General features: G+C 29.1%; 4 protein-coding genes and 1 long non-coding RNA gene across 13 annotated transcripts; 3 read left to right on the top strand and 2 right to left on the bottom strand.

The window, feature by feature from the left end:
- Window positions 1-6,874: 6,874 nt before the first annotated feature.
- On the bottom strand, window positions 6,875-10,789 carry LOC111290131 (uncharacterized). 4 transcript variants are annotated; one of them, XR_016346683.1, is made up of 8 exons: window positions 10,459-10,789; window positions 10,269-10,366; window positions 10,008-10,165; window positions 9,863-9,925; window positions 8,800-9,027; window positions 8,607-8,706; window positions 7,847-8,389; window positions 6,875-7,579 (listed from the first exon to the last, which is right to left on the bottom strand). It is a non-coding gene; the product is annotated as an uncharacterized LOC111290131 (long non-coding RNA). The 4 variants fall into 4 exon arrangements; XR_016346684.1 differs by having other exon boundaries at window positions 8,800-9,080; window positions 10,482-10,739; XR_016346681.1 differs by having other exon boundaries at window positions 6,877-7,579; window positions 8,800-9,080.
- A 16,064-nt stretch (window positions 10,790-26,853) lies between these two features.
- LOC111289373 (uncharacterized) lies at window positions 26,854-30,452 on the top strand. 3 transcript variants are annotated; one of them, XM_022880361.2, is made up of 4 exons: window positions 26,854-26,977; window positions 27,333-28,158; window positions 28,570-29,647; window positions 30,058-30,452. In XM_022880361.2, the coding sequence occupies exons 2-4, from the start codon at window positions 27,435-27,437 to the stop codon at window positions 30,242-30,244; spliced, it is 1,989 nt and encodes a 662-aa protein (XP_022736096.2). In that variant the 5' UTR covers window positions 26,854-26,977; window positions 27,333-27,434; the 3' UTR covers window positions 30,245-30,452. The 3 variants fall into 3 exon arrangements, with proteins under 3 accessions (XP_022736096.2, XP_022736095.2, XP_022736097.2); XM_022880360.2 differs by having other exon boundaries at window positions 26,868-26,977; window positions 27,322-28,158; XM_022880362.2 differs by having other exon boundaries at window positions 26,912-26,977; window positions 27,315-28,158.
- Window positions 30,453-35,971: 5,519 nt separating this feature from the next.
- LOC111289374 (mitochondrial carrier protein MTM1-like) lies at window positions 35,972-41,456 on the bottom strand. Of its 3 annotated transcripts, none has more exons than XM_022880365.2 (11): window positions 41,225-41,456; window positions 40,756-41,043; window positions 40,500-40,589; window positions 40,240-40,368; window positions 40,012-40,071; window positions 39,719-39,889; window positions 39,280-39,379; window positions 38,428-38,519; window positions 38,128-38,277; window positions 37,840-37,898; window positions 35,972-36,547 (listed from the first exon to the last, which is right to left on the bottom strand). In XM_022880365.2, exons 2-11 carry the CDS (start codon window positions 41,011-41,013, stop codon window positions 36,415-36,417), a joined length of 1,242 nt encoding a protein of 413 aa, XP_022736100.1. In that variant the 5' UTR covers window positions 41,014-41,043; window positions 41,225-41,456; the 3' UTR covers window positions 35,972-36,414. The 3 variants fall into 3 exon arrangements, with proteins under 3 accessions (XP_022736100.1, XP_022736101.1, XP_022736098.1); XM_022880366.2 differs by having other exon boundaries at window positions 35,972-36,552; window positions 41,225-41,364; XM_022880363.2 differs by lacking the exon at window positions 41,225-41,456 and having other exon boundaries at window positions 40,756-41,167.
- Window positions 41,457-60,813: 19,357 nt separating this feature from the next.
- Window positions 60,814-62,850, top strand: LOC111289972 (low affinity inorganic phosphate transporter 4-like). The gene has a single exon (XM_022881342.2). It carries the CDS (start codon window positions 60,851-60,853, stop codon window positions 62,447-62,449), a length of 1,599 nt encoding a protein of 532 aa, XP_022737077.2. The 5' UTR covers window positions 60,814-60,850; the 3' UTR covers window positions 62,450-62,850.
- Window positions 62,851-63,225: 375 nt separating this feature from the next.
- Window positions 63,226-67,169, top strand: LOC111291199 (plastid division protein PDV1-like). Of its 2 annotated transcripts, XM_089767933.1 has the most exons (4): window positions 63,226-63,707; window positions 64,928-65,706; window positions 66,472-66,552; window positions 66,628-67,166. In XM_089767933.1, the coding sequence occupies exons 1-2, from the start codon at window positions 63,396-63,398 to the stop codon at window positions 65,441-65,443; spliced, it is 828 nt and encodes a 275-aa protein (XP_089624059.1). In that variant the 5' UTR covers window positions 63,226-63,395; the 3' UTR covers window positions 65,444-65,706; window positions 66,472-66,552; window positions 66,628-67,166. The 2 variants fall into 2 exon arrangements, with proteins under 2 accessions (XP_089624059.1, XP_089624058.1); XM_089767932.1 differs by having other exon boundaries at window positions 66,472-67,169.
- Window positions 67,170-72,089: the final 4,920 nt, after the last annotated feature.

Genomic DNA, 72,089 nt, shown 5'->3' with positions numbered 1-72,089 from the left:
GATGAATGAATAATGGCATAAAAGATTTTTACATTACATTGAATAAGTCAAGAGTGATAAAGGCAGAATCGAGATGTTCAGTTCCTGATAAAGACATTGAATTTGAAAAGAGATTTCTTACAGGAAGAATGTGAGTGAAAGAGATGATTGAGAGCTACACTGGCTCGATCTTAAAAGAATAGCGCAACTTGGTCTTTGAAGAATCAAAGGGTTCGATGCCTAAGAAAAGAGCTTGAGAAACTTGAGTACCACAATTGAATAGGAATTAATAGCCAACATTTGCATAGCATACATTGAATTTCACATGCATTGCATAGCATATACTCAAGAAACAAGGGTATTCCAAAATTTCACATAGAAAAGACAAATGTGAAGACAGTTTCAAATTTGAGAAAAAGCTTGTCAGGTAAGTTTCTAATCCTTGAAATAGGATATCTCTCAGTATCAGGGTTGATTTGTAAGACCTTTGGACATAATATCCTGAAATTCCTTCAAACACGATTTTTAACTCCTTTGGACTTAATCATCAAGGAGCAATTTATTTTCAAAAGTTGTTGAGCCTCTGATTAGAAGAGCTTTGTTTATTTTTCAAAGTTACAATGCCTCTGTTTAGAAGAGCCATTTATTTTCAAAGTCGTTGAGCCTCTAATTAGAGGAGCCTTTTATTTCTTAAAAAGTCGTTAAGCCTCTGAATAAAGAAGCTTTGTTTATGTTTCTCAAAGTCGTTGAGCCTCTGCTTAAAGGAGTTTTGATTAGAATTTTAACGAAAAAAACAAAAAAAAGGTCGGGTGGAGCCTTGAATTGGTGTCTACGTCTTTACGCAATTTCTGTTTCATAGAAAATGTGCAAAGAGGGGCAGCTGTAGACATTCAATTTGGTTCAGGCCCGGATCAATTAGGCCTGGTCCAAATGGGTAAACCCATTTCAATTTGTTTTATTTTTTTTATTTTATTTTATTTTTTATTTTTTATTTATTTTATATTTTATATTTTATATTTTGTATTTTAGTATTTTATTTATTTATCTATTATTACTATTTATTAATATATATATGTATTTTTATCTGTTTACATATCTATTATATATTATTATTTATCTGTTATTATTATTATTTATCTATTTACATATTATCATTTATCTATTAATATATATTTTTTATTTTATTTTATTTTTTTTCTTGGTTGAATCTCGATTGGGATTAGGATTAGAAAGACTGAAATTCTGGCGAAATTTGGGGTTGGTAGAGTTGGGATTGGATTCAAAGATTGAATCCAAATCTCAGAAAAAATTAAGATTGATCAGAAACTCTTCTGATCAATTCTTATAAATAGGTGCTGGAAGAACAGAAGAAAAGACACAAAAAAACAGACACTGACAGTGAAGAGAGTGAAAAGAGAGAAAATAGGTGTTCAGGAAGGGTCATGAGCAACTCGCTTTCGACCCGCGTTCAACCCTAGTGCGAGCCGCTTTCGAAACCGAGCCGTTCTTAGGTTTTTTTTTTCATTTTTTTATTATTTTATTATTATTATTATTATTTATTGATTAGATTAGAATTCTTTAATACTTTTTATTTTATTTTATTTTCTTTAAATAAAATTCAAAAAAATATTTTTAAGAAAAAGTTGAAAGTATCAATTTTCTTTGAAAATAAACTTTCTAAAAACTATTTTTGAGAAAAAGTTGAAAGTATCAATTTTTCTTGAAAATAAGCTTTCTAAAAAAATATTTTTGGAGAAAAGTTGAAAGTATCAATTTTTCTCGAAATTAAAGTTTCTAAAAAATATTTTAGAGAAAAGTTGAAAGTATCAATTTTCCTTGTACAAAAGCAAACATTTTTTTCTTCTTTTTATTTTCTTGAATTTTTTTAATGTTAAATAATCCGACGATGGAGCCTCTACAAGTAAAACAGTAGTCTTTTTGCATACTTTTAAGGTGAGAAAATTTTTTCAATTTTATGCTAAAAGTATTAGAGTCAATTGAGAATAATTTTTAATAATTAATTACTTGATAAATTTTTAAGGCTTATTAGATAATACAAAATTAAGCCGGTACCATCTTTCGATGAGGGTTGTGAGGGTGCTATAACCTTCCTCACACGTAATCGAACTCCCGAATCTTGTTCTGATTAGTAGACCTAAACATATTCTTTTAGGGACCCTTAAACTTAGGTGTTTCTTGAAAAGATAGATTCTTTAGGTGGTCAATTGCACCTAGATAAAAAAGATTGGTGGCGACTCCTTTAAGTCAATGTCTAACAATAGATCTCCGGATCTGGACGTTATGACAATTGGTATTATATTTACTTGAAATTTGAAAATGAAGTATTTTTCTTCTTTACATTTTCATAAAATAAAATTTAAAAAAATAAAATTCTTAAGAATTTTTTTTTTAATTTAGATAGAATATTCTATTTCCATCCTAGGTGATTATAATTGCATAAAAAAATGTAGTAGAATGATAAAATTATATAAAAATAAAGTGACAAATATGAAATTCCAATCTAACATATTCCGTAAATTTGATCATTTTCCTTATTAAAAAAATTAAGTTTAAAACAAAGCTGATTCATCAAACATGCAACGCCTAGTCATCAGTAACGTACAAAAATAACAAAAATACATTGAATATGGCCACAATCATTTTTTTTTTAAAGAAAAGAAACAATGAGGGGAACTTGGATTGATCATGGCTGGTGATTTATTACAGCATTGAAAACACTACAAAGTGAACATAAGCGTGAGTAAACATGAGACTATGAGAGAGAGAAAGTAAATGACGAAGGTGATGACGAAGAATGCTGGGGCAAAAGTCTGCAACTTGTCTGTTTCAATAAGAGTTTCTCATATAAAATATAAAGAAGGAGCTAGCTTTCAATTAATGTGCAGACACGGCATCTCCGTGCCTACGATGATCCATTTCAATGTCTTCATCCATGTTCTTGTTTAATTTATTTGGTTTTTATTCTTTTATTAATTATGCCATTATTTAGTTATTTATTTTGGTTTTCTGTTTATATATATATATATATATATATATTTCATGAAGTTTAATTTATCGATGAAATTGAATGTGTGTTGGCAATGCCGCCAAGAGTGAGAAAGGGAACGTTGGGGGAAGAGGCGGAGGCAAGAGAGTAATTGCGAGCTCTGCATGGAAGTGCGTTTCATTCAAGTTTAAAGCAAAGTAGCTATACCTATAGTTTTTTTTTTTTTTTTTTTTGGGGTTTTATCACAATTCCATCATCCATCAATTTTCACATTTACCATCCCCAACAAACGCCCACACCTACCTCTTTCTCTCTCTCACTTGACCAAAAAACAATCAGCCTTTTGATACGTTTGATTTTCTTTAAACTTTGATTCTTATTGTTATTTCTTAGTACTTTGTAGAAGCTTTTTGAAATCATTGGAGCCTTCATGGAAATATTTCAATTCCTTGACTTTGCATGCCTACGTATATTATATACATATGCCAAATTCGTGATTTAAGACCTTCAGTTCTTCCTGAAACAGATAGTTCAGAACTTTTGGCTTGGCTGTGAAAGTTTGCAAAGCTCTTGGTAAAAGAAACTATTGTAGGCAAAAACTATATATGTTGAATATTGAAGCTATTTTAGGAATCTATATGCATCTTTATCTAACTTATAGGGACAAACATGATGTTGTCCTATCATCATGGAGGATATATACCATGACTTCAAATTTCATCCTTGGTAAAAAGCAAGCAGATCATGTAATAAAAATAAAACGAATTGAAATATCTAAGATTACCATATTTATCATAAACAACCATGATTTGTCAACTGCATGCATCAACCATCAACCTAATTAGACCATCTTTTGTCTTCCTGTTTTTTCCTTCTTCATTTGGAGGTTAGGAAGCTAGGGCAGGTCATGTCAGGTCAGAACCAAATACTGTTCAAAACGAAGCTAACCAGCTTCGTTAGAGCTTGAATGATCACCTAGCCAATGGCGTCAAATTTGTTCGATCCAACGTGAGTTCAGCTTCCTTGTCCATAACTATACATATATAGTTATTACAAATTAATTAAAAGCGCATGGTATTAACCGATCTTTTATCATTTATCAGTCACAGCACCAACGTATAAAATTGGTGGAATGTGAGACAAAATTTTAAACCAAATAAATAAATAAATAAGATGGGGCCTCCCCTGCTTCATTTACTTCCCAATCTGAAACATCATTTACTAGCACCCACGAAATATATGAGCACCACATTACTTCACTGTTATCTCTCTCTCTCTCTCATCACTCTTTCCTTTCCTTTCCGTGATAATGCAGCCGGATGATATTATCCCGGGGTGTCCAGATTGAATGGATTGCAGGAATCCAGTCCCACAAGCCTTTGATATCTTTATTCAGATTTGCCTGTCCCATTTTTTGATGTCATGTCCCCATCCATCCCCACCTCCATAGCCGTTAAGGGCGAAAACTTGATGCACCTCCCCTCCTTTCCTCCAATTTACTTCGGTTTTTAATTATATCGTAAACGAACTCTTCTTGTAACGGCAATGTTGCAACCTCGTTGATTGCATGAATGGGGAAGCCAAACACACAATGCAACAAGCTCAAACATTAATGATCCAAGATATATATATATATATAGATTAATTACAAAATTCATTTGGGAAATTGAATGACCCGTCTACCAACCTACTGAGATTATTTTACCATACAAAGTGCAAACCATGGAGGTACTTTCTGCGGTAAAGGGATCACAATCCCCATTTTGGTTTAGGATGGAAACTTTGAAAGTTGAAGATACAGCTGCCAAATTTCCTGTTTTTTGGCGTCCACAAATTGTTGGCATGACTTCGATCGATGTACGGTACCCATTTTTAGGAGTTAAGATGTAAATTATTAATGAGCTTTAATTACTTAATTAATTAGTTGAAATATGTATGCATTTGTTTTGCCAATCACGTCTTGTTTTAGTGATAAAAAAGAAGCTTTCAAATTTTAAAATTTTAAAATTCAAATCTCATTATACTTGGATTTAATTCAATTTTATGATAAATTTGTTTAATACTGATTTATTGGTTGATTTGTTTATTTGATTTAATTTAATAATTTAATTATATATGTATATATATAATTAATATTAAATTATAATGGATTGTAATTTTTTATACTTGTAATTTCATTGTTTTTAAATGTATATTCCATATAATTATTACCGCTGAAATTAATCATCTAGCCAGACTGCTACAGCTTGAATAAAAAAAAGTACAAATATGATAAAATTGTATTTGATGACAGCTAGTTGGTTGAGAGAATGTCTCTCAATTTCATCATAAATGACAATTAATTTGTAGGCCAAAGATAATTAAACATTGATTTGTTAAAAAAGCTTTACATTATATTAAAACTGACCTAATTTTTATACTCTTGAAAACTTATTATTTTTTTAAGTTACAGAAGTATTACATTCAATATAATTAATTAACAAATTGGAGTATAATTAGACAATCAAACTCATACACAATAAAACCTAAACCTAAAACCTCAAAATTTTAGGATTTCCTCCTTATCATTAAACCAAAGCTTCATTTACAGTATAAAAGCTTACTTGACCTGATGACTTTTGCACATGAATCTAAACATACATAGAAAATACTTTTATGCAAGCTATTTGTACCCCTAATATGTACTGTGTAAAAAGATGACTATAAATTATACCCAAAAAAAAAAAATCTAACTTTTCCATTTAACTTTTGATATATGTAGTTTGAAATTCAAATGAATTCTCTCCAAAAGAAAATTGCAAATTCAGATTAATATTGATCAGTTCTGAAATAAATAACCTTTATTTATATGCTTAAAACATGTGGGTGTATATCAATATATTAATTTCTGATTTCAACTCTTCAAAGAAAAGATGAATAAAAAAAAAAGGGAGAGAAATTGAAACAAATAGTGAAGTTTGAGAAAGCAAAACTGCAATGCAAACAGCAATTGAGGTATATTGTTACTTCCCATCAGAATTCACTACGAGGGTTGGAAGTTGGATGTAGGGTCAGGGTAGCCCTGGAAAAATATAAAATTGAGCAGCTAAAAAACAAGAAGGTGATTGTTACCTCCTTTTTCTTGCCATTTTTTTTGTACACAAAAGGACAGTCAGGGTTGGGCGCCACTTCATTTTTCATATGTTCGCCACTCATCAGTCATCACCCTTTTTCTCTGCAGAATTGTCTTTGTATAAGTTTGCAAGGTGATTTTAAGAAGTAGGGCAAAGAGGTGGAGCCTCCCCTCTGCCTGTCTCATCCATTTCTTTCGAAATAATTTTATGATATGTCTTTAGCTTCAAGAGCTTTCAGGGAGATTTGATAAATATGGGATTGAGATGGCTCAAAAACCAGCCTTCAATGCCATGGTTGGCGCGCCTTGTTTCACGCTCCCAAACACAAACAAAAACAAAATTTAGAATTTGGTTTCATATAGGATGATGGTGACCATTGAGGCCGATCATAAAGGGGGTTGTGAGCGGGGAGGAAATTGACTTTGCGAGTGTTTAAGGCCCACTCCTACTCCATTTGCTGCAGGAATGTTTCGAAGACTCTAACACATGGGGCCTTAACTAGTGTTTGTGATGTTTTCTTAGAACTTGAGCTGCTGTTTAACAGGAAATTGTTTCATTTCCTTGTTTAAATCCTTATTGTTGTTGATTTGACTTTCAGTTTTCATCACTACAAGTATTCGTTATGGCTAGGTTAGTTGACTACGTTATGTCTTGTCAGTTTGTTTATTTTTTCAGTGAAAAGAATTTCAGTTAACAAAATGTTATAAGGTTTTCAACAGGGCGTGTTTAGGCCATAAGATTGCATCTTTTTCGCTGTGCCTGAGCCCAACATTGTTCCATGGCTTTTTAACCAGACCCGGATGAATAAAAGAAATCTTTCCACGTTTGGCCCAGCAAAATTTCATCGTTCTCGGGCATGCAGAATGCCATTGGGTTCTGATAATAAGCGTCTCTAACTAGAATCATCGTGGCCCAAATTTGCAGAGCCGAGCAGACCATTCGCATTTCCTGACGCTAATAGTTCGTTGTACACCAAATTTAGGCTAGGGGACCATGGCAGAGAAGTCCATCATGAAATAAACCCTTTCTGAGAAGAAATTACTTGACAAGTGAATTGCAAACAAATATGTGATTCTGGCTTCCATAGCAATTGCAAATTGTGACAAAAAAGTTTATCCAGACAAAACAACATTACCAATTAAGAGAAGCTAATACCAGTGAAACAATATGAAGAGATCCTGTGACCACAAGAATGGCTGGCCCATCCAATGGTCTTTCTCTAAGAATTTGATTTGCAAACCTCAGAGAATCTGATAGTGAACTCTCGGCTGCCACTATGATTTCATGTTTTGAGACCCTTTTTGAACAAATAAATTTGTCCTCAAATAATTCCCTATTTTCAGCCATTCTATCATGGAGAATTTTGATGCCCTATTCTCTGGATGCTTGCATCCTACAATCTCTTAAAATAGATGCCGAAGTAGTTCGAGATGTGCCACCAGCAATGTCAGCTTCTGTTAGGAAGACAGCCTCTAATGGTCTACCAGAGAGAATATGGTAAGATCACAGTTAAATCTATCCAAGATATGCATATTCACTGCTTTTAGCTACCAAACATATTAAAGCAATGAAAAGCCGAAAAATGACATTTCTCAAGGTACAACCTAGGAACAATATGAACAAGATTAATTGCATCCTGCTGACACCCCAGTCTCAAATTATTTCCAGATCTGATTTTGTTCATTACAATTTAGCAGTGATGTGATTAATTAAACTCATCATAAAACAAACATAAGTTGGTTTATACCTGAAAGAAACTCTTTAGCAAATGCTAAGTGGTCTTGATCACTAGCCATTGCAACCACCATAGCCAATCGTGAATCTGGAAATATTATTTGCATTGTTTCCAGTAAAGCTTTAGTGGATTCTTTTGTGTGGGCTAAAAACAAAAGAACACAGTCAGAACTACCTTTAGAGAAGTGCCAAGTTAGCAATGTCTGCTGAGAAATAGGTATGCAGAAAGGAAAATAAGATAAAAGAAGGAAACAAAAGACTCTACAGCCAAATGAAAGATGATGAAGAATTTCTTTTAAAATGTCTTGGAATTTATATGAAGCCGATTGCTTTCAAGAAAAAGCAGTTACCAGCCAACGGCTAATTACAATCTGTGTCCATCTAAAACTAGAAATAACTAACAAAGAGAATGAGAGAATAAATCTACATCAAGCGATACTGTCAATCCCAGTAATCCTAATGTCTCGGCTTCTTTTACATGTTAGAAATTGGCTTCTTCCTTCCAAGCATGTATTCTCCAAGCCAGCCCTAATAGATCCGTCTAAGATTCTCCATCCTGAAGTATCCATGAAAGCATTCAAAGAAACAATAAGAAATAATAAATGAGAACAAAAACTTAACAGGACTCAACAAAGCCTTAACCACTTATTCAGTTATTCTCAGGTAGCATTCACTCCACCATTACTAAAGTTTAGCTTGCCATGCTATTGATGAGTTTCCATGATTTTGACTAGAAATCAAGCAATCAGAAAAAACAAAGACTAGGCACCCACCTTGATTGCAAAGGCAAAGTGCTGTATATGTTGCAGTTACTGCATTTTGAAGTTGATGAGTTCCAAGCATGGACAGGTTTAGATCACGTAACTCAATGGACTGTGTAAATTAAACAATAGTTGGTTAATCAAAGTTCATCAACATATAAAAAGAACTAAGCAAGATTTCTTTAAAAACCAAGTCAAGGCATACCAAATTACACTTGAGTAAATAGGGCCTTCGTCAATGGAATTAAATATAAAACTGCAAGTTCTTCCACTGTAATGCTTGGAAGAACATACCAGCCGAAAGTCACGGTCAAGTTGTATCATCAAGTAACAAAATTGCAAAGGTCGACCCTTGAATGTGCTGATTCCTTTTATGGCTGTTCTAATTCCAGCATCAGATGCTGATACTATAGGTGAAGACACTAATGATGCCCTGTCACGGAGAAGGCAATCAATGTGTGGAAGAAAAGGCCCACCTCAAATCAACTGAAAATTTGAACCATTAAATGGGTGTTATATCTCATAACAAATTAGCATGGTAAAGATGCATGAATGCATGTCAGTAGTTAATTTTAGTAAGAAAGCCAGAGAATATGGAGTACTTTATGAAAAATGTTGGATAATTGTATGCAAAGTTATCATCACTGGTATCTGACCAGCCCTCAAATCAACATATCAAGCAAAACACTTTTGGTCTAGATGAGTCAGAGAATTCATATCAAAGTGGTTTTAGAAAGCACATATCTAGAGCAGCTGCAGCAAATACAATCAACACTAAAGTATTTATGACCTCATTAGACAAAATACTGCATAATCAAAGTGCATCATACATTTAAAAAAGAAAAAGAACATCATATACCAAAGATAACTGTGATTCAAATCCATGCCATTCTGAGTAAAAAGGTACTAAACGACAATCTCAGTGATTGAATACAATAAACTCAGAGCACACATAGACATAAAAGTGAAACAAACTTGTGCAGGGAAAATAACCCAACTGGACGACCATGTTTAATGATTCCAGCCTTTGTCACTGCAATATTTTCCAAAGAACCCCCAAGCGCAGCCAAATGTTCATCACATATTGTTGTTATGATGGATGCGGCAAGTTCAGAACTAGAAATAATGTTTGTAGCATCCCTAGCACCTCCTAATTGCGCCAGTCAGATTACAATTAAATTAAAAAACAGTGAGTCTAACTAGCACGCAGATGTGAATGTACACACACACACACACACAGAAAAGAAGATTTGAAGAAATCAAATAACCTCTATGATTGCAATGTCAACATTCTCTTGAGCAAATTAAGTAAATGCCACAGCAGTAAGAACCTGAAAATAAATTAAGCCATGTAGCTTATTCAATTAAATGACATAAAAAAAAAAAACTCATTTAAGGAAAATTACTACGTACCTCAAAGTGAATAAGACATCCGTTTTCAAGCACAATAGCGTCATCAAGACTTTGCTTAATAATCCTATGAAAAAGGGAATTCAACGTCTCGGAAGACACCGGCTTCCCCACTTTTCCGACCGCCATACGTTCCCTTATATTAAGCATATGTGGACTGCCTAAACAAGGAAAAAAATACAATTAAAATATGTAATGTCATCCAAAACGACTACCAAATGTGAAACGGCAAATCAAAAAGGTAGTCTTCTTCGTTTCAAATACCTTGTATAAGAACCAACAGAATAACCTTCCGTCCTTAAAATGTTGGATAGACTTGCTGCAGTGGATCCCTTCCCCTTTGTTCCAGCAATGTGAACACTCTAATTTAAAAAAAAAAAAAAAATCAGCAATCAGAAATGGAAAAATAGAAAAAAAAAATTTTTAAAAGAAAAGGAAAAAGAAGAGGACAGGCCTTGAAGATGGACTGCGGATTACCAAGGCGGTTCATTAGGCGTCGCATCCGGCCCAAATCAAACCCATCATCGGAGTCGGTACCGGCATTTTTTTTTGTCTCCCGATTTCTCGTAGTTTTTGAGAGAATCGATGAATTGGATGAAATCCTTGAGCTCCGGCTCCTCTGTGTATGAAGAGAACCATTGTTTGGATTCCAACTGAAAATTTTTTAAGGGTTTTCTTCGAGTGAGAGTGGAGTACCGACTGATAAGCTAACGGTTTTGGTATCCGAACTTTTAAGAAAATGTTTAAATTGTTACCTAAAACAAAAAAATATACAAATCACCCTTGAACTTTTAAAATGTGTAAACCTCTGTTTTGTGAAAAATAATTTTTATATTTTTAAATATTTATATAATAAAAAAATTGATTGGTTAATTAAAAATAATTTATTAATTAATAAAAAATAAGATAATTTTTTAAAAATTTATCTTACGAATTTGATAAAAAAGTATTTTTCAAAAAAAAATTATTTATGAGTATAATTATTTATCAATACTTTCAAAAATAATTTTACTTATAAACAAATTTGTATTAATAAATAATATATTAATAAATAATATATTATATTAATAAATAACATAATAATAAATATTATTAATTTAATTAATAAATATTATAATAATACATTAATAAATAACATACTATTAATATAATATATTAATAAATATTATTAATAAATAATATTATAATATATTAATAAATAATATAAAAATAATAAATAATTTTTTAAAGTATTTTTATATTAACATAATATTTTTATAATAAATATAATTATTTTTTAATATTAATAATTTCATAATAAATAATTTCAATATATTTTAATAATAAATAATTTTTAATATTTTAATAGTTATATTAATATTATTTGAAAAAAAATAAAATTTTCAAAAAACAATCAAATAACAAAAAATATTTTTCATTAACTCATTTAAAAAACAAAAAATTTCTTTCCATTCAAAAAATATAAATATTTTTTAAAAATTATTTTTCAAAAATAACTTTTTACGAAACAAATGAAACCTAAATTTTTAGTCTTCCACTTAAACTCCAACATCTCAATTGACATTTAATCAATAAAATTATACTATATATTTACCATGTGTTAATTAAAAATATTAAATATCACACGAAAATTTTAAAAAACTGTCATGTGATATCCTTATTAGTATGTTTCAATAAAAATTATATCGCTAGCGAATTTTTTTACCTTTTATTAATTTTTATTCATAGTCATGTTTTTTATTTTATTCTATTTTTTTTTTATGAAACATTTCAAAAATAAAAGATTTCTTAAAATATTAAAACTAATATATTAAAAAAAGACAACATTCGAGAAATAAAAAACAAAAAAAAAAACCCTAACAATGTTTTTGGAATGAGGGGAATGGAATAAAAGAAAAGTAAAGTAAAGGAAACAAAATCATGTTCTCCTTATTTGAATAAACTTTTAATTTAAAGAAAAAAAAAGTGGTGAAAACCATATAACTTTTGGTTTCTTTTATAAATTCACTTTTTTTAATATCTCAATTTGAAGAAAAAGTTAGAGAAAAAAAAGTTAAAATTTTTATTTATAAAAAGACTATTATATTCATCTTTTTATTAATAATAAAAATTTAATCAAAAAAATATAAGTAGATCACAATTATCCTATAATTATTTCAAAGTCATCTTTTTTTTAAGTAAGTTTCACATATCTCTTTCAATATAAAAATCACTGATATAGTAAAAATTATGAGCTCAGATAAAATAGCAAACATATCATGATTCAAGAGTGCTCTAAAATTACAGGTAATGAAAGGTTATAATTGAAAAAAATTATTATAATGAATTATTTCTTTTTTTTCACTATTTATCCGAACAATAATTGTTAGAATTCTTTTTCTTTCTTTTCCTTTATTAATTTTAACATCCAAATAAGAGTTACATGTATTGTTTTCTTTCTTTTAAAAAACTTTTTTTTTCTTTTTTTTTATTTTTTTATTAATATTTATTCAAACATAGCGTGAAGAAACCCCTAATGAAATACCCCTAATTGAAATCTCTAATTCCAACAAAAAATTGCTCTATAAAAATTTTTAATTTAGAATAGAGAGAGCATTAGTGTTTTAAAATATCAAATCGTGAAGAATCTACAAAGTATTTTTATTCTTCTATTTTTTATATTTTTTGCCATTTTTTTGTTGGGTTATATGTGTCGTACAACACATACTAAATTTGGGTTGTCTTGAAATTTTCTAAAAATAATCATTTAAAAAGTAAAAAAAGAGTTTTTTCTTCTTATTTTTTATAATTAATGCTTGGAAGGATGTGTTTTTAATTATCCTTATGAGGTTATATCAAATTATTGGCCTTAGCATGAGTGGTATGGTGATTTGAAGCTTCATAGAGAAATTATTTAAGATTTGATAGTTTCAAAAATTATGGAATTCTAGATTTTATGTTATATCCTTGGTCAAACTTCATTTTTTTTTTAATATTAGCTAGATGTGATTGTTTGATTATGAACATTGCAGAACAGCTGCAATCAACCATTCTTAAGCTACACTCCAACAATTGAAGAAAGTACTAATATATCAAGTATGAGATCATTAGATTCCAAGGTGCTTGAACCTCTAAATGTGAAGGCACCAAATATTTCTAAGCCATGGAGCATCATATACTTGCTGGTAACGAGTTTGAATGAGGCAAAAGCTAAGGTTGTGAAATTGTTGGCATAAAATAAAGGCATTAAATGTGGTAAAACATGGTCAGATATAACAAACTAATAGCCATGAGTCAAGAAAGGCCAGGGCTGATACTAGAAAAAGATTCAAAGATCAACTGAAGCTCCACATGTTAAGACCATATGTTAAGATAACATGTTTCATCTCTATTAGTCCTTGTCTACAAATATGTCTTCCTCATATAAAAAAGGAAAAATATTAGTTGCTACAACTTTTGCATTTCAATAGTTGTAAGATCAGTGTATGGAATTACAAAGTTTTTTCTTGCATGCTCCTGTATCCAATGGGTAAATTTTTTATTTATAAAAAATGAAAAAAAAAAAAACAACTTGTAAGGAAACCCATTTTTTTTTAGCTCAAAAGCAGCAGAATACCAAGTTTTTTAGATTGACATCATTAAAGGATGTAATCTAATAGATGCATGGATGTACAAAGTGAATTAAGAATTTAGGACCAAAAGTATAATGTCATCAAATAAGGTTGTGGTTTCTCATCACCCTTTGATCTATAAAAGGATGTATTGTGTGATGAAAGTAAAGCTCACAGAAATTGCATCTAGTAATGAAAATACTCTAGTTGTGGGGAAAAGTTTCCATTTACTTGGCCTATAACAAAGGTGTCTTGTAGAAACCTGCTATAAAAAGATCGTCAAGTGTGGATCAGTATGAAGAAGAAAACCAGTTCGAGCTCCTAAAGCCCTATAGCTAAATGCAATCACTTGAGCAACAAATGTGTAGTATGTTTACAAAGCTGAAATATTAACATTCTATAGGTAGTTGAAAGCAAGTTAATGTACTTATTACATTATAATTTTAAATATAAATCGTCTTACTTTTAAAAGAAAATTAAAATTTTGAAAAGTAAAAATTGAAATACTAAGATCATGTTTAAATATATATTTTTATAGGTACAAGGATACTCATCCTTATTACAGGGAAAGTATTAATACGTTAGATTGATAAAAGAAAAAATTTATAAAATTAAACTTTTCATAAATTATATCTTTCCATTACACATATACCAATAAATTCACAGTCATAAAAAACCAAGTCACCAAATACCAAATCACCAATAAGCCAACCAATCATTAATTGTTAAGAACCACAAAAGTTAAGAATAAGTTTTGAAGCCAACTCATCAACATAAAATCACATCACTTTCTTGAAGTTGTGAGCATTGCTCTTACAACTTTTACTCTCTTAAGTGCTTTGTCCTGGAGCTTTTTTCTTTTCACTTTTGCCTTCATGAGTGCATAGCAAATCAAATAGAAATGTCTTGATGTCAATTCTTCTTTGTCCTTCACTTTTTTGTCACTTCCTTCCCAATAATTCATTTTTAAGATCCTATAAAATGTTTAAATATAAAAAAAAATGAATACACAATACACATTTCAAAACACATCTACTGGTAGCTTAAATATACCTTCAAAAAGCCAAGAGTTTCCTCTAGTTCATCATCTCTTAATTATTTTTGAGAAGCTGCATAACACAAGTGTTCTTTTCTATTTGTATACAATTTTTGAACCTTTTTTTATTTAATTGTTGTTGCAGCCTACTCTTTAAATGCATTTTTTCTTTTGTTGTTTCTTGCAAAAGCAGATTGTTTGGGCCTTAAAACTTTTTGTGCTGGTACTTTTTATTTTCTCTTAGTTAAGTTATTTTTTAGGAAGCAACTCTTGCACTAGTATACTATTGTCATCTTGCTATATCATGCTCTACATCATAATGTCATAGACTATCATCATTCATCTGGTATGGTAACATGTAAAAGACATATTATTAGATATAATTAAATTATAAAATTAGGTATTAAATATATGGAATCTAAATATTTACTTACATTATTCTTATTTTTGTTTGGACATTTCCTTAGTTGTGTCCAAGCTGGAAGCAAACTTTGACTTCTCATTTTCCTTCATCACTTACCAAGTTTCGTGCCATTACTTGATTCACCTTTTTTCATGATTCTCTTCTTTTTTGGTCACTCGATTCGATTCACCTTTTTCCATGATTCTCTTCTTTGTTAGTATACCAAACATCTTTCTAAGCAATGGTTGGTCTAATGGTTTTAGGTTTCTCTTAGGCCAGAACTAATCTACAAGAACTGGCTTTAACACATAACCATAGCATTTTTCATAGAACTTTTTGCTATAAACTTAAGACACATAATCTTTAATATTTTTTTTTATAGATAATCACACATATAGCATGTGGGCAAGGAATTCCATTAAGATCCCATGCCCTACAAGTGCATTTTCTACCATTTAAGTCAACCACATATGCAATACCAAGGCAACTAACTTCATATCCTTTATCTCCATTTCATTTCACATGACAAAAAGTACTTTTTTATTTATTCTCTTACATCTTCTCACATATTTTAAAATAGATTTCCTTCTTCCATTTAGAATATGTGCAACCTTTTGCATGACATAATGTTTAATTTTTTCAAGCATGGAAATAATGCACATATGCCTAGCTTGTATGATGACAGCACTAAATGCCTCTGCTATGTTATTGTCAACCACATTACACAATGATCTAGTACAAAAAAAAAGCTTTAGACTAATATATGGGATTTACCCTCAACAAATCAATAAGAATTATCCCCTTAAGTTCTCAATGCTCCTTGGCTCTTTTCCTAAAATCAGCCTCTGTTATGGTTTTGGAACACATCTAGAATTATGTTTCTAAGTCACTACCTCTATTATTACTCTTCTTCCAATTAACAAAGTAATATCCAATATAATACCTAAGTTCAACCTTTGGCAAAAAAGTCTTAACAACATCAATTAAACCCTACAATTTAAAAATCTATAAAAAAAAATCAATACTCATTTATATTAAATATATTAATATTAAATATGAATATTAAAAAAAATTTTATCTTTTACATATCACTTATTACAATAGATATGGCACCATCTTTCAAATAAAGGTCAAATATAACATTTTCAATAAACCATGCCTATATGTCTTTGTTTTCCACCTCCACCATTACCCAAGCAATGAGGTACATTTGATTATTGGCATCCTTTCCAATAGCTATCAAAAGCTCATGTTTGTATTTGTCCTTTAAGAAGTAACCATCCATAAACACTATCTTCCTACAATATTTCCTAAACCCAATCTCTAGTGCATTCAAACAAACATAAAATCTCACAAACCTAGGTTTCTCGGTTAAGCATGGCCTTTCAACCATGAGATCTATTATACTTTTAAAGTTAGTTTTTCTCAATATAGTAGCATAATCCCTAAACCTTGAATACTCATACACATATCTCCCACTAATATCTTTTTGTACCCTTATTTTAGCTTTTTTACACTGGTGTATTGAGACATCTACACTAAGTTTTTCCTTAACTAACTATTGCATTTCCACCAACTGTAAATCAAGAGTAATCTTTATCTTAATAAGAAAATAATCGGACAAGAATTTAACATTTGCCTTTGAGCTCTTAAAATCATAAGAACACACATACTGGTCATTAAATGTCTTAATCTTGTAAAACCCATTACTCTTATCAACTGCAACAAAAATATGAAATGGATAATCAAGATCTTTACACTTAGCCCTTGTTCTATTCTTTTCATTTCTCACCATTTTAAAATTAAATTTTTTAGCCACTGCATATTTGGTTAATGCTTTCTTAAATTGCTTAGGACCATAAAAGATCATGTTAACAGAAAATCTAGGAATTTGATCTGTGGGATCAAAATAAAGCCTATTTGATTTCTTTTACATAATCTCATCATCAATTTCACCCTCAAAGCTATCAAGATCTAAATACTCTAAGTACTTTGTTACATATCCTTCCCCATCTAATATATTATTAAACTCACAGTATCCACCTACTTTTTTTGTGTTCTTTTTTTATGTCTTTTATCTCCTTCAATAGATCATTAAAATTAAGTTCATCTAGTACATCATTAAGCCCTACAACCCTACCTTACTTTTTTTCTTGAAATCTTTTAGTTTTCTCTTAATTTTCTATATCTCTTCATTATCTATTAACCATGGCACTTCTTCAAACTTATCATCGGTATCACAGCATCTATTTTCATCCTCACTCACTTCATTTTCTACCTGTGCATTTTTTATCCAAATTTCCTCCACCACCATTGCATTTTCAAATTCAATTTCACTATCTTTACGTAAATCATGAGACTCACATGGATTATCCCCATTTGCTAGATTCTCACCAAAGTTATAAATACCTTCATTTGGTTGACAACCAACCTCAGTGCCATTATTTAGACCACCTACCTTAGTTACATTGATTAGACTATTTACCTCACTAAAATAGGTTTTGACCACTCTCTATATTTTAGTATACCCCTTAGCATTCATCGTAAAATCATCATTAGGGAATCAAATAACAATCCTATAGTGGAATAGTGATTGTGAAATTACGGTAACCTCAGCACCCGCCACCACTATCAGGGAAAATGTGGTTAGAAAATTCAATCACACTCGAAATGGTGTGTAGCGACCACTGAAAAATGGCTTAACGGGTGACAATAACTATCCGTTATTGTAGCTATCTTCATTTTTCATGTCACCAATTCAAGTTTTACAAAAAAATCAAATTTTCAACATAATCTACCCAGAATTAGAATAAACCAACTAACAAGATTGCAAAAGTAAAAGTAAAAGCAAAAAGATAACTCAGTCTCAATTTCAAAATCAGTCTAAAAAAGTCAAAAAATATTATCAAATCATTTATCAACTATTCAATCGACAGCAACCCTAGCTCAATTAGCAAATTATCCAAATTTAAATTAACCTCAAGTCCTCAATCAACAATTAAGATAAAAAAATAAGAGAAAGTTAATTTTTTTTTTCAAAATTTATGTAAAATAATGTTTATCTTTGTGAGAATTTGAGAGAGAGACGAGATCAAGGTACTTTGTAGACAGTGACAGTGACGAGGGTTGATAGGTGTGTAGGAGAATGAGAGTTAAGACTTGAAAGGCTAAATGGAGAAAGAAGAAGGAGATGCGAGAAAGAGTGAAAAATACAAAAAATTTGAAGAAAGGAAGAAGAATTCAGTAGGGTTGACTTGAGGGAGGCCAGTGGCCATGAAGAAGCCTTAAGGAGGAGGGAATTTGGGAATTTAACCAAAATTTGAGGGAAATTTGGGGATAGGCTATTATAGTGGGACAGGTGACTAGAATGGGTTTTTTTGTGGGTGGGGTGCGTTTTTTATTTAATTTTGTAATTAATTTTATTAAAATATAAGTTTAAAATTTTTTTAATTTTTGTAATATTTTAGATAAAATCTAGTTAGAGAGATTTATGATTTATAATTGAAAAAATTAAAAGATTAATAATCTAATATGATATGTATAGAGATTTTAGATGAAAATTTTTGATAATTTAAGTTAGATAAAAAATAATTAAAATTAAATATTATATTTTGATTTTGTTATTTATTAATTTATGATTTTGTATTTGAAATATAATAATTTTTTTATTGTTTTGATATTTATATTGATGTCAATTCTTTTACTATTAGATTAATTTTTATTAAGTTATTATTATTTTTGTGTAATTATTAAAGATTCTATTCATTAAATAATATATTGAAAGTAATTTGTGATAAAAAAAATTATATATCAATTAGTGTATAAAAAAGATTAAGTTACTTAATAAATTGAATATTTTACGATTTATTACTCTTAAGATTAAAAGCTAAAAATTAAAAATTTAACATAGATTCAATTTTTAATGATGGAATAAGTAACATTAATATTTCTAGATATAAGTTTATTTTATTTTTATACAAAATAGCAAGCATGCCACCATGTGAAGAGTTCTTGAGTAACGAAGAAAAAGGCCGTCCAATGATAATATAGGTTAGCCTTTTGGAACACTTATGTCAAATACAAGAGGAAATGTTTCATGCAAACTTTGTCATAAAGTTGTAAAATGAGGAATAACACATTTCAAAGAACACATATTTCATAAACTTGGCAATGTTACACGATGCTCTAACGTTACTAGTATGTTATGTTTTTATAATTCCTTTGAAAATATTATTGTTAATTTTTTAATAAAAATTATAAAATTACATAAACATGTGTAACTAATTTTTTCCCTTTATCATAACTATATTATTAATAGGTATAGTAAGAGAAAGTTTGATGAAAGTTCTATAAGAAAGCAAATCAAAGAAAGTTGACAACAAAAAGAAAAATGATGAATTCTTATCACAATCAGAAGGGGAAGACTATGATTATGAAGGATTTATTGATGAAGACACCATTACTAGACAAGCCATGTGAAATAGTATCCAATTACATGAGTGACACAAAAGATAAGAATTCAGACACAAAATTAGTAGTTGGAGTAACATATATGAAAATAGATGAAGCTCTCATAGCTTAGTTACTAAATATTTTGAAAAAAGAACAAGGAAATCAACTTCTAATGAGTCTAAATTTTCATTAAGAAGAGCTATACCTAAATTGGTTAGAAGTAAGAGTTCAAATAAAATATAAGTTATTCATTTTTAAAGACATTAAGAATGATGATAGGTGAATCAATATCAAAATTTTTTATATATGATCGACTTTCTTTTTAGTTAGCAAACTTTTCATGATTATATAATTTGATTTCTATGGCAGTAGAAGTTGGTCAACATGTAAAACTTTCAACACCTTATAAAGTCTCAAATGTGTATTTAGTGTCTGAGTATCAACAAATTCATAAATAAGTTAATAGATTAAAAGCTCATTGTAATAAATTGGCAGCCACTTTGATGTGTGATAGTTGGATCAGTAGTTTGAATCAAATGCATATCATTAATTTCCTTGTTTACTATAGTAAATGGACCATTTTTTGGAAAATATATAGATTTTCCAAGTGTTCATAGTAAAGATACAAATTTTTACTATAAATTATTAGGTGAAATTGTAAAAGAAATTAAAAAAAAATACTTTGTTCAAATAGTCACAATAATGAGGCAGCAACTAAGGCTACAAGAAAAAGACTAATGGAGAAGAGCAACATTTGTATTGGATAGCATGTTCATCTCATTGTTTAGACTTATGCCTTGAGGACATTGGTAAGAAAAAAAAATATGGCAAAGGTTTTGGATGATGTAACTTGTTTTATATATAATCACATTTGGACTATTAATTTGATGAAGAAATATACACAAGGGAAGCAAATACTTCATCATGTTTTTACCCAATTTGTCACTCATTTTGTACAGTTAAAAAAAATAACGAGGCAAAAGCAAAGTTTAAAAGAGATATTCAATTCAAAGGTTAATACTTAGTAATTAGTACAACTATTTAAATCTAGCATCTTTTTAAAATATATTACTCTAAAAATTTATTGATGAATATATAAGAATTTAAAGAATCAAAATGGGGATAACAAAAATCAGAGCCTACTTATGAAGCCAAAAAAATTATTTTGAAAAAAGATTTTTGAAAAAAAGCAAACGATATAATAAAAATTTATAAGCTTTTAATAAAAGTGTTGCACTTTATGGATGGTGATGAAAAACCAACAATAGTCTTTATTTACGAGATTGTGGATAGAGCTCAATAAGCAATTCAACAAAACTGTCACTATTCTACTGAATATAAAAAAATTATTGATAATAGATGGAGTTTCATGCATTCTAACTTGCATTTAGCTAGTAAGTAAACTAAAAATGTATATTGTATTTAAAAAATATGTTTAATTTTTACGCTTAAATTGCTTATATATTTATTTTTTATTACTTTAATATAATATTATTATGAATTATATTTAAGTTACTATCTCAATCCATAATTTCAATTTAAAGTGAAGCATTCTGCAAATGTATCTAAACAAACATTAGAAGGTATAAAAGCAGTAATTGAAATATTAGAACCTTCTATAGATACTCAAATTAGAATGATTAATCAGGTTAGCATTTAATACTATTTTATAACTTTGACATTTATTTTATGTATTAAAAATAGAATTATTTTTTATTTATTCATTTATTATTATATTTTTAATCGATGTAGTTGCTCTTATTTCGATATAAGCATGAAACAATTGGTACTCCATAGGCATAAAGAGCTTTGAAGCAAATGAATCGAGGTAAATAATAAAATAAATAATTATAATTTATTTATATTATTTAATTATATAACACATTTAAATTTAATTTAAATAATTTTATACAGTTGAGTGGTGGATGATATATGGCACTTGTGTTCTTGAATTATAAAAACTAGCAATCAAAGTACTTAGTCAAACAATATTTGCATCAAATTGTGAACGTAACTGAGCTCATTTAGTTAAATTCACACCAAAATAAGAAACAGATTGAAGTTTAAAAGATTTCAAAAACTAGTATATACCTATTACAAAATGAGGCTAAGGATGAGACATAAAAAAAAAAAAGAGTATTGATAAGATAAATATTATTGTAATCCTATTAACCTTGGTCATATTTTTGAAAATGATGATCCACTAATAGAATGGCTGCAAGAGAAAGAAAAATCTCTATTAGATGGTCAAAACTCTTATTGGTTGCCTATAAATAATTTTGATAATGAAATAAATGTTGAACAATCACACCAATCTCAAGAAATGAATGTGTTTCATTCAAGTTCAAGTCCAACACTAAATCAAAGTGATAATGATGAAGGTTTAAATCCGGATGATGATGATAGTGATGGTAATAATGCGAATTTTGATGGTGATATAGATGCAAATTGACCTTACAACCCATTTGGAGAAAAACTTAACTTGTTGCTACTAGTGAACTTTTTAGCAAAATACAGAGTAAATTCATCTGTTGAATTTAGTGGAGGTCAAAGTGTAAATACAACTCGATCAAAAGAAAAAGCCAATAAGCATCACTATGATATTTCTAAAGGTTTTTCATCTTCAGATAAGAGATCAAATTCTAGTAATTTTGAGTATAGTAAATCATATGCTAGTATTCAAAGACGTTAGTATCCACCAAAATAACATAATTTTTAACATTTTCATAGTTATCTACCTCTATATGGTTATTATCCATCTCAAATATATCTTTCACCTCCAATGTATCTTTTACCACAAATGTATCCTCCATCATAAATGTATCATCCTCAAATATATTATCCATTTTAAATGTATCAAGAACAAAAGCCATAGGGATAAGGATGGAGTCAACTTGACTTTTAAAGTAAAGATAGAGAATTTGATCCTCGTCATTCGATCATGTGGTAAATTTTGAAATATATATCAATAATTATAGTTAATGGAATTTAAATTTATTATATTTTTAAGTTTATAATTTTCTTAAATATAGATGCTTGGTATTTAACATATTATGTTTTGTTAATAATTGATTTATCTAGAGTTGATACTGAATATGAACTTAGCTCAAACAAAAAATTTGTTACTAAACCAAAAATGAATGTTTTATTATAATCTATATAAATTGTGAATAATTTTTTTAAAAAATAAAAAATATAGAGTGTCATAAATTAGTTTAAAAATCATTAAATAAAAGTTTATATGATTACAATTATTACATTTTATAACAAATTATGCAAAATTAAAAAAAAATTTACAATCGCCATGACCGTAATGGTCTCCATTATATTTATATGATGCAACTGAAAACATGACTGCAACATCTATTTAAATCTCCGATCATCACATGGTTTTGAACTTCAATAACGTTAGGCAAAAAACATATAAGATCTGTTATTAACTATGTCAAAGCCATGGATTACATACATATGAATCTCTTATACCTTCTTCATTTGTTCTATCATTAATAAACATGACATATTATCATAGCATTCCCTTAATCCATGATTTAACTAGCCCATGGTATAAGGTAATATAATTTTCTAACATTAGAATAATCAACATCTTTAATCAATCCAAACAATATATTATATGACAACACATCAGGATCAATTTCCCACACATTTATATCCCCCCCCCCATATATGCTAAATCAGGATTATGAACAAATGCAAACTGTGCTTTATCAAAACCATTTTCTTAGACTATAAAATGACCCATAAATACAATAGGTAAAATAAAAAATTAGTGCCAATGAAAGCAACATGTTACAAAGTAAAACATTAATTACGTTTCAATAATGCAAACAAAAGTTATAGAGATAGATCCATCAAAAGCTAATCAATTTATACACCATGTAGAAATGTTGATTACCTAGCCTTAATCACATTAATAATGTAATCTCAAATCACAAAATAATATATCAATGGAATATCAAATCACGGAACCCTAAAAAAGGACAAGATAGAAGAAAAGGTATGAAAATTCTACTTAAAAGAACAAAAGAAAATTAATTTACGTACCCAATAAAGAAACAACAAATAAAAGTACAAAAAACCCAAACTTAGTAAGCATTGTACAACATATATAACCCAACAAAAAAAATGACAAAAAATAAAGAATAGAAGAATAAAAATACTTGTAGATTCTTCATGATTTGATCTCTCTATTTGGAATTAGAAATTTTTATAAAGTAGTTTTTTTTTTTTTTGGAATTGGAGATTTCAATTAAGGGTTTATTTTGTTGGAAATTGGGTAATTTATTAGGGGTTTCTTTTAGGGGGCATTTGCTTCGCGAAATCTTGGATTCCAAAGGAAAGTGTGATCCCCATAAAAATGCAATACTCAAGGTTTTCTTTCATTTTAAAAGCTTCATGTGTTTAGTTCACTCGTTTAGTTGGGGAATCTACATATATTAATTCTTAAATAATTACCATAATTTTTTTGACATATATGATGATAACTTTTTATTAGCTTTTATTGATAATAAATACCCAAACTACAAATGATGCTTTTAACAGCAAAAGAAGACAAATATTTTATTTGATTGTTGTTTTTATTTTTAAAATATCATCAATAAAAAAATAGTGGGGATTGTTTAAGGCATTTCTGGTTGGGAATCACCTTAAATAATCTCTTTTATTTTTTTTTAAAATTGATTATTAAAGATATTTTTTTATCCAAAAGCCTCTTAAATAAAATGCCATTTAAAAAATATGAAAAGATTATTTAAGGCCTTTTTTTTTTTTCCAAAAATACCTTAAATAATCTTCAATATTTTTTTAAAAGGATTATTTAAAGCATTTTGACTAAAAATGTTTTAAATAATTACTTTCATTACTTATAAGATTTAAGAAATAAAATATAAAAAACTAAAATAGATTTGTCAGTTAGAGCATATGACTATTAATTATAAGGTCGTACGTTTGATCTTTCTTTTTAATGATTTAATGTTATTGACGGACATTATTTAAGGTATTTTTTACCCTTAAAAAAATTAAAGGGTATTATTTAATGTATTTTTTACTAAAAACGTCTTAAATAATCCATTTAATTACTTATAAAATTTAAGAGATAAAATATAAAAAATTTTGAGTAGTTTAATTGGTTAAAGCATATGGTTATTAATTTTAAGGTTATAGGTTTGACATCTCGTTCTAGCGCTTATTTTTGGAGATTACTTATAAGATTTTTTTTAAGAATTATTTAAGGCATTTCTAGCCAGAAAATGGCTTCAATAATGTTGATCAATTTTTTAAAAGATTATTTAAGGCATTTACTAGTTAAAAATACTTTAAATAATCCGTAAAAAAATTTGAACAACATTATTTAAGGCCTTTTTTGGCTAGAAAATATCTTATACAATGATGATCGATTTTTTTAAAAGATTATTTAAGGTGTTTTTTACCAAAAAAATACTTTAAATAATCTCAAAAAAATTGAACAAGATAATTTAAAATGTTTTTCATGCCAAACGTCATTAATTGTAATATAAAAAAAAATTTAGCAGTAGAAACATACAATTGATTTGCAATTACTTCCAGACATACTTTTCAAAATGGTAATGATTATTTCATAATTTTTTATTTAGGTCAAATTTAAAAATAATGTAACTTTTCTCCCAAAATCTTAGAATATTACAAGGAGATGTGAGTTTTTGATTCTAGGACTTTCGATACTATTAAAAATCTGTCACTTTTTCTTGGAATCGAGTTACTTTAAATCAAATATTGAAATCAAATATCCACTAGTAAAATTCTAGAAAAAAAATACATTGATTTTCTAGAACCAAATGTCCTCTTAGGATTTTTTTTTTTTTTATTTCTCCAATGTTGCCTTTTTTTTTTTTTAAATTTAGTTTTAATGTTTCAAGAAGTCTTATTTTTAAGATGTTACATGAAGAAATAATAATAGAATTAAATAAGAAAACATAACTGTGAATAAAAATTAAAGGTAAAAAAAATTTCACTAGCAGTAAAATTCTTATTCAAGCATACTAATAAAGATGCCATGTGACATCTATATTGAATTTTCAAGTGGTATTTAATATTTTTAATTAACATATGGTAAATATGTGGTATAATTTTACAATATGTTTAGATTGAGGGGAGAGGAATGAAAGGAAAGGAAAATAAAGGAAAGTAATAAAAATAGAAAAATTATTTTTTTGTTTGGATAAACTTTTAATTTAAAAGAAAAAAAAAAGGTGGAAGCTCAATAACTTTTAATTTCCTTTGTAATTCTCATTTTTTTAATATCTCAATTTGGAGGAAAAAGCTAAGGAAATGAAAGTTGAAAAATTTTTATTTTTATAAAAAGACTATTATATCTATTTTTTTATTAATACTAAAAACCTAGTAAAAAAAACCTAACCACACCACAATCATCTTATAATTTTTTTCAACGTCATCTCTTTTTTCAAGTAAATTTCACATGTCTATTATAATATAAAAATTTTTATAAATTTTTGATGATTTGATGTTGATGAATGATTCAATATGAATAGATATATTTTTTTAAGTTTATGAGATGTCAGACTAACTCACAATCATCCATCAATGCATATTTATAAAATATCTTTTTATTTCACTTAATTAAAAAAAATTGATATAATAATAATTATAAGATCAAATAAGATAATAAACATATTAAGATTTATGAGTGCTTTTAAATTATAGACAATAAAATGTTATAATAGAAAAAAATTATTATAATGAATTTTTTTTTTACTTTTTATTCAAATAATAGTTACTAAAATCCTTTTTTTTCTTCATTTGTTTTATTAATTTTAATTATTCAAATAAAAAATACGTATATTTTTTTTTCTTTAAAAAAAATTTTTTTTAATTAATATTTATCAAAACATAATGATATAGACTAAATACCATATAAGCATATTGAGCTAACAGTGTGAAGTGATGAATTAAAAATTTTAAAGTTTTTAAAGTTCAAGAAATGATTTATTTATTTATTTTATTTAGGTGTCAATTTATTCATTTTATTAAAGTTTGGGTACCAAAACCGTAGTTAACTCTTTTCTTTTTTTCTTTTTTTTTTTTGCGTTTTCCTTTTGTTCACCGGAGATTGCTGCAGATTAGCTCGAATCATTGGAGTTGAGTGGAGGCTGTTTAGTTTACTGACTCGATCTAAAACAACATCGTTTTGAAATGTCTTCTTCTTCTTTTTATTATTATTATTATTAGTATTAGTATTATTTTAGGTTGCTGCAATGGCTTCTTTGGTACATACTACGTATACTAACAACTAATGGTAATTTGACACGTCTTAACTCAACCTTTTCCACTTACCGATCTTTATAACGCACCAACACAACTCTTACCGAGTACTCTTCCCCTTAATTCCTAGTAAATTGTCAATAAAAAAAAAGAACCCTGTAATTCTGGAGAGCCAAAAAATCCCTGTTCTTTGGACGAGATTATCCGTTTTTAGTTTGTAAGTTTCCATTGTTACTTGTACTTTCGGTTTATTCTTTCTTACTCTATGTCTGTTTGGTTCTCGAGAAACTAGAGCGAAAGAAAATTAGAACTAAAAAAGAAATATCTGTTTCTAACTTTTTGAGTTCCGGAAAAAAACAACGAGGCAAAATTTCAAACTTTCTTTGTTTTTTCGAAATATTAAAAGGAGGATAATTTTTGTTTCTTGTTCTGTAATATGGCTGTTTCTGTTACCCAACAAATGGAGAAGATTTTAGGCTTCTTTTTGTCTTTTATTATTATTATTTATTTTCCCTAGAAAAGAAATATAAATAACTTAAGACTGATTCTTTCAGCTCAAAGTACTTTTTCAGGACAAATTTCATGAATGTATCCAGGGTTTCTGCTCTACTAACAGCTAGTTGTTGAAAAAAATTTTGAATGTTGTTGTCTTTGGGGTTAGATAGTTGAGATTGATGATGGGGACGAATTTGGAGGAAGTGGAGGAAAAACTTCCAAAAAATGTGCTTTTTTATGATGGAGAGGTGGGAAACTTTAGATTTGGTGAATCGGAAGAGAGGATCAAGAAAGCTGAAGCAAGGTGTCTGGAGTTGGAATTGGAGGCTCAAACGAGGATGAGCGAGTATGAAGCACTTGAGACTAAATTTAGGGCATTAGAAGTAGCAAAGCTTGCACTTGAGGATGAAATTAAGGTTTTGAAGAGTCGTAATAATGAAGTCGGTAATCTGAGTAGTCACAGTGATAATGAAGAGGTGGTTGTTTACCAAGGAAAAGCAGTGAGTGAGGTAGTTGTTGATTTGACTGAGGAGAATGATGAGGAAGATAAGGTTTTTCAGCTGATGACCGAGAATATGGTTTTGGAATGTGAGAAGAGTAAGGCTGAAAATGAGGCTGAAGTTTGGAAGCTAAAGTTCAAGGAATTGGAATCACTGACGTTACAGCTGCAAAAGAGCTTGGTTTTGAAAACTGCAGAACAGCCATTTGAGGGGAAGACATCTGATAGAAATTATTGTACCTTAGCTAGTGAGAACAAAACACTCGAAGCTGTTAAATCAAGAGATGGATCTCAAGTTGGAACCACTTTAAACCACATGCCAGCCATTGACAAAGCAGTGAGTTTCATGGATTCTGGATCTACACTGATTTCCCCTCGTAAATGTACTGGAAATCTACAACCTGGTAATGATGATTCTTTGCTTCCTATTCTACATTTTATATTGTCTCGTCCAAATCATGCCACATTAGGAGGCCCAAGCACATTCCAATCATCAATAAATAGAATGGATTCTCCTGTCTGTGCCTGTTAAATTTGTACACATCATTCTTTATAATATCTTAGCTTTAAGAATTTACTTTAAAAGCTACATTTTTATATGTATCTTAGTGATTTTTTGTTTCTGATATTTAGGAAGGACTAATTCTTATATCCTTGTTTCTACCACATTTTTTTTCATTCAAACACAAGCACACCTGTTATTAAAAAAATTTTGCACAATAAGGAAAGGTAATTTGTTTCTGTTTGAGTGGTTAGAGGTAGTACATCACAGTTCACTGTCTTTATCTCCATATTGGTGTTTGATTTTGTTGTAGGGACACCTGTTGGTGACACACCTTATGAGCATTTCACTTCTTATAAGGGAGATTACAGAGTGCACAGTAGTAAACGAGTTAAAAGACATTTGGCATTTCAAGAGGAAAGAAGCCCCAGTAAACAGATGGCTCCATCCACTCCCGCTGGTGCTAAACCTGCATCAGTTAGCATAATTGATATTCATGATAGTGATGATGAACCTGATTCGGCACACAACCAAATACCTTCTACAAGTAAGCAGGAAAATGGCCATGGTAGCATTTCAACTAATTATGAATTGGAAGGAACTGCGGGTAGTGAAAATGAAACCAGGACAATTGGTGATCAGAAAGTGGTTCCCAAAAGAAAACGAGCCACCAATATTGTTACTAGTGACACAGAGTGTGATGATAATGATGATAATGTTCCGATTGGTACACTCTGGAGGATCCGTTGTGAGGAAGTGGTTCCTGATCAAACAAGCGTCAAACCTAAAGATTGCCTGGTGGCTGCTACTACCCCTGGGATTGGCAATGTCAGAGGTAATTTACCTCCTCGAAAGAGGAGACTAGTATCACTCAGACAATCTGAAGGAAAAGTAAAAAATTGCTCTTCAAGGAAGAACAGTGAAAGTAAATGCAACAAAGGAATCCCTACAACTGAGGATGTTGAAGATGACAATTCAGAAGAGATTGAGTCAACCAGTGAGAGTGATAGTTTGAATGATTTTATTGTTGATGACTCTGACATTGCTGATGGTGAAAATGGTTGTAGTGAGTCACAAGATGGTTCTAATTGCAATATTGCTGATAGTGGGCAAGAAGATGTTTCAAGTGGCAGCAAAGCATGTTGTGGCTCAACAGATGTTTCAGATGATGAAGTGGACTTTGATGTGATTCTCTCTCAACTTAAAAGGAACAAAGATCATAAATCGGATTGGAAGTTTGAGGGAGAGCTGCTTGCAGCCTTTGGCAAGGATCTGGAACTGTGCATGAAGGCTGTATGTGCTCTCTACAGGCAGCAAACATCAGGGGAGAAACTTTGCAAGGCAACCTTATGTCAAAATCAGCGAGGTTTTAGTAAATTTGATGCCTACAGGTGTGAATTTGAATGTTTAAGGTCATTAATAACTTTTTATCTGTTGATAGGGGCTTGAAAGTGTTCACTTCTTAGTTGAGGTATAAATGGGACCACTTTTGCATGTTTGAATCAGCGTGTTGTTGCATAATGCTTTTCATTTATTATTTTAACTATTTAAGAGATGCATACTTTTTTGCCTTTAGTTGTTTGACTATTTCTTGTACGGTTTTCTCTTTCATTCAGTTTAAATAAATAAAAATCCCTGCTTCTAACATTCACATTCATCAATCACCATGGCTGAGGCAGTAGCTTTATGGTTGCCACACTTCCATCTCTACAATTTAGGTGCCAATCTTGTATAGAGTTCCAAATTCGGTGTACTTTCCAGTAGCTGACTTGTATCTGCTGGAATTTTTATTGTCTTACAGGGGCTGTACTTTGGCTGAGTTTCTAACTGATGGTGACCCACAAGGCGATCTAAAGAAATCTGTGAAGGAGTTGCAAGCGTATGATCCAAATGCGGTTGAGCTGTGCAGAAATTTGGCAACCCACTATTCGAAGCAACTGTTTGAGATCTACAACAGCAAAGAGGATCCTTATTTTCTTCCTTCTTAGGGTGCCCTGCAACAATTTAATTTAAAGCAGCCTGAACTCGAAGGAAAGCCAGGGAGTGTTGTTTTTGGTAATTTATCCGTTCTCTGCTATGTATGTACTAATCTGGTATCTTCTACTTTCGCATGAATGTATTAGAAAACACTAAACCTTTTGAATGTCTGTATGGAACATAGGACAAAATGTATATAAATCTTTATTTTGTATCTAATAGTAGCTTGCTATAAGTATTGCTTTCTGTTGGGTTTTTTGGTAATGACAATGGGCTGTATGTTGATCAAACTGGTTACAAGTTTTTGCAGTTAGATGACAGCAGGTATCTTTACTCTCCAGAAAAGAACGGGAAAGGGAGAACTGAAAAAATGGATTAGTGCCTACGAGACAACCTTTAACAAAGATTATATAATGGACATATAGTTAGATTGCTGATCATTTCGGGTAACGAGGCCAACCGTTAACAACTGTGAATTGTTGGGAAAAGATTATTAATGATTAGAATAACATTATTTTTTGGAAGAGACGCCGTCGTTTTTTTTGAAAGACATCCAAAATTAGAAGAAGAAGTGTGCTTTACAGTTACACCAGTAATATTCCAAGTTTAGAATATTTCAGTCAAAGCTTGTGTCTTGACAGACCAATACAGTTAAAACTTAAAATCAACGTCAAAACATACGTTATTTCTTAAACAATATATCATAAATTACAATTAAAAAATGAAAATCGGAAGTTTCTATTCTGGCTACAAAACTCCAGCAAAAAACAGCCGACCTGTTATCTCTTGAAATACAGCTTGGAATTATTATTACAAGCAACAAAACCAAGCCCAACATTAAACAAAGCAAATCAAGAAAAACTAAATGGAGACTAACATGGGTCTGGCAGTCTGTGGGTCCCCTAAAAGTTGCACTCTTTTCTCTCGAGTTGAAAGTCTTTGAAAGGCTATAAAATGGGTTTTGGTTGCTCTCTTCAAATTCACCAAAAATACCTTTGCCTCTTCTCTCGCTCTGCCTAGTCTTCTCTACATCATCTCCCCATCTTCTCTTTAATTTTTCTCTTTCTTTCTCTCCTTCTCTCTACATTCAGGACAGGCCAAAACCATTTTCAAATTTATTGAATAATTGCCCAAAATTATCAAAGAACAGAGAGTGATTAACTGAAAAACACAAAAGCAAAAACATGGCAGTTTCAAGGATTTCTTTGGGTATATTTGCGGTCATTGCTATAATTTGCACCATTATTTTGCCCATGGCTCAGGCACAATCCACCTCTCCCGCTCCTGCGCCCACAATCACAAGCGATGGTATCCCTTTTTTTTTTTCCCATTTATTATTGCATACAAAATCATTAAAAACATCAACTGCTTTTCAAATTATATATCTCTAAAATAGCTGTTCATTGAAGGATTAAAGCAAAACATTTTTCTCCGAAAAACTCTATTGATATACATAGACCTAACTTGTAGCATATCTATTTGTTTGCAGGCACCGCAATTGACCAAGGAATAGCATATGTTCTAATGTTGGTGGCTTTGGCGCTCACATACCTTATTCACTAATTTGGCAGCAGAACGTACGTTGCATTAATTTATGAAGTAGTAAATGTTTCCTGGTTTGAATTTTGATGATGGGGAAGGGAACTAAAACAACACAAAAGCAGCATCGAAAATATTACTTCAATGCCAATGGTGTGCACTACATGCAGATTGCAGTGTAGTTAGGAAGATCGGGTTGTTTCGAGGGAAGCTAATTTGGAGGAATGTTTCATTTTGAAATTTTCTCCTCTATGTTTTAAATGTTTCTGTAGTAATGATAATGTTCTTCGTTTAGGCTGTGGTTGAAACTTGCTCTCTTTTTTTGGTATATTTTTAGTTTAATTTAAGAGTTCGTTTCTCCTACTCTTAACATCGATTTTGATTTCATATTTAACAATATTTTGTGTAGTAGTTTCAACAAATCTGCAAATTTAATTTCTTTTCTCTCCAGTGAAGTCTGTGCGTGTGTAAATACTCATCAAATTCAATAATTATTTAATATTGAAAATTGAATTGTTAATTAAGAATTGAACATGTACATCATCCACATGTTAAAAAAAGAACGAACCATCCGCATCAAAATTTTTCTTTTTTACAAAACGTTTTGTCTTTTATATATTTATATATTTGATATTAGAAAATTTCACCAAAGGGAAATATATGTATAAATGGGAATTTAAGAAATCAATTAAAGGTGTTGTTAATTGATCAAAATGTCAATCAATACTGTTTTACAATAGAGATGCATCGAGAAAATTAGCCTTTCCATCAAATGGTTTGGCTTTTATACATTTACTAGAAAATAAAACCCAAGCTTTGTTGTGAGAATGTTAAAAAAATTAAAAATATGTATCTAATTTCTTTGAATTCAATGATAAAAATATAATTATCAAATAAAAGAATTTATGTAATACACTATTAAGATATTAAACATAGAGAGCTTAATTCAAAGTTTAAAGTATAGTTTAAGGTGACATTAATAATTTTGATAAATAACTAAAAAATATATATATAAATTTCAACAAAAAACTTTATTTAATATATTGTCGAGCAAAATAGGTTTAATTATTTGTATTCGAATTCTTCACAAGGTAAACATAATCTAGATGGTGAAAAAAAATGTGATAGAACCATTACAAATAATTTAACTCCATCCCTTATATTATATTATATACACGCGCGCACACACACACACATATATATATATTTACATACATGCAATGATTATTGGCATTTCTAAATAAAGTTACCAAAAACTTATGAAATAGAACCCAAAAATATTATTTATATATTTTCAATAACAATGACATAATTCATATATTTATATATATATATATATATTAGTATAAAGTTTCTTAATTTATGTCATAAGTCAAAGTGCTTAAAAAAATGCAACTTTACTCATTTATCTTATATTGGCGAGTTGATGAGTGGTTGCTTGCCCATTCTTCTCATATTCTTTTCACCCAACCCTTGCCACTTGTTTTGTAATATTGAAATCACAATAAATATGAAACCAAGTTTGAATTAATCCTATAATATCATGTACATAAGGCGTCATAGTCACAAAAAATGAAGAGATAATGAGATAAGTGTAGTTAAATAAAAGTTAATATTACTATACGGAATTCCACTAACAAAAACTACAAGCAAAAAATATATATACATAGCAAAAGCTTGTAACCGCAAAGACGATTAAACCTATGATAACTATTCCATTTAAAACTATTTTAATGACACATTTCTTGGATTAAACTATTCCTCAAACTCACACAATCGACCCACAAATCATATCTAAAAGCCAAGTTATTAACTATTAATTATAAAATTCATGAGCATCTCTTATAAAGGAGAGGAAACATTCATAGAAATGATAAAAAAAATCAAGAGTGTTAAAAATTTAAGATTGCTACTCAATTTCAGCTTTTTCAAAACATAAAAAGATTAAATTCAGCTATGATTGCAAACTTCATACATATAATCAAATGATACATATAATACATATCCTTAACCAATACAAAGACATCTAAAGCAGCTTTGAACAACAATCACTAATAGAGAGTTTTAGATATAAATTATCAAAATATTTAATTTATTTCCTAATCCGAAACTTGATATTTGTTCATATCATTAATATGATTGTATCTATAAGAGTCATACCTTTGGATATTTTCGTTGAATATATCCAATAAATGCCTTCAAAGACATACTTGAACATTAAATGATTGCAAAAATCCCATTTGTTGAAAACTTAAAACCAATATGCCAATGATCAAATTCTCTATCGCAAGAATCTTTGATTCTAACTAATGCTTCACGAATCCTTTTCGTGTGTCTTTTCCTCTTGAATTTAGACTATCCTTTATCCAATTAGAATCAAATAACTACTAAATTTTGTAACTTAAATGAAAAAATAATCTTAAAATGACTAGTTCAAGTGTTACCAGTCAAGATAACTTTTATAGAAATTGATAAAAGAAAAAATTACCTAACCAAGCATAACAACCGTATTAGCGCTCTGCAAGTCGGGATCTAGGTTTCTTCCATCAAGGTACTCATTGTAACACCAAACAAACTCTCTAGCCAAATGTACCCTTTTCAGATCTTATTTAAAAAATTTACATAAAAAATTGTTTAAGCAACAATCATTACGACTCCATTATCATCGGACTTCATAGAAACTGAAAACAAAATGTAAAATTATTAAGCTTATTCCTCCAAGCAACAAAAAATTTAGGAAAAAATCTCAAAATGAGGAACTTGGAATAACATCACTTATTGCCCTACAATAACATCAAAAGAGATAGGAACAAAGAGAACTGTGACAAAAAGTTTGACCTTATTAAAGAAGTAAAAGAAACACATATTACATTATAAGATTTGGCAGATATTCACAAAACTAAGGCTTAAGATGAACTTAGAATGAGAAAACCATAAACAAATAATTTTTAGTAGTTTTGTCTTGTTTACCTTTATCGTTTTCAGTTAGACATTTGATATTGTTATTAATTATTGAAATTTAAGTAAGAAGACAACTAAATTCTAATGCTAATCATGTACCTTATAAGAGCACTAACTAAAAAACTAGGAAAAATTATTAGAAATTTTATATTGTAAGTTACCTAATTTCATTCCCAACTACATTTGCTGTTGGCCTTGACTAGTTCATGTTATATATGGATACATGCAAATAGAAGCAAATAGTCAGTGAGATTAGTATCCAGACTCAAAACCTTAGAATTTTGATCACCAAGGCCATAACTACAACAATAAGGATTGAAGATTTATTTCCATTTTTTAATAAAATTCAAAATTTTATTTTAGTAATGGTTGGGTAAAGGATTTTTATAATACTCACTTGTAGTCACAGATCCTATGCAATCCACCATCTTTACAAAAAAAGCAGTAAATCTTTTGCTATTTCTTCCTTCTTTCTCATATTCTTTCTTCTCCCCATTTTCCTTCCAAATTCAAAGCTATTATCTTTGGTTAGCAATCCACCAAAAAAATCATATCCTTGAGCCCCCATTTTTTCTTCAAAACCCTCTTAAACAAATCATTGAAAAAAAACCCATTTTGAAAAAAGAAAAGAAAAAATAATAACTTCGGCCTGTTGAAACTAACAATTACTATGCTCTTTTGTTTGTTTCCTTCAGTGATCGGCCCAAAGATGGAACATACCTTTGATTTTCAGAACCTATCAAACATAACCAAAAGCTTCAATCTTGTTTTTTTTCAATAAAGAAACCCTAACAATAAAGAAACCCTTAAAATCCAAAAGCTTCTACGTACTGTTTTATTTCAAAATTACCCATACAATTTTTTTAAGACATTACATATTGTAAAATGGTAACTACTTTTATTTATTATTATAGATATTAGACCTGTCTTTTATTTTTTTTTCTTACCTATATATATAGGAGACCAGATTTGGGAAGATATAGTTTTGATTTTGTGAAAGATTTCAATATCAGCTTTGGGTATATACAAGCAAAAACAAGAGGATCGCGAAGATGGAACAGACAACTCTTCAGCCACAGTGCTCTTTGGGGTTATACACTTGCCTCAATTGGGAGAATCTTGAAAAATCAGCTCCTAAATTATCCTAAAATTTAAACTTATGTAGAGTTTGGGACAATTTATTGCTAGGAAACAAAAAGAAACTTGCAAACGAAGAGGTAAGAACCAGTCTAGACCAATTTGCACGTAAAATAGTCCCTTTTTTTTTTCATTTCTAGGGGCTATCTCAGAAAAAATTAATAACTGAAGGGGGATCAAAATTTAAGCTCAACTTGAGCAGTAAGAAACAATGCAACCTGAACAGCAAAGTTGTTCGAAAGAGTAAAACGAAAACTTGTGTGCTAGTGCTACCCTTCATTTGAAGACCTAGATGAGGATCTACAGCGATGAAACCGCTTGTTATTACCAACTAACCTAATTGTATTGCATGCCCATGAAACGCTAAACCTTTAAACCAAGAGAAAACGGATCTAAAACAAAATTTGGCATATCATCAGCATAAAAAGATTGAACTTGTCTTCCTCAACTTGTAAGTCCTACTCTATATGCCAGGTCATCAAACCTCCTCGAGGATTAGAATGCTTAGCAAACCAAAAAACAGGGGACCAGCAGCTCATATTCGTCATGAAGTTGCATAATGGTGATGTAGAACATACTTCACTACTTCATAAAAGGAAACCACAATCCCAACAGAAGGGCCAACACGGCCTACACGAGGACCAACTCCTGTAAAAAGTCCCCTCATCCCTCCATCCCTGTTCTAAACAAAATATAATTAGTAACAGCTCATTCCAAATTATACAAGCAGTTTTGACTCAAATCAATCAACATGATAGGTTCTCACATATAATGCAGCAAAACTAAAAGTAAAATCACAAACTCACAGCACAACCAAGCAACAAATAAAAACTAAGACTATGTTTGGATTGCTTTTTTAAAGGAAAGGAAAGGAAAGGAAAAGAAGAGTCCTAAATCGAAGAAGGAAAAGAAAAGGCAAGATTAAAACTTCGTTTGGTTAAAAAATATAAAGTAAATGGTACATTATGAACTTTTTCTATTATACCATTTTAAAATGTTTTTCATGAATAATAATATGATCAATTTAGCAATTAATTACAAAGCAAATTTTAGCAGTAAATATTATTACTATTAGTAACTTATCATTATTTTCTAACTAAAATACAATATTATTTATTGTTTAAAATTATAAATACTAAAATAACACATGCTCAATCGAAAAAACTATGTTTGAAGCAAAAAAATGATACACATAAAATATCCCAGAATCAATAGCAATAGCACTAAGTACCGCACGAATTGCAACACAATCTAGGGTTGAGAATGAAGAATCAGTCCTTGGAGAAACTCAAACCACTTTTGCACGCCCAATCATGTTCCATCAACAGCACAGGAAGATTTCCTTTTGGATATCTCCCATGAGGTTCTTTTTAAAAGAAAAAGAGGGAAGCTAAATTCTCAAAAAGAATGGGTTTCAAGAATGCTTAATGCCTTATTGTTCTCTTTGAGAACAAGGCATGGGTCATGGCACGCTAGGAGCAAAGCAATGGTCTTGAAAGAAAAGTAAAAAAGACAATAAGCATAAATAATCATTTCAAGCTTTTAAACAAATTAATTTTTCCTTACACTACCTTTTCCCCCAATTATGGTAATTAAAAAATGGAGGTTTTAAAGGAAAGGAAGGGATGTTAACCACCCCTGACCCGTCACCTAAATTTTTTTTAATTCAAGTGCAATCCTATCGGGGGAAAGGTTTCTCACCATCCTTAAATTTCTTTTCTTTTCCCCACCTTCCCCTCAATCCAAACATAATGGAACAAAGAAATATAATCAAGTTTGATTCCAATCCCCTCAACATATTACAGATATAATTGTTTCTCGTGCATACTGCTGCCTAAAAAAGCTTATGATTAGTCAAGGACATAGGGCAAATTTAAGGCTTGGGGATTTAGAAACATGCAATATGTACATGTACCATCTCCATCAAAGAAGCTTAATTCAATTTACAATTAGTGAGTATGAAATATACCTCCAAACTTCCATCAATGTCTGCCGTGTTGTCATTTGCAATGCCCTCACAGGGTCCTTCTGAAAATTAAGACAAGGATGGCACATTAGAAAATGGTATTGACTTAAAACAGCATTTACACTAAGTTTAGTTCATTTTCAAATTCTAAACCATTTCTGGGGATAAACTAAAGCCCCTCAGTAAATACCAAAAGTAACTACTACTTAAGTAATACATATAACATAGATAGAAGTCAACAAACACGCAGCAACATTACGAATCATCAATTAGGTTTTGAAGGAGATAAACCTCTATCTGCCTTCGAGTTTTAGCAACATCCAAAGGACAGGTAGCAGCACCAGCAAGGCTTCCAGCAACAAACCCAGCGGAAAAGTTTGCCCCAAGGATAGTAGCTACATTGGGTTCTTCACCCACCAAATCCAGAAGTCTTCTCCTAATCTGCATAAATAGATATAATAACAAAACAATTCAGTTGCTGGCATGTGTAATGTGTTCTCTCAAAAAATCCCAATGTTTTACTAAAAACTATATTGGTTGTGGTGGAAAGGGAGTGGACAACTATAGGAGTTCTAACAAATAGGAACTCACAGGTTCAAGAGTCGACCAACAAATTCCAGAGAACGGGACATCACGAGCAAGCTGTGCTCCCATACCTGTCCATAAGACTCGATAACCTTGCACTGTCGAGGGAAACATGAGAAAATAAGGATTAATCTTCTGTTCTCAGTGGTGATGAATCAGAATTACTTCCTTCTAGGGATTCTGTTTTTTGAGTACAGCAAAAATATCATATTTATTTTTAGTAAAATAACTGGTTTAGCTAATTTCTGCAGTGATCATTTAGCATGAAACAATAATTCTAATAAAATGACAAGGAAAAATATCAATTGTTTATTAATTTGATTTAACCAAACATAGTCAAAGCATAAATATTTCATATTCCCAAAATTGATCACAGAAGAAAAAAGCCATAATGTTGGCATGTTAAAAATTTACACAAGAATGTATTAGTCTAGACAATATACATATCATACTCAACTCAGATTTCATGAAAAGCTTGCTTCTAAAGAAGCTAAAGTCCAACTATAAAATTAAAGCTTATACATTATACATCAGTTTCTCAGTTTGCTGTAAACTCTGACATCTCAAAGTGATGAGTTAGAGAAATGTAAGTCTACATTGTAAACATCTTATATTTAATAACTTTCAATAACCCATGTCAATTGCAACCAATGGGTCACGAAACCTCAAATAGAAATGAGTAGGTCATCATATGAGGTAATTAGTTCGTATCAATGATAGATTTATTTACTTTTAAGATGTTTAGTACATAGAAAGTAAAAAGACAAGAAACAAAAAAAAAATATATCCCCAAAAGGTTGAAGCATTTAAAATGTTGAAAAAGTAACAGTAACCAAAAACAGGTGGAGATTAACTTACAACTGCTTTGAGGGTTTGTGCCCTTGACATTGGATACAACTCCTAGAAGGGTACTAAAAACTCCTGGAGGCTTCTTTCCGGTTTGAGTGTCCTTAAATGCCTGTGATTGAACAGAAAACTGAAAAGGATTAGAAGATAAGATCAAAAACGCATCTATGACATTTAAAAACTTACTTACAATTCTTTTAGAGACAATGAATAGAGAAATATCAAATTTTAAAATGAAAGAGAAGAAACCTATTTTGATCAAAAGGGAAAAACATAACTACAATTTTTTTAGAGACAATGAATAGAGAAATATCAAATTTTAAAATGAAAAGAGAAGAAACCTATTTTGATCAAAAGGGAAAAAAAATAACATAGCATATACCGAGACAGTCGGTTCTACCACAATAATAAAAATTACATGGACCACTATTTGAATTAATATCAAAATTACCTGCATGCGTGTTCTAGCAAGTTCAATAGGGTAGCATGTAGCACAAGCTAATGACCTTGCCAAAGAGCCAGAAACCAAAGGAACATATGGTGTTAAACCAGGCATATACTGCGCTGTGAGCCCGTCCATCCAGTTGCGGAATATGTCATAGCAAGGTAAATAGATTCCCACCTGTATACCAAATGTGAGTGACCATCACAAAAGCTTTATTAATATTTAGTACCAGATGCCTGTATCCAAAAATACTTACACTGACTGCTAAAAGGATCACTAGTCAAAAGGGGGGAACTCACCGTTGGGACAGCCAAAGCCAGACCTGCATTAGTTCCTCTCCATAACCTAGAAAATCCCTCCTGCAGAACATTCCTATGAGGTGATTGAAAATGGTAGAAAACACAAACAAGGAACATAAAAAAAACCACAATTGGTAACATGTATTTTGAATGTAAAACACTGCCCAGTTTAGGTTATTACAACAATCTTATCTACAAGCTACAAGACGACTGCATTGCAGCACCAACCTGGCGTATTATCTTGTTGAAGACATCTAATGTTCCTTTGTACTGAAAACAATCAGGAGGACAAATTGCTACAGTGCCATGGACTCCGGCGCGTGTGCATGATGGTGAACATCTTAAATCAGCAAACATCTATAATCCAAAACATCCAGAGATGTCAAAATTAAGCACGCTAGCCCCGCAGACAAAGAGATTAAAACACACAACATAAAAATTCCTTTTGGGAAAAATTAGAAGTGAGGGAAAAAGCATTGCAATTTTACCGTGTTTGGTCCAAAATATGCCATTCGACTAATAAGATTACTCAGCGGATGCGAGTAAGGTACTCCGGCAGCCTGAGCTTGCAACCTCGTCTGTTAATTACAAGAAAAAAAAATATTAGCAGCGCTTTAGCAATGAAAGCACATTTAAACAAGAAAGAAACAATCGATACAATGAAAATTCAAATACCAAACACTCAGGTAACGGACAAGTAAAATATTCATTAAAAAAAAAAAGAACTGTGTTTGTTATAATTACCTTGACAACATCAAGAGGATTAACGATGATGGCGGATAAAAAGGCGGCACCGGCAGCAGAGAAAGCTCGCTCTCCAATCCCTAGATTCGAATCGGACGCATTGTTATTGTGCTGGTCCTGAGGAGCACATAATTCGCTCCCATCTTTATCGGTTATCATTGGTTCCGTGATCGACAAATCGTGACCGTTGATTTCAACTCTTGAAGATTTCTCTGAACTCATCCATGGATTCTGTGTTCGTCGCTCTGTTTCCGCCATCTTTACTTTTTTTTTTTTTTGTTCTTCTCTCTAGAAAATCAATCGAAAATAAGTGTGAAAATAGAATCAAAGACGGATTGATTCCGAGATAATCGCATTTTAGGACTTTTTTATTGACTTTTTGAGGAAAAAAGGGGAATCCAAGCGATTTTCCAAGTTACTTGGGGAAGAGGGAAATAAAAAGATTAAAAAAGGAGTGAAAAATGCTTACCAGAACAAAAGCGAGAGACGCACAACACCCTCTAACCTTAGGCCACGTTTGGGAGTTTTTTCGAAAACGACTCTATTTTTTGGATGGATGACAAAAGCAACAGTACTTTTTATCTGATTTTGATTAGAAAGGAAGGGAAGTTCTACTCCCAGTTATTTGGTCCAACCACTGGTGAAGTGGGTAGTAGAAGTAGGGGAGTACGTTAGTGAAAATAGAACTGGCCAAGTCCCTCGAAAAATGAATGGAGACACAAACAGGACCTTATATTTATGTTGATGAAAGTTTTTGCCGTTAGGTATTCTAGGGCTTTCTACATGGCGCTTGAAAAGAGGCATGGCTCGCGGAAAGTCAAGCACTCCAAGTCTAAAACGGCGCGGTAAAACCCTAAACATAGCATCACTGAAAATCGGAATGATATAATATCCACGTCTAATAACTAATTATTGGACTGAAACTTTATAAGAATTTTTTATAGATTTTTTTTTTCAAATAAATTTTATAAGAGCTTGTTGTCCAAGCTAACAATATTTCATGGTGAACTCAGTTAAAAAAATCTTGACATCAACGGTAGTAGGTCATTTTTAATGTATAAAATTATTAATAGAACAGGATAATAATTATTTTATATCATATTTAATTTAAATTTTAAAAAATAAAAATTATAAGAAAGATTAATATTTTTTTGATATAAAATTATTTAATTTTCTCTAAATAAAAATAATTATTTTTAATTTATAGAATTAAATTTACATATTTAATTATATTTTTAAAAATTATATCAATAATTTAAATTGTATAAATTTTAAGGAAAGATAATTTTGAAAAAAAAAAATTTTTTTCTTATTTTAATGATTGCATATATCAAATATAAAATAAAATAATATTATTTAATCTAATCATATTCATAATATCATTTTATCTTATCTTATTATAATTTTACATATCAAACATAACTTTAATTCGTTAATTTGTTGCATAAAAAATAAAAAATATTTAAATATTCAATAAAAAATAATTTAAATAGTATAAATAAAAAATAAAAAATAAAGAATTCTTAAACTCTAACCACCGATATTTTTTTAAAACCAAAAAATAATTTCATTTCATCTCATTTTCTCAATTACACATATAAGCTTCGCTACTTAGCACACGTTAAATCTCATTTACGTTGATCAGTTATGCTTCAACATGAATACACTTACGGTTAAAATAAGCTCTTTAATTGTCATAATTGATGGCTTGATGGTATGTTTCAATTTTGAGGTTAATTTTATCATTCAATTAGCCACTTATAAAATTTTTTTTATTTTGGGATTTTTTTAAAATTAAAATTAAAATAAATAAAGAAAAAAATAAAAAGAAAAGGAAAACCATACATTTTTTATTTATTTTTAAAAAATATATTTTACAAAAAAAGCTACAAAAAAGAAAAAAAAAGAAAAGAAAAAATAATTAAGAATTTTTTTATTTTCCTTCTTTTAATTTTTCCTTTAATTTTTTATAAACAATAAAAAATAAAATATCAATAATCAATAATTACCAATGAATTAATCATGAATAACAATAATAATAATTATTATTATTATTATAATTGTCCTTAAGTATAGACAATTCCAATTAAAGTGCTCAATTGATTGTGGAAAGAAATAAAGATTCTGTTTATTCGTAAAAAATGATTTTTAAAAAATATTTATATTTTTCGAATTCAAAGAGATTTTTTGTTGTTTGGATGAGTTAATAAAAAATGTTTTTCATCGATTGGTTATTTTTTGAAAATTTTGTGTTTTATTTCAAATAATATTAATATAATTATTAAAATATTAAAAATTATTTATTATTAAAATATATTGAAATTATTTATTATTAAAATAATTAATATTAAAAAATAATTATATTTTAATAATAATATTTAATATTAAAATATTATTTTAATACAAAAATACTTAAAACAAAATTATTTATTATTCTTTATATTGTTTATTACTATATTATAATATTATTATTAAAATATAATTATTTTTTAATATTAATTATTTTAATAATAAATAATTTCAATATATTTTAATAATATTTATTAATATAATATTATTTATGAATATATTGTAATATTATTTATTTATATAATATTATTTATAAGTAAAATTATACTAAAAAATATTGATAAATAATTATACTTATACACAACTTTTTTTTTGAAAAATATCTTCACTTTTTCAAATTCATAAGATAATTTTTTAAAAAATGACATCATTTTCTATTAATTAAGAAGTCATTTTTCGTTGATTAGCCAATTTTCAGCCAAACAAATACTTAAAAATATGAAAATCATTTTTCAAAAGTTATTTTTTTGCTAAACAAATGCTCCAAAGGATCAAAACGTAAAAGTTTTTATTTATTATCTATAATAAATAAGAGATTAAAGTTTTAATAATAATAATATAAAGTACATAAAATAAAAAACTACAAATATTTCATTAAAAATTATAAATTCTATATTATTTTAATTTTCTTTTTCTTCACAAAAAAATTATAATATAGGATAAATTAAAGAAATCATACGATCAAATAATTAAAAAAAAAGCATAATATCCTAAAAACAATACAAAAAGCCAATAAGAAAAATAATAACCACGAAATATTAAATTTATATTTTTTAAACTTTTATTTTTTTAATATTTCATGTGTATTGAATTTTATTTATTATTTTTATATTAATATATTAAAATTAAAAAATAACAAAAAATCTCAATCCAAGGTAATGAAGGCCAAATTCTAGTTTAAATAAAATAAAGATTTCACTACTTTGAATATAGAGAATTTGAACAAGTTTGACAACCAAGAAATATATGGAGTTACCAAATCAAACACGCGTCTTTGATTTTTGTTTTTAAAAGTGAATGCAGAAACTGGAAGTTTTGCAATCTTATGTATTATTATATTAGAAATTTGATAAAGTTTATCACATAAATATTTATATGAATAATTTTTTTAAATAACATGTAGGATAATTTTTTAAAGAATATAATTTATTTTAAAAAATAGATAATTTTAAATTTATTTAAATATTAAAATTATTCAAATTATAATTGTAAAATCAATCTTAATTTAGAGATTTTTTTAAATTAAAATTTTAAAATATGAATTTTATTAGAATAGTTTTAATATTTTACTAGATAATTCTATTTTCTAAATTATTTAATTATAAAAATCTTTTAGCATGTTTTAAAACTATAAAAACTAAATTTATTCGAGCCTTTCAAAAATTAATTATGATAATGTTTGGTACAAAATGATCATTTTAAAAATTATGGTGATCCATATACATGGTAATTAGATCACTAACTTGTTGATCTTATGTGCCAGTACTTTTGGATCATTGAAAGTAATCAAATTATTATCTTAGAAAATGATATAATTTTTATACAAAAATCTGAGAAATTTTTATCACCAATGTGAATTGATTTATAAAATTAACAATAATCAATTTTATCCATTTAATATGCAAATTAAAAAGTTTATTATATTTTAAAATTATAATTATTTTATATTATAAATTTTTATATTTTTCAACTAATATCCATTATAACAAGTTCAAAATAATTTACGTATTTTTATTTTAAAAATATTTTATATATAATATAATTTTTTTAATTATGAATTTAATATATGGGTTTTATTTTCTACTTTAAATATTTTTATATAATTTATATTATAAAAAATCAATTTACCTATCAATAAATATATTTATTAATTTAATAATTTAATTTACGTATTTTTATTTTAAAAATATTTTATATATAATATAATTTTTTTAATTATGAATTTAATATATGGGTTTTATTTTCTACTTTAAATATTTTTATATAATTTATATTATAAAAAATCAATTTACCTATCAATAAATATATTTATTAATTTAATAATTTAATTATATTTTATTATCAAGTAAATATTATTAATATTTTAGAAATTATTATCTTTAAATACCATAAAATTATTAATTTATGTAATTATTACAACATACATTATTATTTTGGTACTTTCAATAATCTTTAATTCTTAAAAATTAATTATTGTTAACAAAATAAAATTATTTTAAATTACGAGTGTTAAGATCACTTTAATAATAAGATCATCTAATAATTATATTATTATGGTGATCTTACAAAAGATGCCAAACACTAACTATATTCGTTTATCTTAATTTGTGTTAAACAAAAATTATCTTTTCAAAAAATTACATAAAATATTAAAATTTCAAATAATCTTTTCATATTAAATCTCTAAATAGTAGGACATATATCCCTCTCAACTCTCTAACTATCAATTTTATATCTAAAAAATAGGTAAAAATTTTGATTAAATTTTTATCACTTATTATATCTTTTTATTTTTTTAAATATTAATATGAAAAATATCTATACAATCTTGAATGTCATTCAAGAGTTATTCTATAAATTAAAATCTATAAATGTAATGTACTGTATCATTTTTTTTTTTAGTTTGTAAACTTTTGGAATTCTATTGCTATTGCAATTTATTTTTTCGATTTGCATTTTTTTTCCAAGTCATATTCTATTTGTATTGCTTATGAAAATTTAATATTTTTTCACTTTATATTTTCACACATCTCCTAATAATTTTTTTATATTTTTTATAATAATTTAAACAAAATTACAAAAATGAAAGTATATTTTTATATCTTTTATTATTTAATTCATAATTCGGTAATATATATGTTTTTGTTTTTTTAAGAAAAATATATAATTTATTTTTATTTGATATAAAATTTAAGTGTATAAATATTATTGGAAATAAAGATAATGCAAAGTGAAAGCATATTATTTTCTTTTTAATTTTTTAAAAAATTTAATTTTTATGATAAATTAGTCAAATATAATATTTTTATATATTTTAAATTTTAAATTTTAAATATAATTTTAAAAATATTAATATATATAATAAGTAAAATTATTTAATATATAGCATCGATTATATTCTAGTTAACCCATATATTTTTGCAACCACAAATACTATGTAAACGTGATGACTTTCTCTTACTAACAGTGACTTTAAAAGTAAAAAAAAAAAAAATGGAAGGTTTGAGAAATTAAAACATTCTTCCAAAATTTTTAATGAACAAAAGTCGGTTGTTATATTTTTTTCCTTCTAATAGTTTCGGGACCTCTAGATAAATTTTAAATATTTTAAAACTAAAATGGGAAAGATATCATTAATTTTTTTAATTAGGTGTGATTGATCATTTAAAAAAATTATTTTCTTCATAAAATTTTAAAATTAATTAAAATTTATTAAAAAGATAATTTTTTATTTAATTTATGAAAATAAATTTAGATTTGAGAGTACGATTACGTGTGAAAAAATTTAGTACCTCACGATACCCATTTTAAAAACTATAACCATTAATCACATGTTATCTTTTAGTATTAATATAAGTGGTTTTAATTTTAATATTTAAAATAATTCCCTTAACTTTGTTTGTTTTTGCAAAAATCTTTTCAAAACCTATTATTTAAGAATAAAATGAAAGTTTTTAGTTTAGAATCATTTCTTAAATTTTACTTGAGATTCTCGTAATAATTCTCAAAATCTGGCATAGTATTTATTTATAATAATAATTATTGAGAATCCTTCAAATATTTAGATAGGACATTCAAATTTATTTTTACTTAGAAATATTAGCCTTTATTTTTTAAAAAAAATTTTTTATTTTGATCACTTCAATTTTATTATCAACAAATACCATGCATATGATACAATATATAATAAATGATACAAATAGAAAGAAAATGACACAATGCAAACAATCAATTTTATTTAATTAAATACTCAAATTAGGATCAAACGTTTGGATAGTTGTTCAATTCAGAACTAAACGTTTTTATTTGTACAAATAAGGATCAAATATTATCGACTTATAATAATGTAAGATTTATTTCAATGGTAAAAAAGATATGCATGTTACGCATCGTTATAACATATAAAAAGAATAAGAAACAACAAATTAGGTAAGTTCATGCTAATTTGAATTTTTTTATTACAATTCTAAAAAAAAAAAAAGAAATGAAAAGTTTTTAGCAAAAAAAATTTAAGTTTAACCCAAATAAAAAAAAAAACTAAAAAATCTCAAACCTAAAACAGATTGTCCTTAACCCTACTCACCCAAACAAGTTATTTCAATCACTGATTCAATTTCATTTGTTAATTTCTATAAGATAAGTATTTTTTTTAAACCCTATTTTAGGTTAACCAATATTCGGTTTAAATCGATTACGCTTTAGGAATTGATTCTTTTTAAGGATCAATCATCTGAGTTTAGAAAATTTGAAAGGTTAGTTGTTTTTTTTTGTTAAATTTGTGTAAGGTGAATAATATGTACATATATTTTGGGTTCTATTGTTTTTCATAGATAACCATTTTGTGGTCGAGGGTTTTTTGTTATTCTTTAAAGTTAGGAATATTTTGATTTAAGGTTTTTTGCAATTTTTATTCTTAAGCATATTCTGATTTATGGTTTTCTGTTGTTGTTCTTAATTGCTCAAATTTATAATTAAAGTTTTATGTTGTTGTACTTAATTGCTCAAATTTATATTTGAAGTTTTCTACTGTTGTTCGTAATTACTCCAAATTATAGTTATGGTTTTCTATTGTTGTTCTTAATTGCTCAAAATTATAGTTAGAGTTTTCTGCTGTTTAAGCATATTTTGTTTAGACATAATTGTTTATATAGCCTTTTGATTATAGCCTCCATTAATGTTAGTATAAGTGATCACCCATCACTATTATCTTAATTTATTACATAAAGGAAGCTAATTAATCAATATAAAAAATAACTATTATTTCATAAAAATAAATAAAAAAATAACAATTCATGGCAGCTAAGATTATAAATAAGGTTAAGTGTGAAAGGTAATCAAGTTTAAGTATAATCATGATCACAATCTCAAATCCACTTTATAAATTATCTTGCCAAAAACATTACCAAATAACATCAAGTCAATCATGTGAATTCTAATTCTAAGAACAAAATAATATAAAAAAAATATACTAAACTTTTGAGCCAGAATGTGTACATAAAAGACCTATTGTAAAAGAAAATTGTATTTCAAAGAAAGACCATTGGTTATAACAAAGTAAAAGCTTATAATAGAAATTCTATAACAAAGTAAAAGATTATAACAAAATTAGATAACAATGACATGTAACTTAAACTAACTGTAATTTTCATTATCAGGGATTTAAGGATTCTTATAAGACTTATAACATAATTTTTTGTTAGAATGATTCTTATAGCACTTATCAACTATTGTTGCTAGAATTTAGGGCTTATTACGATAGAATTTAATTTTTTTGGTTTTGCAGTATAAGTTTTAACTATTGTATTTTATGATTTCACTATGTTGAAACTTTTGTTGGTAATGATCGTAACCTAATGTATATAAATAAGATAGTAAAGGAATTAAGAGTTGATCTTGATAAGATATCTTACTTTGAGTTGTTAGACATTTGTAATGAGGCTGGGTATATGAATATATAGTGAGATATTGTATTAAAACCTAAAAAAACACTAGCTGATGGCCTGATGGTAGTAAATGATGATATAAGCACTCTTGATATGATTAGGTACATGGTAGATCTTGGTGTAGTTGATGTGTATATAGTACATGGTATAGATAAAGCTATTTTAGCTCCTGAACTGTTAACAGGACCTAAAGTAAAAGATGTAGTTGAAGTAGTAGAGAATGAAATGGTAGAAAATCAACATGTAGCTGGTGCAATAAGGAATGAAAGGGTAAAAAATCTAAATGTAGGTGAGGCAATAGGGAATGAAAGGATAGGAATTGATGAGGTGGTTGAGGAAGCAAGGGTAAATAATAAAGATGTAGTTGAGACGACCAGGGTAGGAATTGAAAATGATGTTGAGGTAACAGAGGTAGGAAATAAAGATGTGGCTAGGGTAGAAGTTGAAGTTATAGCTAATAGAAATAGTAGTGAAGGGGATAACCCTAGGATGGAACTAGCTTTAACCTCACAAGTCAATGAAGATGTTAATGACAAATATTGGAGTGAGATTATGACTCTAATGAGTATGGTGAGCCTGTCAATAATGAGGATGAAATGGTTTATGCTGTTACTAGGATAAGAAGTAAGTTTTTAATATATGATCTTAATGCAAAACTCCTTACATTGAGTTAGATATGTTATTAAGAATTCAAAATAATTTAAGCACGTTGTGTATTTACTATCTATTAGGACAAATAGGGGTATCATTTGGGCAAAGAATCATAAAAATTTTGTTAGAGGTAAGTGTGCAGCAAAACAATATCCTTAGGTAATTTATGCAACATATGACAGAAAGTTCCAATATATGATCTTAATGCAAAAACTCCTTACATTAAGTTAGATATGTTGTTAAGAATTCAAAACAATTTAAACGTGTTGTGTCCTTACTGTCTATTAGGACAAATAGGGGTATCATTTGGGCAAAGAATCATAAGAATTTTGTTAGAGGTAAGTGTGCAGCAAAACAATATCCTTGGCTAATTTATGCAACATATGACAAAAAGTTACAATCATTTCAAGTGAAGACTTACAATAACAATTATGAACCCAAGGATGAGTCAAGCTATTTTGGTTGAATTATACACAAACAAATTTATGGAGGATCATTTTATTAAGAATGTAGAAAAGGTAAGAGTTAGTTAAGAGAGAATTTGATACAGAGGTGAATATTAGCATGATAAGAAAGGCTAAAAAAGATGTGGCTGATAAAGTTATTATCAATTTATAAAGATGAGTTTGGACTTTTATGGGATTATGCTGATGTGATCAAAGAAACTAATAAAGATAACATAGTGAAAATGTAAGTTCAATGGCCATTGCCAAGTTCTTTACCTGTATTTGAAAGATATTACATATGTTTCGGGGCACTTAAAAAAGGTTTAGAGAGTGGTTATAAGTCTTTTTTGGGACTAAATAGTTGTTGATTTAAAGTTTAATAAAGGATGAGTTGCTATATGCTGTTGGTAGAGATGAAAATAATCAAATGTTTCTAATGGCTTGGGCGTTGGTAGAAGTGGAATGCACAGTTTCATGGAAAGAGTTTTTTGATTTGTTGAAATCAGACTTAGTGTCTTTGAAAAATGGTATAAGATGGACAACCATGACAAATCAACAAAAAGTAAATATTTATATGCTGATTTAAATTAAATTATATACTGAATATTTTAACTTATTATTATTTATTTTTAGATGTACTGAATTGTTGAAATCAAATTAAATTATATACTGAATACTTTAGCTAATTAAATAGTGTAGGGACTTGATAATGCAATTGCAAAATTATTTTTAGATGCTGAACATAGATTCTGTGTTGAGAATATATTTGTTAATTGGGCTAAGAGAGGATAGAGGGGTGAAAAGATGAAAAAGGCTTTCTGAATAATTGCTAAGTTTTTAATAATCAGACAATTTAAAGAAAACATGAAGAAATTATAAGAAAAAAATGAAACTGCAACTGTAAACATAATAAAAACTCTCACTTCAGCAATGGTGTAGAAATTTCTTTAATACAGACTCTAGATGTGCATTGGTTGACAACAACTTATATGAAGCATTCAATAGGACATTGCTAGATGCAAGGAAAAAATCAGTGATTTCTTTATTTGAAGACATAAAAAAGTCTCTGATGGTAAAGATTAGGAAAAAAAGGAAAAATGCTTTAAGTGAAAAGGTGTGATTGGTCCTAACATTGTAAAAGTGATAAAAAAAATATAGCTATAGCATTATAATATGTAGTTGCATTTAATGGATATGGTGGATATAAAATAGATATGGATGTAGATAGGTTCATTGTCCAACTTGATGAGAAAACATATGTTGTAGAATATACCAACTTTTCGGTATCTCTTATGCACATATCATATGTGTAATTAGAAATCTAAGTGAAAATATTAAAGATTTTATGTCGAGTTGGTATTATAAAGAAGTGTATCTACAGTCTTATAGTAATTCTTTATAATCTATGCCTAAGAGAAATGATTAGGTCAAACCAAGGATAAAAGATAATGTTTTACCTCCAAAGTTCAAAAAGATGCCAGGCAAGCCCAAAACCAGTAGAAGAAAGGATCATGATGAGCTTAAGAAAAAAAAAGCCTAACAATTCAATAAATCTGTCCAAGAAGGGCATGATAATGACATATAAACTATCATTAACCAAGCCACAACAAAAGAGGCTGTCTTATGATAGGCAATCAGGTAATTTCATTCTATTTTGTTTTTATTTATTATTATAAATATTATACTATTATGGATCTTCTCTTGTTAAAGTGCCCTAATCCATCAATTCAACTTTATTGTTTTATCCATGATAGCAAGAATATCATGTGCTCAAAGCTGGATACCAAACCATGGACCAAGGTGTATTAAGTACTATAGATCATATTAAAGTTGCACATGATCCAAGCAACCAAGCTACTGCTTATGGCACTTTTGTATCAACTTCTGTTTTTGTATCCATATCTGGTTATGTATCTGCATCGATTTAGCTAATATCAATGGTTTTGCACTTGTAACTGCAACTACAGCTGTAATTGCAATTGCACCTGCAGCTACAACTGCAACTGCATCTATATAAACCCTAAATTCAGTTTCAAATCTAGTTTCAACAAATTCAATTTCAAATCCAGTTTTCATTTCAGTTTCAACTCCAGCTTCAGATCCACTTTTCATTCCAATTTCAACAAACATTTCAAATCCAGTAAATGATGTTGTTTCTATTGCCATTGAAAATGCAAAATTAAAGTCTAAAAGGCCAACAAGATCTATCGAAAGATATTTTATAAATGAGGATGAGAGACTTTATAGGATGACTGATGAAAAAATAAGTCTTTTATCAAAGTTCAATTCTTCTACAATAATTACTGGGAAGAGAGCAATTTTAGCAAATAGCATTATAAGTCACAATGATAAGCACATTATTAGAGCTACCACTAGAAGGAAGACAAAAAGCCTTACAAGGTTATAGATTATATACAAACTTAGAAACAGGGAGATAGCCTAGATTGTTAACTATTCTTTTTCTTGTTAATGTTGTAAGAACACTTTTTATTCAACCTTCTATTGGCTGAATGTTTTCGGTACTAAATGTTTTGTAAGAACACTTTTTATTGACATTCATCATATTACTTTATTATAAGATTATCTTTACTATTAGAATACCTCAGATTACTTTCTAGTTGTATATTGTAAGTTGAATATATTACACTAAACTACATTTTCATAGCTAATAACATAAAGCAATAGAATTCAAAACTAATAACATTGATTCAATGACCATTGATATAATAAGAGTTTTAGCAAATATTTATAGACCTTCATAACAATCCTAACCTACTATCAAGCATATAAGTTAAATTTTTAAATTTTTTTTAGCATTGAAAAAGATTACACAAAACACAAGTATAAAAAAAAAAATGAGATAAGTCAAATTATTTTTCAATTGCCATCTCTACCATATCCACTACCAGCAATTTTATTGCTTTATTTCAATTTCAACCTAAAAAAACTAACTTATCTCCTCAATTGCATATTTTCTACGATAACATCAGCTTCACCAATATTTTTCTTCCACTTTAAAACTTCATATTTCAAACTTTGAACATCACTATATAAAAAATTTTTTCTTTTTTTTTAGCTCCAAAATAATCTCTTTTATTATTTTAAAAATTTTAAGATCATGCCATAAATAAAATCTATAAACAGTGCTTTACAATCACATCAAAGAAATATCAACAAATAAATTTTAGCAAAAACACCAAAGAAATACTAGTAAATTTACCGTCCTACAATCACACCAAGAAAATATCAAGAAAAAAAAAACTAGCAAAAACACCAAAGAAATACCAATAAATTTATCGGATAATGTGGGCATCTATAAAATCTTCTACCATGATTGCTATTTATCCATAAAGTCTATCTAACCACTTTCATATAGCAATAACAAAAAATGAGTTCTTCTTCAAAGTCTCATTTTATAAGGTAACTAGCTGAAATTAACTTATACGTGTTTATATCATAAAATCCTCCTTTAGAAACCCTACAATTTTAATATTTTAAAAAACAAATTCAGAAAAAAATCATAGCATGAGAAAAACCAAAAATTTATACCAACCTTGAATTTAAACTGTTAGATGAATAGATATTTGAAGAAAACATTGTGTTCAGATGTTATTTGAAAAAAAAAATTTTACTTTACAATAAAAAACAAGAATAAACGAAGAAAAAACCTTAAGCTGAAGCTATCTCAAGTTATTACAGACAAAATGGATAAAAAAGAACATAAAAAAACAAAATTAGATTAAAAAATAACCAAAATCCTAATTGGGTTGTCATTATACATGGATAAGTTAATTTCATGTCATATTCTATGTCATGTTTATCTGTGATGGCTTTTACATGTGGATAATTTAACGGTACATAACATGCACATCCCTTTTACTGTTGAAATAAATCCTACATTATTACAAGTCGATAACGTTTAATCCTTATTTGTACGAATTAAAACGTTTGGTCATGAATTAAGCAATCACCTAAATGTTTAATCTTGATTTGAACATTTAGCCATTTTATTTCATTCTTTTCAAATCTTTCTTTTTTATATCTTTCTTTATTATTTAATGATGGAAAATTTTTTTAATACCCTAATATCTAAGCAGAATTTAGGATAATTAATCATTCATTTGAAAATTTCTTGCAATTTTCATTTAAAATAAATATATTACCCCATTTGCACAAATAACTTTATGTTCCAATATCTAGGTAAAATTTCTAAAATTATTTGTCTAAATGTATTTTTTTTTTTGTCTCTCTATTTTTTTTTTTTTTTAGAAAAACCATTTTGACTAACATCTAAAGACAATATGTATATATTAAAAACAACACAATTCCCTATAGGTTTTTTATTCCCTGTATTATTATTGCAAATAGCTATTTATTTTATTAATTCTTAAAATAAAACATCAAACTAATATAAACAATAAAAGAAATATATGGGTCTAAAATAAAAAAATACATTATACCTTACTTAAGTTCTGAATTGAAGCCTAAAAGTAGAAGTTAAGTTGCCCAAAGTGAGGTGGGCTTTTAGGTTAGGCTTGAGCTAAGTCAGGTTTAGCAGAATTTGGGTTGGGCCTTACTTTTTTCCTCTTCTTCCTTTATCAAAACTACATCGTTTTGTTTCTAAAATATAAGCCAAAACAACCTTCAAATTTTCATTTTTCTTTCCAACATTCTCTCTCGCTAATAAAGCATATCTCTATAAAAATACATTAGCTGACAAAAAATCAAAACAAACCTAAAATCTTGTCACCAGTTGTCACCCCTTTCGACCACCATTCAACCTCAAAATTTCAACCCAAGCTTTCCTCAACCTCCAGATATTTGTTTCTAGCTTTGATTTTTCAAAATCAACCTTTAAAGTTCTAAATCTAAGTCAAGCTTGAAATTTCAAATCGTCGAAAAACAATCCCACCATCCGATTCTTATACAATTTTAATATGTTGTCATCGTCCCCTTGTTTTTCCTTTCCACCATTCCAATCACCTAAGGTCTTATGTTGCCATCATCAACTCTCACACACAATTGCTGCTAGTGGTTTCAACCTTCATTTTTCTTTCATTCTTTTTACTACTTAAACATAAAGTAAAACTCCTAAAAATACTTTTGACCCAAAAAACATGCTAAACCTGAAGCACTCTAAAAAATACTTCTTTTATTTTTTTAGGTTTTTTTTTAATTTTTTGTTGCGTTGTATTTTTTTACTTGACTAGGTTATTCATTAAAAAGTCCATTTTTTTGTGCTTTTGATATCTTATTTTGGGTGTCTGAAAAGAGAAGCAAAGGATTTTTTTTATGTGTATGCATTTCGATTTTAAAAACACAAAAAGAGGATTTTTGGTTCTCGATTTGGTTTTTTAAAGTGGTGATTGGGTTGATTATTTATAGCAATTAGGTGGTGGGTGAGCCAAGGATGTGGTGGTTGAAAGATATCTATATATGTGTGAGTGTGATCTTTTTTTTTTTTACTATTTTGGGCACCATGAAAATGGTGGTGTCAACTATGGTGGCTTTAAGGCTAGGTATGGTGGTGACGAGTATGGTTCGGTGGTGCAGTGATTCTAGTAAAGGGAGGTCGTTTGAGATTGTGGATGCTAAGGTCTCAAAATTTTTGTGTATCCATTTCACCATCATGTGCTGTGAATTGTGTTATTTTGTAAAATTAGACCTCTAATGGAAGGACTTGTAAATTGAATTGCTTTTAGACTTATCCTTGTTGCAGCAATGGCATTGCCATATTTTAGGGAGAGAGAAAGTAAGGGTGCTTGTGATGGAGGGTAGGGTGAGAAAAAATCAAAAAAATTGAAAATAAATTCCAAACCACAGTGTTCGGTTCAGTTCAAATTGGTTTTTTCTTATTCAACTCGGATCAAATTCATATATTAAATGTATATATTAAATTCAGATAAAATTTCGAATTGAAATGTGAAAACTAAAAAAAAAAATCAAACCAAACCGAATTATAAGTTTTTATTAGTTTTTTTATATTTTTAAATTTTTATAAAATAAAAATAATTATTTTATATATAAATCTATTTAAATATATTAAAAATCCTATTAGAATAATATATAAAACAAAAAAATTTAAATTTAAAAACTAATAAACCTAACTAAACCACTAGAATTTGGTTTGGATTATGTCAGTCTTAAAAGAATGTATATTTGAATTCAAATCGAATTTTAAAAATTTATAATATTATGCATTATTCGAAAAAATTAAACCGAATATAATTTGATCCAAACTATTTTCATCTCTAATTGAGGGAAAATGGATGTTTGGCAAAGTTATGCTGAAGATAAATGGGATAAAATGAAAAGGCAAAATGTAGAGCTAAAATTGTGAAGACAATACGGGGAAAGGAATGAAAGAAAAGCTATTATAGGAACTGTTGGGTAAATTTTCTTTTTCTTTTTTTTTTTATTTTTGCAAATTTTCAATTAATCATTTTAGGCTTTAAAATTAAATTTTGGATTTCAATGTTCTTCCAAAGCTATATAAGATTAGCATAAAATTGAATTGGAGTGGGCTTTGACACAAACAAAATGATAAAAAATTATTTATCAAAAACAAAGTCTGAACGAACTTAATTTGGTAAATCCAATTAAGAAGCTTAATCTAATCCCAAATCAAAATGTTTAAATTAAACATAAAGAACAAATAAACTTGAATCGTTTCAAATAAAATTAGATGTCTATATTTAATAATTTTATGACAATAGAATGATAAATATTTTTTAGATTTTAGAATATATTAAAAATATAATACATATATATTAGTTTTTTAATTTAATTTGTAATTAAAAAAATTATTTTTAATATATAAAAATGAACTGTTTACATATTTATTATATGAAAGTGTCCATTAGAATGCTATTTGGAATAATGTTGGCATTGAAGTTTGAACTCCCGAATGACCATTTAATTCGACTTTTACATTACAATCTAATCCAAGACCCAATTGTTCTTCAATCCGGACCGAACTATTTTCACCTTTAATGGAAGGAAAATGGATGTTTGATAAAGTTATACTAAAGATAAATGGGAAATGCGAAAGGGAAAATGCAGAGCTAAAATTGTGAAGGCAATACGGGGAAAGGAATGAAAGGAACGCTACTATAGGAACTGACCTTATCTCTCTTTTTTTTTTTAGGTAATTTTTTTTTAATTTTTATAAATTTTTAATTATTGAATTTGGACCTTAAAATTAAAATTTAGACTTCTACGTTCCTCTAAAGCTACTAAGACTTGCATAAAATTAAATTGGAATGGGCTTTGACCCAAACAACATGATAAAAGATTATTCATCCAAAATAAGTCCGAACTAATTCAATTTGATAAATCCAATTAAAAAGTTTATTCTGATTCCATATCAAAATGTTTAAATTAAACATAAAAAATAAATAAACTCAAATTGTCTCAAATAAAATTAAGTATTTATACTTAATAATTTTATAATAATAAAATGATAACTATTTCTTAGATTTTAGAATATATTAAAAATAAAATATATATTAGTTTTTTTAATTTAATTTGTAAAATTAAAAAATTTATTGTTAATATATAAAAATGAACTCTTTATAAATTTATTATACCAAGGTGTCCATTAGAACGTCATTTGGAATAATGCTGGCATTGAAGTTTGAACTCCCGAATGACCGTCCGGTTCGATTTTTACGTTACAATCCAATCCAAGACCCAATTGTTCTTCAATAATTAAAGTAACGTTAGAACAGCTCAAGATTGGACATTAACATATACGTTTAAGAATGTACAAGAGGCTAAAGTTTAGAGAGTGTCCAGTCCAACAAGGAGGATGGCCTACGCCACCTTTTTGCCTTAGCATGATCAAGGTCGTGCTATGCCAATCATGGCAGAAACGTATGCGCTGTGGGCTTCCGGCCCATAATCAATCAATTGATCGATTTTTCTATGAAATAATTTGCTTAGTTTTGTCATTGTATATATTTTCCCCTACTCTGAAGCTAATCCTAATATTAAGTTTCAATTATTTTTCCTTTTCTTCTTCATTAAAAAACAATAATGAATGAAACATTGATTTAATGGTATAAGGAAACCCTGAAACTGTGGCATTTTAAATTTAAATCTCACAATACATGAATTTTTTCTAATTTTATGTTGTATTAGTTCAATTACGTGCTTGATCGTTTGATTTAATTTTTTTTTTTGTGTAAATGTAATAGTTTTGTTATCATTGTAATTATTTTTATACTTGTAAATTTATAAAAATTAAAAAACTTTTTATAAATGTGTGCTTACATTATTTTTATTTGAAAAACAATCTAATAATTTTGACAACAAATTCCAGAATAGAGATATAATTGAATCGAAGCAATCAACTATTATGCTTAAAGCGTATCTAAAGCTCAATCAAGCCTTATGTTTTAAGGGTATTTAAAATTTGATTTTAACTGAATGAATCGATTGGATTGATTTAATTCGATTAATCAGTTGGTTATCAAATTAATTTTGGTTAATTATAAAAAAAATTCAAATTTCAAATAATTTGATTTAAAAACATAATAATTAACTGAAATATAATAAAACCTCTATATAAAATTACCTATTTCATTTCAAATTATTAAAATTTTTAACTTAAATACTTTGGTATTTGAATTTTTTGTTAAATAATTTTATTTAATTTATTTTAAATATAAGAATTTAAGAATTTAAAATATAATTTAACTTAATGTATTTTATTATTTTGTAAACTGAAAAAATTAATCAACCCAATATAATTAATTTTGGTTAATTAGTTTTCAAAATTAAAATATTTAGTTTGATTAACGAAAATAAAATAACATAATTCGATTAATTCAATTTTAAATAATTCGATCTGATATAAATTGAATTGATCAAATGAACACTCCTATTATGTTTGCATTTGAGCTTCACTCGTAACTTATTCGAGTAGTTTTAGCTTAATTCAATAAACTCAATTAAACTCTATAAAATTGTTAATATAGACATAAAATACAATATTTTTATATCATTTATTTTTATATTAAATATATTAAAATATATTTATAAATAAAGATCTGATTAGAGTTATAAATTTATCGAGTCAAATATTAAAGTATTTGATTCTATAATAGCTCAAATTTAAACTTGACTACAAAAATGATATAATTAAGCTCAAATCTTTATCAAATTGAACTCAAATAATTCGCAATAAATTTACGCCTCGTGGCTACATACATATTTCAAATTAAGGTCTTATGTTCAGAAAAATAAACGTGTCACATTTGTAAAAGGAGGAGGCCAGGAATTGATGATGAAAGAAATACTTTAAGATGCATTTGAATGAGTGATTTAAGAAGGGATTTTATTTGTATAGAGATTTTTAAAGTTTTAAAATAAAAATTAGAATTGTCACCCAAATTATTTGAATGAGTGAATTAAGAAGCAAATTTTGTTTTCTTGGATTATAATTACAAAAACTTATTAGAAAATTTATTTTTTTATTTTTATATTGTTAATAATATTTACGTATTTCTACGAATCTAATGACACCCATATTATTTATATATTTTTTAATATTTTAATTTTTTATCTCTAATATCATTATTTATCCGTTATAATTTTTTTTATCTTATCAAATTTTAATATTTAAAATTTCTTTTCTAAAAAGTAATTATTCAAACAATGCAATTATAAATTATGTTATTTTGAATTGATGTATTTTAAAATCCTAACATTATAAAATTTTTTAAAATTTGGAAATTCTTATCCAAAAGCACCATTAAAAATTTGAAATCTACAACCGCATATTCCAGCATTTAAATATCATACTTAACCTGCAATATCTGTAAAATTTACCGATGCACGAAACATCAAATTTTATAAAAAGTTTATGTAAATAAATTAATAATATGAAATAATTTTAAATAATTTAATGTATATAATTTAATTATTGTTCTTTTTTAATTTATATCTAATTATATTTTATAAAAAAATTAAATTTTTACTTGAATTTGAATATAAATAAATTCTATTTATTGAAAAAAAATTTATTCAAATAGAAGTTCACGTCATCACATTTTATCCAATAACTTTATACGATATAATATAATATAAAATAAACAAAAAAAATTAGGACTATGAAGAACAATATACGTCCAAACACACAGCAAGAATTAATTACCTTCTTTGTGTGAGAATATATTTTTATTAACTCAACTATATCAATGAGCTATAGTTTAGTAATTTTTTTTTTTTTAAATAGTAATTGTATGTATATATGCATAGAAGTTATCAAAACATGATTAAGACCATGTGCTTATAGTTATAATAATGGCAATATAAAACTCATTCGGTCGTACGGAATCACAAGGATTATTCCATATTGCAAAGATAGATATGCCCCATAAAATACACAGCCTCTTCAAACCATTATAATAAAACATTTACATAATACTACTAATTATTCTTTTGATAACTATTTATATTTAATATATTATCAATGTATAAATTTTATAATACTGTCAATAAATTAAATGATATAATCTTATTAATAAAGTGAATAAAATGATGACATATCATTAATAAGTAAATTTAAAAAAAAATTAAAATTTTGTATATTTATTTTAAGAGTTAATATTCATTCATTAATAAATTAATATCATCTAATTTATTGATAATATATAAAATTTATATACCGATAATATATCAAATATAAACTCTTTTAATAAATTAATAATTACATATCGTTTAGCCCAACAGACGGGCATCATAATTTTTTTTTTGCGTGTCCCTATTTCATTAGCATATCCTTTCATAGAAAGCTTGTAGAATATCCTTCATATTCCCTTCTCAATTTCTTGTTCTTACCCCAAGCCCTTGGTATCAACGTTTGTAGCCCTATTGTTTTTATGCCTTTAATAGAGTTTCCTATATAAAATGAGCCAACAAAGACGAAAAATCTGCAACCAGATCAAGGAGCTAATAGGCAAAGCTCACAAAAAAAAAAAAATGGCGTCAGACGATAATCTAGCTTTGCTCCAAGCTCTGGACACGGCTCGAACACAATGGTACCACGTGAAAGCTATTGTCATCGCTGGCATGGGTTTCTTCACCGATGCCTATGATCTCTTTTGCATAACAACCGTGTCCAAACTCTTGGGCCGCCTTTACTTCTACAATCCAACTAGTCACAACCCGGGAAAGCTCCCAAAAGGCATTAACAACTGGGTTACGGGTGTAGCCCTGTTTGGAACTCTTACCGGCCAACTAATCTTTGGTTGGCTTGGTGATAAACTAGGCCGCAAAAAAGTGTATGGGATCACTCTCATACTCATGGTGATTTGCGCCATTTGCTCAGGTCTATCATTTGGATCCACCTCCGGATCTGTGATAGGAACCCTTTGTTTCTTTAGATTTTGGCTGGGTTTTGGAATTGGTGGCGACTATCCTCTTTCTGCCACAATTATGTCTGAATATGCTAACAAAAAAACCCGCGGGGCATTCATTGCAGCGGTTTTTGCCATGCAAGGTGTGGGGATTATATTTGCTGGTTTAGTTTCGATGATTCTTTCATCAATCTTCCTTAAGTGCTACAAAGCGCCGTCATTCAAAGATGACCCTATCTTCTCGACCCAACCTCAAGCAGATTATCTATGGCGGATTGTGCTGATGTTCGGTGCCTTACCAGCTCTTTTAACATTCTATTGGCGGATGAAGATGCCCGAAACTGGTCGTTACACTGCTCTTATTGAAGGAAATGCCAAGCAAGCGGCGGCTGATATGGGTCGGGTTCTTGACACCGAACTCGAAGTTGAAACAGAGAAGCTTTCCCAATTCAGGGCAGCAAACCAGTACTCGTTACTATCCCATGAGTTCTTCAAACGCCATGGGCGTCATTTGATAGGTACAATGACCACATGGTTCTTGTTGGATATTGCTTTCTACAGCCAAAGCCTAACCCAAAAGGACATTTTCCCCTCTATGGGTCTCGTCAAAAAGGCTTCTGAAATCAACGCTATTGAAGAAGTCTTCGAGACCTCGCGTGCCATGTTCATCGTTGCTTTGCTTGGTACATTCCCGGGGTACTGGGTCACCGTCCTTTTCATAGAAAAGCTTGGGCGCTTCATCATCCAACTAGTGGGCTTCTTCATGATGTCCTTGTTCATGCTGATTCTTGGCATCAAATACCAGTATCTCAAGGAAGACAATAAGTGGTTATTTGCTGCTCTCTATGGGCTAACGTTCTTTTTTGCGAACTTTGGCCCCAACAGTACAACCTTTGTGCTCCCAGCAGAGCTATTCCCTACCCGGTTGAGGTCCACTTGCCATGCACTAAGTGCAGCGTCAGGGAAGGCTGGAGCCATGATTGCGGCTTTCGTGGTGCAAACATATACATTGGACCAGAAAGTAAGCTCAATCAGGATTGCCATCATGATTCTGTCCTTTACAAATATGTTGGGATTTTTTTTCACGTTCCTGGTACCAGAAACCAAAGGTCGCTCTTTAGAAGAAATTTCGGGCGAGGATGGTGGTGGCCAGAACGAGACTCAGATGACCGCCAGGCGATCGGTTACAATGAAAGGAGGCGGCCATTTGGAAGCCATTTGAAAGTAAATTATTAGCTTTGGACGTTGATGATACGATTACCAAGCTAGCTAGTTTTCAAGTGCGAGGAAAAAAGAAAAACTGTTTAATAAGTGGGCGAAAGACGACAGTTTTTTGCCTTGTTTTGGTTTGCTTTTGATTTGTCTGTTCTGTGAGTAAGAACTAAAGCCATTACCATCTAGCCCATTTTATGCTATTGCCCAAGGGTTTTCCTTGTTCGTTTTATATGTAACCATAAACTATAAACATAGTCCAACTTATAATTTTTTTTTTTTTTAGTTTTTAAAATTATGGTTTTTTCCTAAATGAAAAAAAATACAAAATAAGTTAATTTACTTAATTAAATTTATCACATCAATTTATACTTTTCACTGAAATCAATCAAAATCTAAATCAATTAAGTATTTAAGATCAATTGATATCTTGCTTGGAAGAAAATTATTTTAAAATTTATTTACTTAATGTATTGTATATAAAATGTTATATAATATTTGTGTATCATAAATTATCATATCATTTATAATTTACATAATTTATTAGTAAATTTAATATTTTTAATAAATAAAGTGAAAACTTATAATTTTTTGGATAGTATATAATATTTATTTATTACTAATTTATTAATATAAAATTTTTTTTTAAGATTTACCCAAAAAATGTAGGTGGAATATTTATGCTAATAATTTATGTCTTTGACAATTCTATCTTATATCGAAGTATGGATTAAGAGTTCAATGATAAGGGGCCGCTAATAATAGAAAATTCATTTGAATTTCGAATTTTTTCGGTTATATCTTTTCACCGTGCGAGGGACCGAGCCAGAAAAAGTCAAATCTGCGAACCTCTAGGATAACAGAAAGGGCGCCAAACCAAACCCTAGAAAAAAAAAATTGACATTTCCTTCATCCCCGAAAGGCCGAAATTCCCTCGCTTTACCTTCACCTCAGAAATGAAATGGGATATGGAGATCGAGGAAGTCGAGGCTGTTCTAGAGAAAATTTGGGACTTACACGACAAACTCAGCGACGCCATTCACTTGATTTCGCGAGCTCACTTCCTTAACTCCATCAAAGTCCTCAGAAAATCCGACAAGAAGAAGCTCTACAACGACGTCGTTGTCGGCAACGATAATAAGACCGGCTTCGTCTTTTTCAAAGACTTCCAAATCGAAGATGGTGGCTCCACAATTCAAGAGGCCAAGAGTCTTAATGCTATCAGAACGGCTCTCGAGAATCTCGAGGACCAGCTCGAATTTTTCCATGTCAGTTTAACTGCTTTATTTTCGATTGCGGTTATTCGCTGGTTTTGGTTGATGATTTTGGTTGCTTAGGGTTATATTTTTACTTTTAATTTCTTAAGTAAAATCCATATACGGGTGATTATGAGAATGGTTCAATTATATAACTAAATGAAACCAGCTCTACTACTTTAATGGGAAGTGAATTTCTAAAATTTGCTTCTCGTTTTGCTAATTTTACTTAAAGTTCTGTTTGGTTGTTAAGGAATTGAAGGGAACGTTAAAAAAGGAAAGAAAAGTCGATTTGTGGGTTGCTTTTTGTTTTTATTACCTAGCTAATGCATCAATGATGTGTTTGTGGATTTGAGAATCTTATTAATCAAGTTATATTGTACGGAATAGAGTGTTGAAAAATGAGCAGCAGAAATCAAGTTGCTAATGGTTATATAGGGAACTGAGTGGCGGATTTTTGCATTTGTATGATGGTACAGATGTAATTATGAAGGTTTTGTGTTTGGATCGAGGGCATGGACTTAGAAGGAATAAAGCGAAAAAGGAATCATTCAGGCAATTGTTCAATAGTTGCACTTTCAAGCTTTGCTACATTATAGCTTTTATAGAAACTAGCTTTATTTGAAATGAAGTTGCTTTAGTTTTGTGGATTCTGGAGTCTGGAGATAATGGTGAGATTATGAGGAGATGTATTTGGATTTTTATGATATGTATGATGTAGCTTGTATAGAAGTGAGCTTTATTTGAAATGAAGTTGCTTTAGTTTTGTGGATGCTGAAGAGAATGGTGAGACGAAGAGGAGATATTGTAGGATTTGGAAGTAGAATCACAGGATGAGCAAAAGTTGGTTGAGATGTCTCTATGGCATGCCTAGTGACCACATTGGTATCCAGAACCATTTTGTGAACTTCATTGAAGGTGTTATAACAGTAAAATGTAAGAGAAGGAACTTGATACGAGATTTAATGCTAGGAAATGCACAAGTTTGCACCGACTAATGGGTTGAATCCTCAGACCTTGCTTCAAAATCCCAAGTGAAAAACACTGGATTTGGTCCATTTGGATTATTGTTTTTTTTTTTTTTTTTTGAGGTGCTGTGATGTTCATTTTTCACTTTCAGTTTCTGATCTTTCCTGTTTGCTTTTGCATTTATGTGTTGACAGTTTTTGGGAGATCAATAATTAGCATGGCACATGGATCTCTTACATATATCTTTTTGTTCTTGTTTACAGACGGTACAAATACGGCAGCGTGCAGAGAGAGATGCAGCCATTGCACGATTAGAACAAAGCCAAATAATTCTTGCCTTGAGATTGGCTGAGCACCATGGTAAGAAGTACAAAGTGATTGATGAAGCTCTAGCTTTTGTGAGAGATATACATGGTGCTAGCTGTTTTGTTTCACCTGAAAACCTTTACAGTATACCCATTAGTCCATCTGGAGAGAAACTCGTGTCACATGAAGGGAAGCACTCTAATATGCTAATCAAAGTTCTTGTTTCTAGCTTCAACTTTGCAAAGAAATCCCTGAAATTTGATCATATGGGTGGGATACTAAGCAATGCAGCTTTATTCGCAGTTAGCATGGTAGCAACGCTGCTTTTGCATCAGATTGCTTTCACAGAGCATCCACACACACAAGAAGATAACATCAACGGCCACGGAAATGTGAGAAAGTATTCTCAACTGGAACGGCCTTCATCCTATGATCATTTGAACCAGTTGGATGTGTCTTTGGCCCGGGGTTAAGGTGAAGACTAAAATTGGGTTAGAGGTTTATCAAAGGAAGGAGGTCATGATGTTTTTCAAATTTGAAGAAGCTTTTCTTTCTTTCAGTTCTTCCCACGGGAGTTTCAAGAGTGTTTAGTTGAGCATGTTAGCAAGGAATTGGTCCTTTTTTATGTATTGCCCTAGTTGGAGCTGTTGTCAAAATGCTGATTGCCCTTTCTGCCTTGCTGGTATTGTTGTTGAGCCACATTCCTTGTTAGAAAGTAGAAACGATAGTGAAGCAGGTAATCCCAGTTTACAGAGTATCATATTTCCATTACCTCCACAATTCTGTGTGTATATCCCTATTATTAACTAATGTTTTTGTGTATGCATGCCTAATCTTAGTTATATCACCTTTTAATCTCCTCCTCTCTAAGGGCTCCCTTTACACCTTAATGTGTGATATATGTTTGCTTGAGAAATTCATCATATTATGAAAAATGGAACCTGCGGACCTCACGCAAATTATTCTTGTTTCCTACCAAAATTCTTGTAGAGCGGGATGCCTAGGCTTGCTTTATATATGCCTTCAGCTCAATTAATTCACAGTGAAGTTACAGTACATTATAAATATTTTCCAATTGTTTGAGATTTTACCCTTTATTTTACTTTCTAATTTTCTGAGTAATTAGCCGTAGTCATTTTAGGGACCTGAAGTCTTTAATGCCAGTGTCTGGCTTTGGTCACCTTCTGTTAGACCCATATAAGAAAACCCTACTCAATCTGGTGTTTCTCTGACCCGACAACCTAGAATGGCATCTCAAATTCTCAATTCTCGCGCGTTGAGTGTACGCTTCCAATTTTGTTTCACGAAAAACATCTCACAAGTGTGCTATAAGGTTCCAATTCAACTCCAATACATTGTCCATATGGAATTTGAGGTTCCTTTCGCCGTGAAGTGTCCTATAAGTTTTCCTTTTCATTTCGTTTGTTTATATTTTCCCCATCTTCTTGCCACTTATCAGAGCTTGTGTCACTCTTACATGGCTCTTTGATTCAATTGACAGCCTAACCACCTGCACCACAATCTCTTCAGCATACTAAGATCAATCTGGCAGACTAATTCATGGCCCAAGTTTGAATATCTGGTAAGCAGGCATTTCTTATTTCGGATATTTCTTTCTAACATTTTTAATATCCTTTTCCACTCTTTTTAATTCCAGCAAAGGAAGTTAAAGAAAATTGGTGTGTTCCCCACGGTTCATTGGCCTTTAATAGTGGATTTGCTTGACTTGAAGTATTCTATGAATATTTTATCCAATTCAATTCCAATATGTATCCTCTGTCCTCTGAAGATTCATTCCCACTCCATTATGGGAAAAACGTCTCAAAAAGATTAAGCATGAAAAAGAAAAAGAGGACGTTTCCACACGTAAATAGAAGAATGATGACAAATTACAAAACCATCATGCAAGGAATGTCGGAAAGTTTAGCTTTGTTTAGGGCTTTTGACAAAGGTTTTAGTTGGCAGAAACCATAATTAACCCTATAATTTGCAGCTGTAGTGTTTAAACACTTTCTTTGACTTCTTATTGGATGCCATGACTCAAAGCTCCAATATTTAAGCAAAATCACAAATTAAACAGATTACAAGACAAAAAGAAAACATCCTCCTCTTTTTATGTCAAACTGTGTTTCCTCTTTGTAATCTTTGTATAATCCCAGGTGGGACATGATATCTTTATGTTTTCGGTGTGAAAATGTCGAACCAATATGAGTTAACATGGGACAATTTGGACTTCCAAAATGTAAACTGCAAATAAAAAAATAAAAGAAGAAGAAATATATTTATATTATAATATCTTCCACAGTTTTCATATGTATTTTAAGTCGAGTGTTCGCACATTAGCATGAGAGAAAAGTTAGTTTATGCTATTGTTTTGTTCTGTTTTGAAAGGTGAATCACAATCCATAGTATACTACATGGGTACACGTATTAATGTAAAAGCTTGCAATTAGGAGTCATACGAACATCCACTTTATCTTGGAGAAATCCAGTCCAGCTTTCAAAGATTGTCAAATTTCCCTCCTCTCCCTTCCCATAACCTTGTTGTCGGCAGCTGAAAGATAAAGCCTTCTGGCCTTAGGGACCTGACACATAACAACCTTGAAAGTTGCCCTTCCCACCACTTGTTTTACTCTTTTATTTTTTCTCTTCCCGGTCTGACTCAGACCATGCCTTGCGGTCTGATGCAGGTAAATATTACTAGCATCAATGAATATGTCAACCCAACCACGTGTCTCATGATTAGTCCGATTGAGACTTCATCATATAGCCACGTGGTTAGGATAATAAGGAAAAAAAATGCTTGACTGGACTGCGATTGGGTGCGCAAATCCCATACAGATTTCACGTGTTCATCACCTTACTGTGTATTAGGCCCCATTTTTATTTTGGGGTCTGGACCCAAGTCAAGAAAATCAAATGCCCACAAATTCTAATATTAGTTAGCATGTGGCTCGACTCAGGCCATTGAATTGATTTTGTGGGCCCATGGTTAGATTGACGGTTGCCATGGGCACTATTAGGCATTTGAATGGTCGGGCTTCGACAAGATCGTTGAGCTAAAAGGTAATGATTAGCATTAATTAATCATGATTTTGGTTAACTAGATTTTCATTACAAAGAGTACGGTGAATCTTGGTTAGATTTATCCCATTGATCCATTTTGACCGCAACTTATTAAGCTTTCGGAAAAACTCTCAAACTTTAAGGCACACTCAAGTGTCAAATGGACAATGGTGTCCATTAGTTAGTCCAAGCTATGGACTAGAGCTCCATCTCCTCATTTTGTCAATTCTATCAAATTAAGTTTTATATTGCATATTCTTAATTCTCTCCTTAAGAACAAGATATCTTTTCGAGATCTATTAGAACGATATCAATTGTTCTAAATGTTGAAATATACTTGAGACCTATATATTAATTATAATAATCAATAATAATAATGCAAATAACATGTCTCCAGTACTATATTTTAAATGGTTTTATATCGAGTCTTTATTTTAAATTGATTTTAAATTTTTTTGTCGTCTATTAATTCTTTTAAGTTTTTAATGTGATAGATTTTTCTATTTTGAGCTTGCATGTGAAGTAATGTTGGTATCTCTCACCTAATAAGTATAATTTTTTATGATTTTATATTCAAAATGAATATTTCATTTATTTTTAGGCTAAAATGTTTAACACTATTATGAAATTGATGGGAAAAAGAAAAACGAAGGAACGAACGTGCATGCATTGAGGTTTGCGGGAATCCAATTCTAAAAGCCCAAAGTTGAAGTGACGATGTGGAAAGCAGAGGCAAAAACCATGGGGAAGTGCATGCATGGGGAGAAAGTATCAGCTGATAGTGATGTTTAGGTAAAGGGCATCAGGGGAAGGGGGCGAGGCGGGGGGGGGGGACCAAAGGTAGCTTGAAAAGAGGGCAGATAGATATATAGGCAAAGCAATTGCAGAAAAAGATGGGTCGTACGTCCGCAGCAGCTACCAGTTGTCTCTGTTCATTAACATTTGATAATTGCAGCTGGCGTAGCTACAAAAATTATACTAGTAAGTAGATGCAGACGTAAGCTGGTTTGTGTTAGTGAGCTGAATATCACTTCTCAGCCGTTATTGGTCTGATTCTGATAGCCTGGCACAGTGCCACCGCAAACTCTCTATATAGCCTCCTTTCGCCGCATCATGCATTCGTACAAATGGCTCTTCCCTCCCCAGCAACTTCTAACTTCTCCATTCTAGTGCTGCTTATTTAGTTTTATAGTTTTCATTAATTTCCTGGCCAAAGACCAGCATGTATACATTTTTCTAGTAAAATTTAATGAAAATAATGCATTCAATGTAAAAATATTTTTAAAAATAATAATTTAATTATCTTTACAATTGACGCGCCTTCCCATTTACACTGCTTTCTTACCATGCATTATTGATTCTGCCAATTTCTCTACTGGCATCTGAAAAATACACAACATTGCAGCGGCAATGATCTCTCACTGACACTATCCAAAAAATTTAGGAACATGACTTTTATGGTTGAAAATTTTGCCAAACTGTTTTATCATTTCTATTAATAATTCTGTGTTTTTGACAGTACACATTCATCCCTACTGTCATTTCCCCTTTCTAATTTGTCTTCCACATTTTCCTTTTTTTTTTACAGTTACCTATATTAATGTATTTAACCAAAATTCGCAATAACTTTTTGTCTTTGAAAAATTTCACTACAAACAACAGAAGATAAGATCTGCACGCTTTGTGAGTCGGCCTCAAGTATTGCTCTATTATTTTTATTATAAGTATGTGCAGTATTAGCTACTACACTATATTTATGAAAGCGATCATAATTTAAAATGAATTATAGATATTTAAATTTAAATTTAAACTTATTATATGTATATATTTTTAAATAACCATGGATTGTATCCTTTTGCAGACATAATTATTGGAAAATTTAAGTTGCGTTCAATGTCCCCTAGGATAAACTTGTGGAAGGCACGTGGTAAATGGTAATGGTATAGTAAATATTCCATGGTCCGTGGCCCTCTATGGCAGCACATGAAAAAAAACAATTTATGATACGGTTTCATATAGACATAATTATCATGATGAGGACTTTCTGCATTTCCATTCTATTACTCTTTGAGTAATAGTGAAGGAAGCTTAGTTAGCAACTACTTTCCAATAATTTCATTACCCAAAAGAGTCTTGGAGAGTGAAGACCCCCACCTTCTTAAAGTATTCCTGTTTCAATGTCATTTTATGTCTTGCGAATTTTAATGTTACTACTTTTTATTATTTTTTGCTATGTTAATTGTGAAATTGGTTATTATATTATGGTTCAATATTATTGAATTTTTTTTAAATATTTCAATTTAATTGAATTTTGTATCTATATTTTTAATTTTGTTGAATTTTAAAAAAATAATAGAATTAAAACATTTCATTATAGTAAGGGGCGCAAACTTCCATTAATTTTGTAATTTTTTAAAAAATATAGTAATAAAATTCAATAAAATTAGAACACTACAAAAAATTTCATCATTGATTCATAGTATAATAGCAAATTTAATCTTAATCCCATTTTAAATAATTTAAAAACATCAAATTGCTGAAATGCATCATTGAGATAGTAATCCTCAATCAAACACAACAAATTGTTAAAAATAGTTAGTTGTTACCATCATTACATCACTGAGTTTGAAATTGATGTTCATAATGCATCCACGAGGCAATTGCAGCAATATCCCACTTTTTTCAAACCGTAAGGGGGTTGAGACAAGGGATGAGGGTCCTATTGAAATTTCAATTTATTTTCCGGATTAATTGTACTAACAAATATAAACAAAAAGTACTAGTAATAAAAACATTGATCAATGAGAATTAATGGAATTGATAAAAATTTAATATTTTATTTATAAAATTAGGGTCGATTTTTACTATCAAACTTTAATAAAATTTTAATGAATAATTTATAAGTTTTCACTAAAATTAATGGTATGTTTTGACTTTAAAGTGAGGTGGTCTCTCCTCACTTAAAACACATAAATATTTAAAAAACAACTAATAGCGTTACGATAATTTCTCAATTTAATTTATTTAACACGTTTTTATATTGTACCAAAAAAATTCCATTTAATTAACATTACTACGCCTAGTTTATAGTTTCATTTTAAATTTGCATTTAAATATAAAGTTAAAGCAAACAATAATTAGAACATGGGAAAACTGCCAATCTAATATTGTAATTAAACAGTTGCTGGAAAGAGTCAGTCAGAATGAATTATGCCTAGCTAACATGCATTACTTTTCTGATGAATAGGGGAATTCATTTTGACTTAAAGACATATGGAAGAATCCTATACACATTTTTTAAAAAAGAAAAAATAAACTCTATAGATTTAGAAAAGGGTTGGCAAAAGTGATTACGGCATTGATAGTCAAACATCCTAACCACGTTAAACACATACTGTTTCTTACCATATTAATTCTTGTCAAATTTTTAAATTTTAATTCCTTTTACTTTACAGTCTACAATTTTTCATATTTCAACCGACCTTTGAATAATTGACTTTTTTTTTTTATATATATATACTTTACCATTTGACAATTTGTAGACTTTTGAGCTTTTTTTTGAGAGGAAAAAAAAAAGTTACGTGTATTTGTGATGTGAATTTAATAGGAACATTTCACTTAAAATAATTTTACTATAATTAATAAATTATGATTCATAATTATATAGAATTAATCAAAATTTTACATGAAATTCATATTTATAAGTAATTGATCCCTACTAATATTTTGTTGTATTTGAATAATTATGGTTGTTGAGGGATCATTTTACATAGTATAAAATTTTTTTAGTTTTACATTTTTTTAATTTTTTATTTTAATAGATTTAAGAGATGAGAGAGAAAAATAGTAAGAAAAAAAAATTTAATCTCATCCATCCATTAGATCTATTATAATTAATGATTAAAAAATATGTAAAATTAAAAAAATTTTAGACTGTGTAAGTTGATCATTCTCTTTAAAATTATGATATATAAAATTGTATGTGATATACTCTCGAATTTAATTGCTATTAAAATTATATAGATTGTTTAATCAAGAAGGTGGAAATTGATT

This window comes from Durio zibethinus, chromosome 11 (genome assembly GCF_047325235.1).
Source record: "Durio zibethinus cultivar Kanyao isolate XHJ-2024 chromosome 11, ASM4732523v1, whole genome shotgun sequence".
In the NCBI taxonomy this organism is placed as follows: Eukaryota; Viridiplantae; Streptophyta; class Magnoliopsida; order Malvales; family Malvaceae; genus Durio; species Durio zibethinus.
This window is presented reverse-complemented; position numbering and strand designations above follow the sequence as displayed.

Bases quoted from the DNA above. Each gene is read 5' to 3' on its own strand.
- LOC111291199 (XM_089767932.1), top strand. From the start codon at position 63,396: ATGAAATGGGATATGGAGATCGAGGAAGTCGAGGCTGTTCTAGAGAAA. The intron at 63,708-64,927 runs GTCAGTTTAACT...TCTTGTTTACAG, and splicing joins ACCAGCTCGAATTTTTCCAT to ACGGTACAAATACGGCAGCG.
- LOC111289373 (XM_022880361.2), top strand. From the start codon at position 27,435: ATGATGGGGACGAATTTGGAGGAAGTGGAGGAAAAACTTCCAAAAAAT. The intron at 28,159-28,569 runs GTAATGATGATT...ATTTTGTTGTAG, and splicing joins TACTGGAAATCTACAACCTG to GGACACCTGTTGGTGACACA. The intron at 29,648-30,057 runs GTGTGAATTTGA...ATTGTCTTACAG, and splicing joins AGTAAATTTGATGCCTACAG to GGGCTGTACTTTGGCTGAGT.
- LOC111289972 (XM_022881342.2), top strand. From the start codon at position 60,851: ATGGCGTCAGACGATAATCTAGCTTTGCTCCAAGCTCTGGACACGGCT.
- LOC111289374 (XM_022880365.2), bottom strand. From the start codon at position 41,013: ATGGCGGAAACAGAGCGACGAACACAGAATCCATGGATGAGTTCAGAG. The intron at 40,369-40,499 runs GTAAAATTGCAA...TTTGGATTATAG, and splicing joins CATATTTTGGACCAAACACG to ATGTTTGCTGATTTAAGATG. The intron at 37,899-38,127 runs GTTTATCTCCTT...CTTAATTTTCAG, and splicing joins AAACTCGAAGGCAGATAGAG to AAGGACCCTGTGAGGGCATT.